Here is a 60,948-nt window from a genome sequence, read left to right as displayed (position 1 = left end):
AAATCTATGTATGAAAAAAGCACAATATTGAACTAATGCAAAAACATAACACAGACCAATTTCACGTTTGAACATTGACACAAGAATCCTAAAGAGAACAAGCAGCAAACAGAGTCCAATTCCAGAATGAAAGGATGGGTCAATATTAGGTCATCTGTTACAGGACATGTAATTATATTTAATTCACCATATTAATAGATCAAAGTAGGAAACCATATGACTGTTTCCTTAGATGCTGAAAAAGCACAAGATTTAATTTAATATGCATTCCTGACAAACACTCTTAAGAAAAAATTGATGGATTCTTTCATGCTTGTATATGTGAAGACTTATTGTATCCACGTGCGTGTGTGTGTGTGTGTGTGTGTTAAATTCTCTCAATGAGAGAATTTAAGAAATTAGCATGGCACGGAACTAACAAATCAGTAGTATTTCCATATAAAATGGGAAATGTTACATATGTATTGATTGACATTTAATTCTGTATCCCATAAATATGTATAATCAATATGTCAATTAAAAATATTTTTTTCAATGAAAGAAAGAGATGTGTAAATCAGTATGAACATGCTAAGGAAGAAATAAAAAATAAGTCAGGCAAAAGGAGAGATATCCCTTTTTAAATAGACTGACTCCATATTATCAACATGCCTGTAGATTTAATGAAATCCTGATAAGAATACTGAGGATTTTTCTTACAGCAGACAAGCTGATTCTGAGATATGCATGAAAAATTAAACAGCAAAGAATGGCCAAGGAAACTGTGTAAAGAGTGACAGGAAAACCCCTAAGTCTTGCCATATATTAAAACCATATAAATGCAGTGCTAGGCAGCTGATTAGGAATCATATTTGAACTAAGAGATTGGAAATGATCAGAAAGTGAGCAGTGCTGCAGAGAAACTCAGACATCATGGGAGATGCTGTGAATTTGCGCAATGTCTATGAAACACAATTTGGCAATGCCCATAAATAATTAAATACACACATGCCTTTCTGCCTGACAAAGCCACCTTTGGGCATTGATGACAACAGTCACTTGTAAGGGCTCACAATGATGTAAATCCAGAGATGTTCCTTGTAGCATTTTATTGACAGCAAAATCGTGGCCACAGATTAAGTGGGTTGGTTAAAGATGTTATGACCCAGAATTGCAACAAATCCTCCCCTGTGTTAAAAAGGATACAGACAAGAGCCTTTTTGTTCATTGATGGTGCCAGGCATGCAGTGGAAGTCCAGTAAATATTGGCAGAATAAATCCCAGAAAAACCTACAGAAGGTTGACTTTTTCTGTAAGAAGTTAAGAGATCGGCTCTGGTACCAACAGCCACCTTAGGAGCGAGTATGTAACATTATTACATAACAGTATTTTATTCTGTCTCCTGTTAGTCCTAAGGTAAATTTTTAATCCTAATTCCAAAAGCCGTCAGACTGTTTTCTTCAAAAAGAATTTCCAAAATAATGAGACAGGGAATTGTTTTTGCCAAGATATTTAATGGCCTAACAGGCTGCGTACTTTAAACTCTCTTTTTCAAAAGATCCACCTTTGAGAACATCATCTCTTTATTTTTTTGTCAGTGTGAAAGTAAAATGACCATCTGCAAAGACGGGCATCCACCCTCCATAGAAATTAATCCTACTTGACATATTTCTTGAAAGTATATATTTATTTATAAGTGAGCCATAATTTGACATACTTTAAAAAATACCATCCTTTTACCGTTCTTCTGTTCATTTTAATAAGCCATGTATGCTTTTAGTATGATTACAATACTTGTAAAAATGTTATTGTTATTCATGGAATGACAAAAAAAAGGTTTCGTGAATTTTTTAAAATTATTCCAAAGCAAGTCACTGTGTAGAGTCTGACCTCAAAGACAATCCATGATGATACATTTGAGAAAACTATGAACAGCATATTCTACCTTTATAACCAGGTGTTTGTCACTATCCGCACGAGGCTCAGGTGTGTTGGCTAATCCAGCCTTCAGCCTTTGATGTCTGGTCAACCCCTCCAAGTGGCAAATGAGATAAGATATTTGTGATGCTTTGGTTACATCCTCTGGAACCTAGAATGTCAGCTCCACTGCTGTTCATACCTGGGCCACAGGTGGCATCTGACAGGTATTTATCGAAGGAAGCAATGAATGTATGAGACACATAACTAGGGGTTTGTCATCTTTTTTCCTACCTGTCTCACATACTCAAAAGTTTTTAGGAGCGTCAAAAACAAAAGGACTACCTCAAATGCCGAAAAGAGCCAGGTGACTGTGCCCATCAATATCCCGGGAATGATGCGGGTGTGGGGAGGCATTGAATCTTCAACAGCAGGGGTCTGCTTAGATGCCCACCCCCAAATAGCTAGCAGAGTTCCTGAGCTCAGAAGTGGGAAAGACTCAGAATCCATGACACTCAACTCCATCCACCTCTTTTCCCACATCTGGTGCAGCCCCTACAGGTAAGATAACACCACACCTTTGAACAGGGGAAGTTGCACATGAAAATTCAGTGCCACCCCAGGCAGTAGCTTTTCACACCATTATTTGACAAAGTGAAGCTTTCCCATGGAATTGCCTTTCTCGGGGTTGACTACTCTAAGAGCTTTACCTTGGCCTGCCTGTGCCGCTGGGGACATACTGAGGACATCCTCATTTTTCACTGGAGGAAAGTTTATGGATAAGTTCAACCCCATCTGGAATATCGTGGCTTATATTTTTTATGAAATTAACACAAAAATCGAAGCAGAGCCCTGCCCAGGTCTTATGTAAAAACACGCATTTAGGAAGCCTTGCAGCGTATGCCTTTCCCTAAATAGGACTTACTCCTAAATGTGGAAAAGTCATTGTTTGTTGCAGGAAAGAGAATATGCTTTCAGTTAATGCTACACTGTCAAGAAGAAGAAAAAGAGATTCTCTGCCACAAATCTGTGTTACCCCTATGTTAAACCCAGCTCTCACATCAAAGTAGTTCAACATTTTGTAAAGACTGTATAAATGATTAAGGATTATACAGTCTTTACAAAATGTACATGTGGAAACCCATGAAACCCACAGAAATGCAGAGTAGCATCTGGATGCAGGAGAGTGTCTAGATGCAGGGAGTATCTGGATGCAGGGAAATATCCGAATGCAGACAGTAGCTGGATTCAGAGAGGTATCTGGATGCAGCAAGTATCTGGATGTGGGGGTACCTGGTTGGAGGGGAGTATCTGCACGGAGAGGAGTATCTGGGTGTCAAGGAGTGCCCGTCCCCACGTGGCAGGATGGGTGAAAGAAAAGGACACTGAAATATATACCATAAAGTCCCCGAAAAGGGAACCTGGAATCCATCTCACTAAGTTCCACAACCTGCTTTAAAATCCACCCCATGGCAAAACATTTATGTAAGGAAAGTAGTTGGTTTCTAATTCCTTTTTATTAGTCTGGTATGAAAAAAATATATATATCCTCCCAAATGAAGAAAACATTGACAAAACCAATTGCAAGTCTTACCTCACATTATAAAAATGGTCAATGCCTCTAGGGACGTTCCAGACGTGCTCAAGTACACGTAATTCATGAAGGCCCAGAGTTCCGGGTCGGGGTACTTTGGTGGGGTTGATAATTGAATAGAGGGACGTGGTAATGGTCAGCCTTTCACATCACACAGGAAATCCCCAAGGGCCTCGGAGAGGGCACAGCCCAAGTCCCCACTTGGATGTAAAACTTGTTGTTAGTAAAAACATCATCCGCCCAGCACGGCAACAGGTAAAGCACATCTCAAGGTGGAAACAGAGAGTCCAACATGAATGAAAACTAAGGCAGGCACGGGAAGGCTCCACTCCCTGAGCCAGTGTCTCTGTCCTCATGCAGGTGTTTTCAGGAGAGGAGCTTCAGGCAGGTGTCACAAGCCTCCTTCGAACGTCTGCATTGTCACGAAGTTCTTCTATTTCTCTAAAAGAGTGCGCTGAACTGTGAACAGCAGAGAGAAAAAGAACCTTATTCCCAATCCCCCCAACACAGTCGTGCACATGGCTTCTCAAATTATCTTATGTATAATATACCGAATTTCAGAATAATTTTCTAAATCAGGGTATGTGATTTTTATTAATTTACAACCCTGTGCGGCTGAGATTTTCTAGTCCGTTCATTTAGGTGTTAGGAGTTTATTTGGCATGTCATTCTTGAAACTATGTTGGAGTGAGTAGATGGGATTTGGACAAGAAAATTAATAATAATGGGATTTTCCTTCAGAATAAGCTGATTGAAAAAGCTGGAAAAGCCAAGTTCTCGACAGGACAAAGGCCCACACATAAACAGCAACGTGTTGGCCCGTAAAGCTGGACGTCCTCAAGAGGCACATTTGGCAGAAGAAATCTCCCCTGCTGCTTGAGGACAATAGCTCATTTTGAACATCTTTCCCTGATTTGTACATTTAGTAAACTAGGCACTAACATTCTAGAACTCTCTATATTTTTAGAATTCTAATTATTTTAAAATTTCTTAAAAACTCATCTCAGTTGGGTCGGTGTCCTGTTAAAATAAATGCTGCCTCTCTTAGAGTCCAGCATATGCATAAATAAAACAAAAAAAGAAAGAAACGCATACACAACAGATATCAGAGGGTAGCTCAAAGAGTTGTGGAAAGATCTGTATAAATCTTTCAGTTCAATTTTTCCATGAACATTCTGAAGTGTCCTCGCATATACACACACAATTTTTTTTTCCAGCCATTTTCGAAAGTGGCCTTGACTTTATCTCTGAGACATTTCCTTCATTTAACCAGTCTGTGCTTGTGGCCAGAGTCTCCACCTGGTCAGAAGGACTTTTTAAAAAGTGATGGCAAAATGTGACAAAATGTTGTATTTTGGGAAGATGTACTTTTAATCCTGGAAACATACCAGGAAGTTGTTGACTTTCAAATGCACCAACTGGGCACCACTTGGAAAATCATCTTAATCCATATTTATTTATTTAGTTGTTTTTTTTTTTTTCAAATTAAATTTGTGGATTTTACCAGAAGTTTTGTATTTCACAAAAAGGGAGTGATATCATTTTGCTTTACTTGGCACCAGTATGATCTGTCTATACATGAAGTTTCGTGTTCAATGCTCAGCACACCCTTTAAACAGATAAACTAGAATCAGGTCTGGAAAAAGAAGACAACATTCTGAAATAATCTGATAATAACGAAACCCGTCAGTATTGAGTACTGACTTGCAACAGATACTTTATCAATTTTATTCATTCCTCCCAAAACTTTTATAAAGCAGGTATTACTTTCTCCATTTAAAGAGAGAGAAAGTGAGGTCTCCAAGAGGTAAATATGTTTTTATCCGGTTTTACTCATTGGTAACTTGCGCAGTAGTGCTTAGCCAGGAAGCAGAAAAGACAGTGTTTGGGGCCAAGGAGACCCCAGGAATCTTAGTGTAAAAACCACACCCTCACAGGTGGAGTTAATCCATATGCAGTTCAAGTGAGGCTTAAGCATCATTAAATCTTACCCAAAGCCTCAAGCTCCAGGGAGGTGACACGTCATCTCCCAAATGAATCTCCCCCATAGAGGAACACACAACCAATACCACAAAACCGAACTTGAGCATGTGGGCAGGAGGGTATTGTAGCTGGAGAAACTAAAACTGATACACCCTCCCCGTGGTACCAACCTTCCCCGTCCCTTCTTACCAGGTGGCTCCGCGTTGGTGTTGCGGGTGTTTTCCATGTCGACTTCACCTTGTTCTGCTAAAACGAAAAACAAAACACCCACAGAGGCTCAGTACAACAGAAGAAAGCACTCCACGAAATGCACAAACATGCTTGGGAGCCTGCGTCGCAGGTGCAGGTGTTTCTCCAGTGAGAAGACTCAATTCTAAATCTCAAAACCCTGTTGGATCCCTGAATCAGGGTCTAACAGCCACTGCAACACTCGGAAGTGAGGACGTTGTTACAATGTTTCCATGTGCAGTGCACACCTAACAGCTACTGCAACACGCAGAAGTGAGGACGTTGTTACAATGTTTCCATGTGCAGTGCACACCTAACAGCCACTGCAATACTCAGAAGTGAGGACGTTGTTACAATGTTTCCATGTGCAGTGCACACCTAACAGCCACTGCAACACTCAGAAGTGAGGACGTTGTTACAATGTTTCCATGTGCAGTGCACACCTAACAGCCACTGCAACACGCAGAAGTGAGGACACTGTTACAATGTTTCCATGTGCAGTGCACACCTAACAGCCACTGCAACACGCAGAAGTGAGGACACTGTTACAATGTTTCCATGTGCAGTGCACACCTAACAGCCACTGCAACACGCAGAAGTGAGGACACTGTTACAATGTTTCCATGTGCAGTGCACACCTAACAGCCACTGCAACACTCAGAAATGAGGACGTTGTTACAATGTTTCCATGTGCAGTGCACACCTAACAGCCACTGCAACACTCAGAAGTGAGGACGTTGTTACAATGTTTCCATGTGCAGTGCACACCTAACAGCTACTGCAACACGCAGAAGTGAGGACGTTGTTACAATGTTTCCATGTGCAGTGCACACCTAACAGCCACTGCAATACTCAGAAGTGAGGACGTTGTTACAATGTTTCCATGTGCAGTGCACACCTAACAGCCACTGCAACACTCAGAAGTGAGGACGTTGTTACAATGTTTCCATGTGCAGTGCACACCTAACAGCTACTGCAACACGCAGAAGTGAGGACGTTGTTACAATGTTTCCATGTGCAGTGCACACCTAACAGCCACTGCAATACTCAGAAGTGAGGACGTTGTTACAATGTTTCCATGTGCAGTGCACACCTAACAGCCACTGCAACACTCAGAAGTGAGGACGTTGTTACAATGTTTCCATGTGCAGTGCACACCTAACAGCCACTGCAACACTCAGAAGTGAGGATGTTGTTACAATGTTTCCAAGTGCAGTGCACAATGTTTCCATGCGTGGTGCACATAAACAGGGCCTTACCCGAGGGATCCAAACAGTTTTCTTTTGCTCTATATTAAGTTTTTTTTTTTCTCCCTCAACACTGCACATATAAGGCCCCTGCTTTAATAAGGATGCATGCATCTTTGTAAAGAACATCTTGACTTCTCTCTGTCCCCCAATCCCATCAAAAATAAGCATAGAGAACATCAAGAGATTAGTATCTTTTCAGCCCCTGGGAAAAGGGGACATTTTTTTTCTTTTTTTCCACCTTTTCATACCATTCTCCAGCTGAACCCAGTCCCCCTGCCCTCCGTACCCACCTTCCCCAGAATGCAGAGGGATCAGACCACCAAGGGGCACTGTGCTCACTGGGGGGCATGAGAGCTGATCAGCCTCATGTGGCCGGGCTTGCTTGTTCCTCCTGCACTTTGCCCCAGTCTATCTTGTTTTTATTTCTAAATTTCCATTTAAAAATTTTTGAAACACATCTCAATGCCAATATTATCACCCCCTGCCTCAAATGTTCTCAGTTTAGCTTCTCTTCTGACATACGGCAACAGAATTCAAGATGCATTAAGCGATTCACAGATAAAATATATTTATTTCTTTACTGCATCGTTGGGAGGAACACACAAGCCACACGCTTCAGCACAGAACGTACTCGTACAGTTTCATCATATCCATGGCAATGCATGTCCTGCTCACAAACTTTAATATTGGTAAAACTGTGCCCTCTGTGGTTAAAATATCTTCTAGAAGAAACATGTACACTACAGCAGCATAACTTTTAATAATGTTAAACAGAAAAATGCATCACAATTTGTATTAAAGGAATTTAGTGACCATAACCACCCTCTTGCAGTCACTAAAGGACACTCACACAAAGAAGCCAACATTCGAAGAGTAAACAAAAAAAGAAAGAAAAAAAGAAAAACACCCAAAAAGGAGAGTTCAAGGAGATTGGTGAAAAAGTTTACCCCAAATGCCATTTGTTTTCCTAGCAGGGGAGGTGCTAGGTTGTCACTATGAGTTAAATGTGTACCCCCCAAATCATGTATTGAGTACTTGATTTCCATGTAACAGTGATGAAGGTGGGAAGTCCAGTCACGGAATTTGAAAGGTGGGGACTTTGAGAGGTGATTAGATTGTGAGGACTGTGTCCTGGTGAATGAATGGATCCATTCCTGGAGTAATGGGCACAGTTTTGATGGCTTTATAAGGAGAGCCAGTGAGCAGGTTAGTTCTCTCTTGCTCAGCTGATCCTCACCATGTGACAGACACCCTGTATCTCTGCAGTCACCACCGAGAACAAAGCCCTTACCAGATGTGTTTCCTGGACCTTGGACTTCCCCACCTCCAAACTATGGGAAATAAATTTTATTTCTTTATAAACTATCCAGTTTGAGGTGTTCCATTATAAGCAACAGAATCGGACTAATACATCACCACAGGCACATTTTACGGCAAACTGTCATGACGTGAAAGTCTAAATTTGCAATCATTTCAAGAGGCACATACAAAATATCAAAAACAAAAATTTAAAAAAAAAAAAAAAGACAAAGGGCAAAAGACAAAAATGCTTCTGGGCCAAGGAACACTACGTAAAGTCTGGCTACTTTTAAAGAAGAAGAAAACAGCCCATTGGAAACAGTAAACAATCACAAGGACATCCCCTGTTTGGGGCAAAAGTCCCAACATCGCAGCTCGTCAGGAGGAGAGCACATTCTAGGAGATGCTCATCGCCCCATCTGCATCAAACTTCCCCTCTCAACTTAAAAGAACACGCACTCTGCATCTCCAAAATCAACTGGAAACCCCTCACGGTGCTTTGCTTTTACACTGGCAACCATCTGTAGTTATCTAAGCAATGAGACAGAACAATAAGGCTATACCACACTCGAGGCCAATCTTTACCCCATGCCTGGTGGGGACCACTGACCAGCAAGAGCTGATCTGTAAGCCACCATGAGGCCTGACATTTTGGAGCACCCAGAGATTCTATTTCAGATTTAGTCCTGCATTGATTGGGGGACACGCTTCATTGGATCTGAACTGAGAAACCTGGGGACACATCTTTCAAAGAGCGGTATAGGTGACCCCCATGGAAAGGAGATCAGGCCCACAGGGGCAAAGTTTAAAGCCCAACAGTAGAGCAAGCCCTGACCAAATCACCCTTAAACCACCGATCCCAACCCAGATTTCAGGACTCCACGGCAAGGAGGTTGTGGGTGAGCTCTGCAAGAGGTCGAAATGAGAGATGCATTTTTAACACCCAAGAATGAGATGGTGGAATTTGCAAAGGGAAGGAAAATCCAGCTGTGATTTCCATGTTTCAGGGATACAAAAAGACACAAGAGGAACCACACAGAGACTCAATGCTCAGGTGCACAGTAGGGCTGACCATGTACCAATTCTCAACAGACCTTAAAACATTAAGATCATGATGAGGTTTTTAGGTTATTCCGAAACATGTGTTCATTTGTTTGATCTCCGGGGAACTGAGAGGTTCACGTATTAGGAAGAACAGATTGGAGAAAGAGTTAGGAACTGCTTCTTGGGAAAAGGAAGAAATGAATCTTTAAAATTCAAGGGCTAAGAAAGCAGGGGGCAAAGACCAATCCATCCGTGGCATAAAAGGTCAAATCTGAATGACCCAATGGACACCACAGGGAAGAGGGTGGCCAGCCTCTGACCACCGGCTTGTCCCATTGGCAAGGATGGACTTGGAGGGAATGAACCTCATTTGTAGGTAGAAGTTGCCAACCCCATTTCTTTCTGTTGATTTACGTTTAAAAACAGTCTGTGTTTCTCTTCAGTTTCGGAAGCCACCTGTGCAATAATATAATATAATAGACGACTATAATTTAATATAATGAGCTTCTGGACATCAAGAAGGGTAAAACCACAGAATTCAAGGGATAAAATGTCCCACGTGAGAATCACATCATCGTGGTAATTTTCTAGTGGGAGACAGGAGAACAGCAGGTGTAAAGATTGGCTTTCGACCGCATCTTAGGAGATAAGCAATTATCGGTTGGGATGCTGTCACGGCTGTGACAGAGTTCTCTGTTGTCACTACATCTTTGACTCACCTGAAATGGAAGATTGAAAGGAATAAAATAACAAAGTAGACTTGTGATAGGTCTGGCTCAGGTGTGTGCTGGGGTCCCAGGCGGCAGAGGGAGGTGGTGTTAGTAAGATGGGCACAAAAGCTCACAGGAAACGTGGTAGAGGCTGACAGGGCATCATATAGCAAGAAGTGAGAATCGGAAGTGGAAGCCAAAATTAAGAAGAGGAGGTAAAGATGCAGGGAGGGAGAAAGGTGAACCAATAGTTTCATCAAAGCTTCAAGAAACCAGCCATCAGCCAAGAACCCTGGTAAACTGCTGGCAGATGGGCCCCAGAGCTGCGAGGAGCTCTGCACAGAGAGGCAGCGTCCTTAAAACCAAGTAGCAACAGCCAAAAGCCAGGATCCGTGGGAACATGCAAAGCTCCATGTGGTAAGTGGCCTTGACCCGGTTCCTTGCAGCCAACACACCCAAACGCAGACCAAAGACACAGACCGTGAGCACATGGCAGAAACAGCTGAAATAAGCCCCCTCCTATCACATGGACAGATACTGGGTAAAGCTCCCTCAACTACAAATTCAAATCTGTAGAAATAAAGGACAGAGCATTGGAATTCCCTGGGCCGTGGATGTTTACAGACGTTAACTCAAAACATCAAATTTAGATCAAGATGGACAGTATTTGACCAATGTCTCTCTTCACTGGGAAGACGCACCTGCTTGCACACACTTGCCTCAGGCTAATTTGGATGCCAATTTCACACACACAACCAATTTCAATGCAATGACTTGTTCCCCCCAAAGGCAGCCTCTCGCTCTTGCAGAAAAATGGCTTCCCCAAACTATGCGTGATTTCTTCAAGGACTGTATGAAATCTTCAAGCTCACCTGAAAATCATCATCCCAGAAACCAAACCCATAGAACAATCCTGCACAGATTCTAAGGGCCTCTAACATCTTCATGTGCCCAATACACTGATTGTACACTTCAAGTCTATCTCTGTTGTTAAAACCGTGCCATTGAGACGGGTGTTAAACTCATTTTAGGAAACAGGTCTAGAAACAGAAACGTGCATGAACGTAGCCTGAAAGCCACTCATGCTTTTGAGTTAGGTTCTCGGTGTTGCTACGTGAATAGAACGTCGTTTAATTTCCACGCTCATGCTGAGCATTTATTTTACAGCCAGAGACAAAAGCGCCTGATTACTGAAATCAGAAGCTCCAGCTTGCTTCCCTCATTATAATTTGCTTATTTTATTTTATCATTTTAGTTGATTTTTTGCTTTGTGCATTTACAGAAGGTCAAGATCTTGAAGCTGGTAACACCCAGAAAGCAAACCAAGATTTAAAGTTGTACCTTGTGTTAATTTGGCTTCGGAATAATAAAAGACTGCAGAAAATATTAAGAAAAATGAGACTTGCCTCTGAATAGCAAAAGTTGAATCCTGGACTGCCCCTGAGCCAGTTCTTCAGAAAGGAGGCTTTCATTTTTGGAAATTGTAAGAAAACTACTCCTACCCGATAGGTGAGAGCCTTCCTTCCTACAGCAAATGGAGAGGATGCTTCCCCCAAAGACCAACACCCAGGGGTGGGATGGGATGGACTGAGAAAAAAAAAATTGGTTTTGCCTTTTCCCATCTCTGTTTCCAAATTTTCGACAAAGACAAATCTATTAAGACTCTGGGGTTTTCCCCAAAGTCGTATGCCTTGGATATGTGTATACACCATACATAAGGCACCACAAGATCCCAAAGGTTCATAAATCCCACACACAAAGGAAAAGAAATGCTTTGCAACTACAGAATCCAATTTGGGTTGAGCTAAAGATTTTCAGAATTTCAAAAAAAAAAAAAAATCTATTCTCTTGTGTGGATTATTCTCTAGTAAACTTGAGCAATTTACTCTTTTCCTGGCTTAACGGTGTATTCTGAGTTGAACAGCTTCAGAGAAAAAAAAAGTTAATAATTGGAAAGGAAATACACATTCACTTCCATTGAGTCCTTACTAATTTAACCTCTGAACTGTTTCTAGGAGAAGCAAGAGAGGGAAAAAAATGATGTCTTATTTTGGTTTTCACCCTTGGTTCTTCTAATCATAAGTTTTTTTTATACGCATCTTCCTGAATGAGTCACCTATTTTTTTTTTTTTCTTTTTATTGAAACATAATTGATGGTACATATCCATGGGGTGCAGCGCTCAATATCAATACCTGTGTGCAATATGTGATGCTCAAATCAAGATAATTAGTACATTTAACATTACACAATGTAACCATTTTTCAGGTCATCTATTTGGGCACGACTCATTGCTGATGACAGCAAGAAGAGGGGTATACACACCAGCAGCTTATTTTAGGTCTCTGGATCCAGCTACGTAGGACTCTTACTTCCAGGCTATAAATAATCCTTGTGGATATAAATATTTGGAATGGGGGAAAATTCAGAGTATACTCCATCCCTATGGTCTAATGTTGTCTCCACCAACATCTACTTAAATCTTCAGGGCATCTCCCTAGAATCCCCAGGAAGCCCAGCATTGGGCATAGGATTCAACAACCAAGAATGCATAAGGTCTTAAGATCCTATGTGGGCTGAGAAGTTCAGACTTCCGGTGGCTTGGGAAATCTCAAGAGGCTCCTCCAGGGAGATGAGGGCATGCAGAGTTGTGGGATCCCTACAAACCACACCAGAGCCCAGTTCTGACTAGTCATACCAGAGTGAGCAAGACCTAAATAGAACCATCCAGAGATGTGTGAACTTTAGCTGTGTTCAAAACAACAGAACTTACTGACTTCACAGCAAATCCTAAATAACTGAGGGACTTTGGTGGTAAGGGGTGGCATTTCTCAAATTCCCCTTTACACTTTAAATCCCATCCAAGAGCCCTCTTGGATTCCCAGATGCCTTTTGGTATTCTGTGCTAGCAGGAAGGGAATTGGACATGCTGTGTTTTTATCTTAATTTCCCCTGGGTGCAGAAAACAACATGGTGGCCTCCCACCAAGACTCTTGTCCTATGACCAAGGAAGGGGATGGTGACTGTCAGTAACAATGAAGAAATCACAAGAGCTCCCTTGGGTCAAATGTGTCCCCTGAAAGTTCATGTGTTGGAAACTTGACCCCCATTGTAACAATGTTAAGAGGGTGGGAAATCCAATCATGGTATTTGAGAGGTGTGGCCTTTGAGAAGTGATTAGATTGTGAGGACTGTGCCCTTGTGAATGGATTGATCCATTCATGGAGTCATGCGTGTGGTTCTGATGGCTTTAAAAGGAGAGCGAGTGAGCAGTTCAGCTCTCTCTTGCTCAACCCATTCTCACCATGGGACACCCTGGTCTCTGTAGAAGACCTCACCAGATGTGTTCCCTGGACCTTGGACCTGCAGCCTCTGAAACTGTAATAAATAAATTCACCTTCTTTATAAATGACCCAGTTTCAGGTATTCTGTCATAAGCAACGGAACCAGGTTATTACAAGAGCTAGCATTTCTCCAACACTTCCTCTCGGCCAGCAAATGCATCAAGGCTTTCATGCACAACTGTCTTTCATCCTCACATAAATTCTGCAGTGTAGATTCCCTCCTTCCCCCACTTTATAGATGTGGAACCTACGCACGGAGCAGTTAGTAACTTGCAAAAGTTTACACAACCAAACACAGAGCAGAGCAGCGCTGGGGTCAACCCTAAAAGGGTTGATTCCAGAATTTTAGCAAGTGTACAAATGAGCGATCAGTCAACAGACATGTGTTTCCTGCCAGCCTGAGTTTTGCTTTTGTTTTTCAGAGCAAGCACAGTTTTCTAGTAAGCAATGAACAGAGGAGAGGCACCCACAATGAAAAACTTACCGTTTTCTTTGAAACAAAACTTCTTTTTCTGGTAAGCAATAAAGCTAGAAATGGCTCCAGCCACGGCAACCACGATGGCCCCCACAATCCCTGGAATCACACCCGGGGCTTCACCTATGAGCAAAACCACAAGATAACGTGACTGGAGACATGCGAATGAGTGAAAAGACCACATAGGGCAGGCGGCTGGCAGATTTGAGGTCACCATGGTTGTTGATTAATCTTCAGGGACAGCCCAGGTGAAACAGCATGAGGGACAGGGGCTGAGTACAGAGACATGGGGCCAGTGGAGGCACCACTGGGGAAGGACCCCCGCTCCTAAGCCTTGCATTTGTTCCAAACACAGCCTCAAATCCTTTCGCACAGTGGGAAAGACCAGCCACCTGGCATTCCCAGATGGAATCCCCAGAAGTCACATTTAAAAATGGAATCAATTTTACCTTGCAGACCATTCTTAACCCAATCACTGGCTTCCAGTGAGATGACAGATCCTGTCCCCTCCCCATCCAGGGGACCAAGACAGGAGTCCTTCTCTTCAGCCTTTGTTCTTAGCTCAGCAGGTGGACAAAACCTGCAGCCATGTGAACCAAGGAAGGATGGCATTCCTTTGTCATTCCCTGGGGTATCCCTGCAATGGAGCAGCAGCCCAAGGAGCAGAGAGGGTTTAAGAAGTCTTGGGTATCTCTCTGGCCTGGTTGACCTCAGCCCTGGGACCTTCTATGCCCATTTCTGAGAGACAAAGCAAGGTAAGTCAAGGCACCTTGCCCGAGACATGGAGCTGAGAGAGACAGACCTGGAGCTCAGTCTGGGTGTGCCTAGTGCTGGGACACACCCCACCACTGCCTCCGAGGCTCTTGGTGAACCAGGGAAGACACTTAGGGCTATCAAGGAGACAGTCTTGCACAGCACTTGAAGAGCTGATGTCAGCAGGTGCAGCTCTGAAGTGAGCAGAGTGACATCATTTCAGCTGACATCGATTGACCGAGCACCCAAGATTTGCTAAGCAGAGACCTGGGTCGTGGGTGGTGCAGAAGTTAGCAGACAGGCAAAGACCCCTGTGGATGGGAATTTCTAGCATTGATGAGCAGGGGGCTGGTCAAAGAAGGAGGTGGTCTCTCTGCTTTGGTTTAGGGACATCCTCTAGAATAAGGTGGCATCATGTTATAGGGAAATCCACAGAGAGGGCAAGCCAGGTGGGGGAGCAGACATGCAAAAGCTGGAAGGTGGGACCACGTGGGGCACTGGAGAATCATGCCAAGGTTGGAGCTGGGGCATGCACAGGAGGTTGGCTGGGGTGTTATCAGAGAGGAACAAGAGAGGGAAGATGGAGACACAGGCATCCCCTGGTGCCCTAGGGACACAGAACAGGCTCTGGGTCTTTAACCTGAATGAACCCAGCCATGTGTCCATCACAAGGCAAAAAAGAGACAAAGATCCAAAGTGCTGCAGAGAGTGAGCGCGTTGGTGGTATAGTGGTGAGCATAGCTGCCTTCCAAAGTGCTGCAGAGACCCATAGTGACCCCTCTTTTTTGTCTATACCTGAAAATCTCCTATTCATCCCTTTAAGACCCTTAGAAAATACCGCCTCCTCCAGGAAGCCCTCCATCATTGCTCCCCAGACGGCCTGAAACTTTTCCTCGCTGGCGTTTCCCAAAGCCATTTGTACGTGCAAAGGGATAAAGACCCCACATGCTACAGAGACCCACAGTGAGGGGGACAGCCTGGAATTTTTGTAAGTAAGGTTTTAAGACACCTGCAAATAATTCATCTGGACTGTCCTAAATGTTTAAAGAGAAAACACAACCGTCAATGATGCAAAGCTCAGCAGCACATGACATGGGGGTTAGGACATGGAGAGAACGGGTTGACAAGTCCCAAGGGTCAGGTAAAGACTCCCAGGTAATTTACAGGACACAGATGATGTGGTCGTGGAATCGAATCCCACCGTTTTCAACGACTGGATGCTTGAAAGCTTCTATTGAGTAAGATGAAAAGGAAACCCTCCCTCTCGTCTCTGTATCTCTGCTGTAATGATGCGGTTTGCAGTTATAGGTGCTTTCTTCATCAGAAAACATGGGATCTATTCCATGTTGATAAACATCAAAGGCCAACTGCCAAAACCACAGAGCCACACAAAATCCATGCACGGTTGCCTTTATTCTGTGACAACCTCCTCTGGTGGAAAATGAAGAGATTCACAGTTCTGACTACTGTATGTGAGCTTTAGAGGATTTTCTCCAGATGGAACCGTTTCAGAATCCCACGAGGGGGAACAGCAAATAATTTTCTGTGTTTCAGCAAAAACACTGGCCCTAACCATTGGCTGGGGGTTCACCCTATTAATGTTTAATATATGCAAAGCAGAAGGGTCTTCAAGCTTAAGTACCACACCCCAGCCCACCCTGATAAAGTGATGGGTTAGACATTAACCACTGATAAGGCCAGGAAGGATGGCCCGATATAAATGTACTGGACACGTATTTTCCCAGGGCGTTTCCTTTTAAACAACCTTACCATCTTAGGTGAGGGCTATGAACAAATTACTACCTCTTAAAATCCAAGGACTGGATCCTTAACAATAATAAATGGACTCGTAGAAAACAAGGGGGGCAGGAGATAATTGCTTTTCTTTCTCCATAAACATTCATGACACATTTTAAAAATCCACATTTGGGCATTGATGGAAACAGAGAATCGATGTCAAAATCTTTGTGGAAATAAATACCTCCTTTGCCAAAGAAGTTGCTTAAAACCAGAGATTTTGCTACAAGTAAAGCAAATTTTAGGAAAAGGATGTAATAAAATAGGCAATTTCTGTCGCCCCTGCCTCCTTCTCCATCTTTCCTTCCTTTTTCTGTCTTCCATGTCTCCTGCCAACATTGCAAACGCTATGTCAGATCACCACAGTCCCATCTTTTCTCGACAACATATACGAGAGACAAAAGGAGAGATGCCAGAAACGAGGTGCACGAACCTTCCTCCCCATCCTTCCTGGGTCTTCTGTCATCATCTCCTGCAAGGCAAAGACAAAGTTTGGGAAGATTTGGGGTAAAAGACACATTTACAGCAGAGATCAACTTCCTGTGGCCTGACATAATAAAAGTGCCTTAACAGAATGACCAGAGGTAAGGTCATTTAACATCAGGGGGTCCTTTTCCATGATTTAAGGGGGATATCCCTGCTCAGTTGCGTTCACATTCATGCAAAAAACAAGCTCAGATCCCAGCAGCAACCAGCCCTCCCACAGTAGGTTCCAGGAGACCCAGCCAGTCCTGGAGGTGCCTCATGAAGTCTGTCTCCTCTCACTGGAATCCCAGCCAGGATCCTGCAGCCCCCCTGAGACCAGCCCACAGCTACAGAGTGATCCAAGACACACACATTCCTGCCAACTTCTGGCTTTGCCATAATCTACCAGTCTGCTGAGAGTGGGCAGTGGCAGCAGCTCAAGTAACCCTTCAGCTCTGGGTGTGTTCTTCACACTGTCCCCCAAAATAAGTGATGCAGGTGCACACCCCCTTTATTGTTTTTTTTCACACTGAACACACACACACACACACACACAAACACACACACGTGTATGATTTCAAAGCGATGCTTGTATAATTATGGAAGATTTCTGCACAACCCAAGACAGTAATTCACCCAGCAAGCTATAAATTTGTGAGAGTCTTTACTATGTTCACATAATGTCAGTTTCTGTGAATCACTGTGCCAGGTCCACATAGGCCTTGCTTGTTACACAGCTACAGAGATAGGGTACTGCCTGTTACACTCTATGGGATGCATGTTACATAGCTGCAGAGCTAGAATACTGCCTGTTACACTCTATGGAGTGCATGTTACACAGCTACAGAGCTGGGATACTGCCTGTTACACTCAATGGGGTGCACATTACACAGCTACAGAGCTGGGGTACTGTCTGTTACACCCTGTGGGATGCATGTTACCTAACTATAGAGCTAGGATACTGCCTGTTACACTCTATGGGAGGCATGTTACATAGCTGCAGAGCTAGAATACTGCCTGTTACACTCTCTGGGACGCATGTTACACAGCTACAGAGCTGGGATACTGCCTGTTACACTCAATGGGGTGCACATTACACAGCTACAGAGCTGGGGTACTGTCTGTTACACCCTGTGGGATGCATGTTACATAACTATAGAGCTAGGATACTGCCTGTTACACTCTATGGGATGCATGTTACACAGCTATAGAGCTAGAATACTGCCTGTTACACTCTCTGGGACGCATGTTACACAGCTATAGAGCTAGGATACTGCCTCTTACATTCTATGGCAGTGTATGTCACACATACAAAACTATTTTATAATATACTAAAAGTATATATATTATTTATAAATAATTCTAAGTATACATATATAAATATAGGATCTATAAATACACATAAATATATGATAAATAATATACATTTTATATAATAAAACTATAATTCATTATATTTATTTACAGCATATATTATATATATAATATATGCATGTTTATTTGTATAAAAATAATACTTAAATACTTCTTTTGCCTATCATCTGACCTAAGATTATAAAGAGGGGGTAGAAAATCCACTTTTCCATTGTAACACTGCCAGTTAGGGCCCTGGGGACAAGTTACATCACTTCATTCTTTGGTTTTCAATTTCCACATTCACCAAATAATATGAAACGACATAGTAATAAAAAAACATTAGTGACACTTGATATTTACAGATGAAAATATGTCACTGGATGAATTAGAGGATGACTGAGAGCTGCCTGCTAGGCGGGCAGGTCTGTATTCCATGAGAGAGAAAATAAGCTCCCTGAGCCTTTCACTTGGCTCCCAGGGACCCAGGATCTACAGGGCAGGTGTTACTGTCCACAGCCTGGATGCACCTGCCAACAGTACAGCTCCCAAAGAGATTTCCAAACATTCGACCATGACTCTACTGAGGCCCAAGACTTTAGACCCTGCTGTCAGTCGGCAGAACAGGTGGCCTTTATGGGATGGAAGAAGGAAACAGACAGAAGGAGTCCCTACCTCCTCCATCTGGAATCCCATCAGCGAGATCCGCATCTGAAATGCCCCCTAGGAAAGAAAAATAGTGTCATCTGCTATGTTGAAACTGTGGGGAGGGTTGTCACATCTTGGAGTGAAAGAAGAAAGGCCATTAGAATCAGAAGCAGATAAGGGGGGGGGGACCCAAAAGGCTACCACTTTACAGTCTTTCAAATATATACTTAAAGTTAGTTCCCATTCTATTTCAAAACTCCTAAAGTTAGTTTTTGATGAATACAAATAAAAATCCTAGAGAGAATACTGTATGACCACCCGTGGACTCTGGGTTCAGCCTTAGTTTGGCCAACAGAATGTGAACAAATATGATACAAATATATATTTTAAAACAACCTCTGTTAGGGTTCGCACTCTTGTCCCATGACAATGGACTGACAATAGGCTAGTGGACAGATGTAAATGATGTTTACTGAAGAGTCCAGTCCTCCCAGCAGAAAGCCTGTGCATGCAACCCAACCCCAGAAGAACCACCAGTTGACTAAAGACAGGTGAAAGAGCTAAGATCAGCTGAGCTGGCTCAAACTCATGAGAAGTAACAATGTATTTTTTTTAATATTAAGCCCCTTTATGTTGCAATAGTTTGTCAAGCAACAGTAGCTAGCTGATACACATCAGATTTAATCCATCAGTTGAATAAAACCTACCACGACTAAGTAGGGTTTACTCCATGAATGCAAGGATGTATTTTATATAAAGATATCCTTCAGTGTAAACTATCACATTCATGAGCTGAAAGAAAAATAAATGTGAATGTCTGCATGAACGACCACATACAACTGATGAAACTTAATATTTATACCTGTTTAGGAAAAGAAAGTATACTAGAATAGAAAGGTAATCCTGGGGCTGGCTAGCTAGCTCAGCTGGTTAGTGCATGATGCTGATAACACCAAGGTCCAGGGTTTTATCCCTGTACTGGCCAGCCACCAAAAAACCAAAAAGCAAACAAACAACAACAACAAAACGATACTTCCTGAAATCTGAAATGAATGTATATCTTTTTAAAGAGGCAACTTGCTTTATTTTGTTTTATTTAAAGGTGAATCTCTTTGGGCTTTTGCCTTAAAGTCAGAAATGAGACGTGCCTGCTCTCATCAGTCATATTTAAAGTTGTCCTGGGGTTTCTAGCTAAGGAAATACAAGAAAAATACAAGTAAGTTGTGAAGAGAAAGTGTAAACATAAAAAAGGGTGGAGGTACTTAAAAAATGATTTGCAAATGATAGAACTGCCTTTTAGAAAAGCTAAGAAATGGTAATAAAAGAATTATTGTTTAATAAGAACTCATCATTAAGTGGATAGTTAGAAAAAGTAGACAGAAATCTTTACAGAAAAAAATAGGAGAATAATGGACATAAAAATATATTCAGAGAAACAAATAAAAATGGGGGGGGACGAATTATAAATACACTTAAATCATCAGGAAAAAGAGGCACATAGAAGAATTGAAGCCCCAGAAAAAAGCACAATTTTGTAAATGCATCAGCACTCCATACATCAATTGATAGTGGTAAACACTTCAAATGAACATAAAGAGGTTTTGTGTTTTTCTCAAGATGGAAGAGGGACAATAACAAAATGATTCTAAAGTTAAAAGGAAAAAAATAAATAGTCACAAAAAAAAAAAGTAAGGAAGCCATACAAATGAAAAGACCTCATGGATAAGAAACAAAGTCCTGCTTGTCAAAAAAAAAAAAAAAAAAAAAAAAAAAATATATATATATATATATATATATATGCTATTAAAATATTCAAAGGCAAAAATAAAGAGGGAAAATACTTTCATAATGAATGGGCTGGCAATAATGAATGTCTGCAAATAAACGGGGAAGGCTCACCCATCAGTAAGAAAATACCAGAACATAAAAATAAAGGGCAGAGCAACCAGTACACAAATAAAAATTATATGTGGCCAATCAATGTACTGTTTTGTTTTGTTTTTTAGCTTCAGAATTAAAGACATGAAACTTGAACAAGAGTGGTATATAACATTTTACACTCTTTGGCAAAGGTTTTCCAGGTGTTAATAACCAGTGCCGGAGATGGTGAGGAAAAGGGGACATTTGCACACACAGCTGGCTCAATTCTGAGCACAATTTTTAAAAACATGTCAAAGCTACAGAATGAGAGAAAATGCTTTCAAATGATACATCTGACAAGGGATTAATATCGAGAGTACGCAAGGAACTCAAACACCTTCACTGTAAAAAATAAACTAAAACAATCCAACTAAAAATGGGCAAAGGAGATGAATAGACACTTTTCAAAGGAAGACATACAGATGGCCAACAGGTACATGAAACAATGCTCAGCATTACTAGTCATCACAGAAATGCAAATCAAAACCACATCGAGATATCATGTCACGCCAGTTAGACTGGCCTTTATTAAAAAGACTGAGAATTACAAATGCTGGTAAGGATTTAGAGAAAGAAGAACCCTCCTGCACTGTTGGTGGGACTGTAAATTAGCACAGCCATTATGGAAAACAGTATGGAGGTTCCTCAAATAACTACAGACAGAACTGCCATACGATCCAGCAATCCCACTGCTGGGTGTATACCCAAAGGAACGGAAATTATTCATGCTGAAGGGACACCTGCACTCACACATTTATTGTAGTTCTACTTACAATAGCCAAGATATGGAACTACCCTACATGTCCATCATCTGATGAGTGGATAAGGAAACTGTGGTATATCTACACAATGGAATACTACTCAGCCATGAAAAAGAAGGAAATCCTGCCATTCACAGCAACATGGATGAGCTTGGAGAAAATTATGTTAAGTGAAATAAGCCAGGCACAGAAAGAGAAGAGGGAGGGAGGGAAGGAGGGAAGGAAGGAGGGAAGGAGGGAAGGAGGGAAGGAGGGAAGGAGGGAAGGAGGGAAGGAGGGAAGGAAGGAAGGAAGGAAGGAAGGCAGGCAGGCAGGCAGGCAGGCAGGAAGGCAGGCCACAATAACACATTGAACTCTCAGAAAGAGAAAAAAGACCTATAGTTACTGGAGGTGGGAAAGGGGGTAAGGGGTTAGAGAGTAATTGGGTGAAGGACACAAAGATTAAGTACGATTTGTAATGATGAACATGCTGATACTGATTTGATCATCACATACTGCACACAAATACTGATAGTCAAGTCTGTACCCCACAAATATGTATAATCAAAAGTAGACAATATTTTTTAGAAAATAAATACATAAAAATTTAAAAAATAAAAAATAAATGTCAAAAGCTATAAAAGACTTCGCACACATGAACCCAAACATTTTGCTTTCCAGAAATCTATTTTAAGGAATAATAATAATTTAAAAAACAGTGCATGAAGATGGCTTGAATTTGCTTTGTTTTTGTAATTCTAAAATATCAGAAGAAACGTAATAAGATTTTCAAAATTAGGAATTAGCTAAATGAGTTATAGTATGTAGTTAAATATGTAGTATATTGTAGTATATAATGGCCATTAAAAGCCATGTAATAAAAATCATCAGATGACATGAGAAAATGTTGATGGAATATTAATAAGCAAAAAATAATCTGACAGTATAAACAGAAGTCTGGCATTTTTATTTAAAATGTGCTTCATTTAAATTGATATATAAAATACCAGAGGAAATAACGATCCAATTGTCAACAGGATATAAACAGTATCGATGTGTTTCTGTGTTAAAAATTAAGCAAACACGTAAATTAAAAAAAAAAAAAAAAAAACCCACTGAAAACCTAAAGTTTCAACAACCTTTCAGTTCAGAAAACCTGTGCTGGTCAGATTACTCTGACAATACTGTGATGTGTCAGAAAAGCTTATTTAAATAAAGAGTTTTTTAAAAATAGCTTTTCTACAGGGAAAGCACACATAAATGCTTTTCCCCATATTATCTACATGTTTAAAATCTTAACATTTCTTAAGGGTTCCATAAAATCTTGAGAAGTAAAATCAGCACACTAAAAATATCAAATCCAAACTAAGAAAACAAGGGTACTTCCAAAAGTTCACGGAAAGACTTGTAATATCTTTCAGTTCTATTTTTCTAAGAAGCTTTGGAAGTGCCCTACTATCTCTTTGAAAAGTACATTTCACTCTACTTAATCACTGAAACTACCTTGTACAGAGAGTCAATGAAAGCACATGCTAATCTGAAACGACCTCCTCTCTGCTTACACGGCTATCACTGTACTCTAAAAAAACATGCATACGACCCACATGGCTAAAGGCTCTTACCGGAGGAGCCAGGCTGGTTGGGTTTGGGATTTGGCCTTGGCTTGGGTGGATTCGGTGCTGCTGGGTCATCTGGAAAAAAATGCATGGTAATGATGAGTGCTTGGCAGTAGAGAAAATGAAGCATCCATTTGCATACAGGTGGTTTACTAAACAGAAACGGGAGCTGGTCATTTGTACTGGTGGGGACACCCGTACAATCAACCACCTGCTAATTTCTTTCCCTCACCTTCCAGCTGCAGAACTTAACTTCAGGTTTTTCCAATAGAAACTAAAGCAGATACAGAATTGGCAAGACCCTGCCCAAAATGAAAATACAGGACCCGTTGTTCAAACGGTATTCGGCATTTCAAGATGCCAACCACAGAGCATTTAACCCAGGCTGGGGCCCCTTTTGAGTGTGGGGTGTGGTGCGAGTAGACAGTCACGTGCCCATGAAGCTGGCCCTGGTAAGGGAAGTCATATCCACATCCTATCATTCCAAAGATACTAAGAATTTTAAAATAAAATTAAGCATACTGGCAAAAACCAAAAACCCAACAATGACATACCTGTTCACCAAGTTTTCATTGTGAAAGCCGGTTCCAGTGATCAATGGAAAGAGATAAGCCTCTTGGAAATGAAATACTAATTGGTAGGAATAAGCAAGTTGGCAAAAAAATAAAATAGAAACGAGGTACTCACTGCTTCCGCCACCACCCAGGGCATCTTCTAAATTCAAGTCAAAGTCATCCCCTAAAGGAGAGAAACAGGTTGTGAATACCAAAGTCCTGAGTGAAGTAAGAAAGGAAACAACCTCATAATCAAATGGAGGAAACACCGCACCCCACATCCCTAAATATTTTTCAAAATATTATTTTGACAAGAATCTCACGAGAAAAACCAGATTCCTGACCATTTCCCCATCACTCTGCTCTCGGATGAAAAAAATAAAGGACCAAAATGAAATAAAATAAAATAAAAAGTATGAATCAATCGTGCCTCCTGCACCACACTGGAAATCCAACTCCACCTGCCGAGAATTCTGTCCTGTTGTTTTCCCCTCCTACCATCAACCAGTGTTGTCTATGTGGTGGCATCAGTTAAAGACCTGGGGTACACAGGGTCTCTTTGCTCATGAGCTGACATTATAAACTAGAAGCCCAATAATTAAACAGAGCTATTAATTTACAAAAAAACAAAAACAGAAACCGGACACTGATAAGACAAGACAGTAATGACATAACTTTTGGCTTCAGTGCTACTCTGAGTGTCTGACCACCACTGGATTTGATCTTTGGGAAATCCATTATCTGTTCCTGGTTCCTGACTTTTATTTTATTTGACAGTGACAGCAGATGACAGGCCGTGATACACCCACAGGTTATAAGAGGGTCTCAGTACCGAATGTTTTCTCTCCCAGGAAGTTAACATCCAAAGACAGAGTAACACAGATGCTTACAGTAAAAGCACCCAGACATGGGGTCAAAATGACCCAAAAGCATTTCACAGAAGCATTGGCACCCATTCTCTTACAGAAATCATTGCACAAGATTGCCCACATCACGACACAATTCAAAGAATAAGCAGACTGTATCTGGAGTCCTCAAATGACCCATCCTTTCTCTATGCTTGTCGAAGCCCCATCCTGTTTTCAGAGAAAATAATTTCTTCTTTCTGTTTCCCTAATAGAAACATTTGCTTCTTACCAGCACTGGGCTTTTTGGGGGCTGTGGTGGGTTTTTTGTCTTCATCACCTAAACAGAAAAGACATTTCAGTCAGTAAAGCTTGCAGCTGAGAAAAAGATTGCCCACTCTCTTATAATTTTAAAGATGTTTCATTTCCTTAAAAATAGGTGGAGAATGTTCTGGGCAGTGTTTTTCCTCACCAGCACAGACAGTGGCCAAGTCTAAGGGGACGTTTCATGATCCCAGTGGGACTCATGTCAGCTGTTGCTGCTGACCAGGGTTTTCACTAAGACCAATAGCCCCTTCCCCAATGTTGATGTCAGATGGGGTATGTGAGTGAAAGACACTCCAGGGAGCCAGAAGAACGGGAACTCAGCAAAAGGGCTAAACTTGGAAAGCCCGAGATCTGTGCACTGAAATGCTCTTCATGTTTCTGAGGCATAACATGCTGCTTGTACCCCAAGACCCCCACCCAAGCTCCCCATCTGGGAACAAAATCCGAGCAGGCTGAGGTTGTAAGAACCCAGAAGCCTCCTGGTGCAGGGAGCACCCGTTCATACCAGCCAAGAAGGGGTAGACCATCAGGAAAAAGGTGACCCTCTTAGCATGGTTTCAGCTCAGACCTTCAGCATTAGACCACAGAAAGTTATAAAAAAAAAAAAAAAAAAAAAAAAAATTAAGAGGTGAGTCCTGGGTTGAAAAGTGTCTGTCCAAAATTCACGTCCATCTGGAAATTTGGTAGGAGACCTTATCTGGAAAGAGGGTCTCTGCAGATGTAATTGATTAAGGTGAGGTTATAGTGAGTTAGGATGAGCTCTGATCCAGTGACAGGTGTCCTCATAAGAGACAGAAGAGGAGACTCAGACATACAGGAGAGGCCACGTGAAGACAGAGGCAGAGACTGAGTGATGCGGCCAAAAGCCCAGGGATGCCTGGAGCCACCAGGAGCTGGAAGAGGCAGGAAGGATCCTCCCCTGGAGCCTCTGGAGGGAGCACGGCCCTGCCACACCTGGACCTCAGACTTCTGGTTTCCACAATTGGGAGAGAATAAAATCCTGCTATTTAAGCCACCAAGTTTATGATACTTTACGGCAGCCCCAGGAAACAAATTCAAGGAGACGGCAAGATCTAGAACTAAACAGTGATGCGGGGTGCCCAGCACGGATAAGCACCTGGTGACACACGTGGCATTCAACCATTACAAGAGCATGAATTATTCCACCAGGGAAGGCTTATTTACCCTAAGAAGGGCATCGTTGATTTTCCTCATCCTGTACTCACATAATTATCACAATAATGCACTTGTTAAAGTATCTACAGAATATTTTTAAATGTTACTGTTACTCACCGCCAAGAGCATCGAGTAAGTCAAAATCTTGGCCTAAGAGAAAAAAGAGTCAAATGAGAAATAAGCAAATGAAAGTCAAGTTGAAAATTAGAAGATAAAAATGGTGTGATTTTTTTTTTTTTTTTCTGATTTTGTGATATTTGTCGTAGTAAAACAGCAGCTTCCGGTTATCTTGGCTGGTTAGAGCGCAGACTTTTAACGCCAAGGTCATGGGTTCACATCCCCTTACCAACCAGCCACCAAGAAAACCAACAAAATAATGTATAATGCGTTGTGATTTCTCTCATTCTAAATATTCACTTTCGCACTATGTTAGCCTATATTTAAAATCAGTGATAACCTTGGAGTTTGCAGAAATTAAGATAGTGGGGAAACATAAGTTTGCAGGTACATAATTCCTGAAAAAGTAGGTCCTTTGAAACACTTGATTAAAAATTTCTAACACATATAGTAAAAAACATGGTGAGCAGTCTTCCCTTTTATGAGCAACTTTTCTGTAGTCACAAACCAAAATATACTTCTTGTAGAAACACCAGACCACCCAGCAAACTCATCAACAATTTTTATTTATTTTGCTTATTTGTTTATTCCCTATCAGCATGTTCATTGCTACAAATCATATTGATTCTTCATGCCCCTTTGTCCAATCTCTCTCCCTCCCTTTTCACCTCCCCGTCCCCCCTCTAATAACCATAGATTTGTTCTCTCCACCTGATAGATTAACTGTTCCTCTGTTGGTGTGTTGCCTACATGATCTGTCCACACAATGTCTTTTTAAAAAATCTCGTGCATTCCCACAGGATGAGGAAACTGCCATTGTTCTGTTGACCTTTTCTATCTTGTTTTACTTCTATTTATTAAAATATTTCCAATACAAATTCCCTCTGGCCATCTCTAGTAGACGGAAGAAAAGCAAAATCCAGAACATTCTGGAAAAGTCTGCTGGAGAGCACGGTGGGTCTGGAAGGTTCCAGCCTGGAGTCTCTGCTCCTCAGACCTGAGCGCGCACAGCAGCCCCTCAGGTCCCAGAGGGGCTGAGCAGTTAAGGTCAACAGACATCCCACAGGCACCAGCAAATCTGTTCAACTCTATGGGGTGTTGGACAAGCTGGCTGTAGTCTATACTTGTGTGTTTGGCTGTGTGTATAGGTATGTGCTTCAGGGTATGTGTGTAGTTAGTGAATATGTGTATGTGCATGTGTGTGTGTATGTTTCAGTGTGTGTGTGAGTGTGTTCTGGCATTTCTATTTGGGCATGGGTAGCTCTGTATAGGTTTACTTTGTGTGTGTATCAGTGCGTAGCTGTATGTGAGTGTACTTTGTGTATATGCATATGTATAAGTGTGGGGGTGTGATTTATGTGTGCATATGTGTAGGCATAAACATTGTGGCTTTGTGTGTGTGTTTGGTTTGTGTGTGTGTGCCTATGTGTAGGTGCATATGTGTGGGTTTGTATGTATGCCCATGTGTGTTGAATGTGCATATGTGTAGGTTTATATGGGTATGGTTTTTTGTGTGCATATGTGTAGGCATGTGTATGTGTGGATTTGTGTGTATATGTGCAGGTACATACATGTATGGGTTTCTATGTGAATGTATGTATAGGTGTGTGGTATGTATGTGTAGGCATGTGTATGTGTGGGTTTGTGTGTGTGCATACATGTAGCTGTGTGGGTGTGGTTTATGTGTGTGCATGTGTGTAGGTACATGCATGTATGGGTTTCTATGTGTGTATGTGTAGGTGTGTGGTGTGTGTAGGCATGTGTACATGAGGATTTGTATATGTGTGTAGGTGTGATGTGGGTGTGCATATGTGAGGTGTGTATGGGTGTGGTTTCTGTGTGTACATATGCGTAGGTACATGCATGTATGGTTTTCTGTGTGTGTTGAGAGAGGCAGGCAGGAGAAGAAACAGCCTTTGGGGGGCCTATGCCAGCAACCGCAGTGGGTTATTTTCACCACCTCAGAGCTATGAACCAACTGTTTCTACACCTGCACAGATGCCAGATGAAACAAACGCAATCACACTCTTCCCACGGCACGTGGCAGCATTTCATGAGGTCGGGAGTGTGGATATTCGTGGTCCTGAATAGCCAGTTCGGCCTGTGCATGCGTTGTTATTATCCATAGTCACATGGTGTGCAATGGATCTCCTGAACTTACTCTTCCTATCTGACCGAAACTTTGTATCCTTTGACCAACAAACATCCCCCAAACCCACCTCCACCCCCAGCCCTGGTACCCATCATTCTACTCTCTGCTTCTATGAGTCCAACTTTCTTAGCTTCCACGTATGAGCGAGATCATGCAGTATTCATTTTGCTGTGCCTGGCTGACTTCGCTTAACATAATATCCTCCAGGCTCATCTCCGTTGTTGCAAATAACAGGATTTCCTTATTTTTTAAGTCTGAATAGTATTCCATTGTGTACATATACCACATGGGCTTTATCCTTTCATCCGTCAAGAAACACTTGGGTTGATTCCATATCTTGACTATTGAGAATAATGCTGCAATAAACACAAGAGTGCAGGTATCTTTTCAACTCTCCGATTTAATATCCTTTGGATATACGAAGGTACTTTGCAAAGTTTGTGGAAAGATTGTATTATCTATTAATGCCACTTTTCCATAAACTTTTTGCAGTGCCCTCCTGTACACAGTAGAACCAGAAGTGACAGTGCTAGGAGCTTTCTCAAACGTTCACCTTCACTAGCCTCAGAAATGAATTATAAATTCTCAGGGCATGCCTGGTAAGTTTTGGCAAGTCCCCCAATACAAACCGATTCCAAGAGCAGATATTGTGTTTTTTAGGGTAAAACAGAAACTGAGAAATAATCAGAGAGGACCTTCAAAATGCCAATTTAAAAAAGAAAGAAAGAAAGAAGAAAGCAGCAATGAAAAACCCCACAAACATGAAAGCAAAATTTCCCTCACGTAAAGAGAAGATCGTTATGGACAGAATCACCAAGGAAACGAAACGAAACAAAACAAAAATGCTTTCGAGTGACTCACCAGTCTCAAGCTTCAGGAAACCCTCAGAAAAACAGTAGTCAAGGGAGGAAGAGAAACATTCTCCAGAAGGTTTCCAAGACAAGGGTCTTGTCTCCTTTTCTGACTCCGGGAGCCTGCACCCCTTTCCGCTCGTGGTGAACCCCAACAGGACTCTGGGTGTGAAAAGGCAGCTCCCAGCCCCCAGGGGACCCACTCCTGCCCCTCCTCTGACATGTTTGGACCACTGTGGCAAAGGCAGGACCTCTCCTCCCAGGCAACTGCCCTGGGCCCCCTTTCCCTTCTCTTTCCAGCTCCTCTTCACCTGCCTGATATCCAGCGCAGGACTGATGTGTATTTCCACACATCAGGTGCAGAATCCCAGGGCACAGGTAAACCAGTGTATGTGCGTGATCTCCATCAGATGGGAAACAGTGGTGGGCAGCACATATTCTTCTCCGAGCACACCCCCCTGGCTTGCTGAGCTCTTGCATCCATCTACCTGGACCCCGGGAAGGGGGTGTATTTGCCCACTCAGGTGCTTCCGCCATCCCCAATGCCCCAACCCCCTTCAGCTGTGGGTCGGTAGTTTTCTAGGCAGCTGTGGGCTTCATCAGCTTTTCCTGTGCTCTTTGGATTCCAGCCACAAAATATGGCTGGAGTGGATTTTTCCAGCGCAGTGACTGTGTGAGTGTGTACATATGATTGTGTGTGTGTGCATGCATGTGTGTGTGCATCGGTGTGATGCAGTCCATCTGTTTGTGTGCTTGCATGTGTGCATGTATGCACATGTGGGGGTGCATGCATGTGTGTGTGAATGTATTGTTCATGTAGGTGTACATGTGTGCATGTTTTTGTGCATGCACACATCTGTGTTTATACATTGCATGTGTGCATGAACGTGCATGTGTATGTGCATGCATGTGTGTGCGTGTAGGTGTACATGTGTGTGCCTGTGCTCATGTGTTTCCATGTGTATGTGCATGTGCCATGTGGACTTATGTGCACATGTGTGTGAGTGTACATGTGCTCACACGTCTGTGCATCTCTGTTGCAAAAGTGTGTGTATGCATGTGTGTGTACACATGTGTGCACAAGCAGGCATGCATGCACATTCTGTTGTGTATTTGCATGGGTGTATATATGTATATGCAAGCTTATGTGCACATACAGGTGTCTGTTCATGTCCACTGCATGTGTATTTGTGTGCATGTGTGTGCTTGTTTTGTGCGTTTGCATGAATGTGCATATGCATACGCAAGCTTACATGCACGTTTGTGACTGTGCATGTGTGTATGCATGCATGCACATGCCTGTGCATGTCCACTGCACATCTGTGTATGTGTGTATGAGTTGCATGTGTGCTTGCATGTGCGTGTGTGCATGCATATGTGTGCATCCATGTGTGTCTGCTTGATAACCCCATGTCCAGGGCCTCCCATTCTCCTGCATATCACCACACCCACCCTCCTTTCCCACAGGACTTCCCATCACAGTTGCAGCTGCTGACTTGGGACCCAGTCACTCTGAGAAACTATTACTCTCCTGCCCTTGCAGGTGGAGGAGGCCACAGCTCACCTTCATTTCCTTTCAGCCAATCCCCGTGAGACAAACCCAGTCACAAGGGAGGGACCCAGACAGTCCAGCCACCCACATGACCCTCCACCTGGCCCTGGGCTGCTGCTGTCACCCACAGTTCATCTGTCCCCTGCTGCAGGGCCACAGCAAATGTTACCATCTGGTCCCCACAACCAACCCCGGAGCCCACTGTTCTCCTGCCAAGGGGAGTCCAAGCCCAGCCTGAGAGTGGAAGGGAAAGGGAGGGATGTGCCCCTCACAGCCCCGCCCGCTCACCCACCCTCCACCTGTCCTGGAGAACGCCCACCCTCTGCAGCAGGCACTTGTCTTCTGGCCTTGGCCTCTGGGCTGGCTTCAATCTAGAGTCCCCGTGGGGCGAAGACACCATCAAAGAGCTGTGACCATCTCACCTTGGGCCCACAACTTCAGTTTCCATCATTCAAGCCTCTCCCCATCTCCCCCCCTCGACCCCTCAAAATCCTCCTTCCCAGACACAAAGGCCTACCCTCACAAAATCCAGATGACTAATACTTGGGACTGCTCCCCAAACACTGCCCCATACAAACGAGCAGGAAAGGCGAGGTGGCCGGCTCTGCCTCCCATGCAGAACTAGACACCTTTCATTCATTCATAATCAGGCATGAGTCCCTGGCAGTTTCCCGTGTGGCAGAAACCTCTGCAAAGTGTCCAGGTGTGTGCAAATGGATGCAAATGTATCATGTTGTGGCTGAAACCCCATAAAAAAAAACATCAGAAAACACAATCAATGATCATGGCAGTCAGTCATCCCCCCGCACGAACCCCTCATCCGTCCAAACACCAGGACTCTTCCTCCAGTTCACCACATTCAAAGCCAAGTATCTTCCACTCCCTGAGGTCGCAGGCAGTGCGCTCCCAGCAAAACCTCCCCATAGTGCCCTGTGGGGCCTGCAAATGCCTAGAAAACACCACCAGAACCCGCGCGGCAGGGGCTGCAGCCATGCCCACGGGGAGAAAGAACCTGCTGTGGAGCCCACGTCAACCACTCAAGACATTCAGCTGCTTTGTAAACCTGCAAAGAGACCACGCCCTCGGCAGCAGCCTCCAGCCCCTCTGCGGGCCCCCCAGAGTTCCGGATGCTTCAGAGACAGGATGACTCAGGTGGGTGAGGCAGAGGCAGACGGAAGGATGGCATGGCTCAGTCACCCCGAGACACTCCCTTCTGATTCAAACAGCCTTTCTCTTCTGCACATGAAAGAGGCAAGTTGAAAAACAGGATGAGCCACCCCACCGTGTAAAGTCCCTAAGACCACATGGGGCATTTGAGCTCCTCAGGGAAACGTGAATAGAGCTTCAACCGTGTTCCAAATGCCCTAAACTGAGACACGTGATCACCACGGGCCAGAATTTGGTTTCTCTTCAATCCAGTCATGATGCCACAGAGGCATTTCACGAAGATATAAAAATGAGGCCTCAGACTTTGGGATTTCCACAATAAAAGTCACCTAAGGATAACATAATGGCATAATAACAGTAGCCTGGGATGTAATTTACTGACTGTTTTCTATATGCCTGGAGCTCTCTAGAAAATGAAATTGATGTCCTCGACACTCCATTAGGGACGGGGGAAACAGAGGCCCCCTCCTCACCTCCACGCCCCCGCTGGTTAATGGCAAAGCCTTGATTTAGCCACCCCGGCCACACTCCGGGAGCTTACACCTGCTCACATCTAAGATGTCGCACCTCCTCCCGCAGTTTTTCCAAGCCCCGTTACAAACGTAAAGATTCAGGACACGCTACCAAAGGACAAGAAGGGCATTCAGTGGGCACCTCTGTACCCAGTGCCCAATGTTTACTGAAGTTTGTGGCAGGCGGTGGGTAGCAATCCCTTGTCCTGCCTGGAAGCCTATCATTCTAGGTTTGTGGGGGCTTTGAGAGGGGTCCCCAACATACGGATAATTTGTAGTACAAAGAAAGCCCAGGGCCCTGACAGAGAAAATGCACCCACCAGATCCTTGATGGATGGACGGCAGGTGCAGGCGGGGCCTGCGGCTCTCCAGGGGTGGAGGACACCCGGGAAAGAGGTCAGAGTAGTCGTTGATTTGTTTCATTCTATTATTTTACTTAAGTATTTGAAACACCCTTATTTTTCCGTGACGAGAAATGAATTTCTTTGGAAATACATTTCCCCTTTTTCAAGAGGTGTCATTTAACAATGGGGAGATGTTGGTCACAGGATACAATATTTCAGGAAGTGTTAGATCAGGAGATCTGTCTTACAACGTGGTGAGTGTGGTTAATGACAGTGTAATGCTTCCTTGAAAACCTCTGAGAGAGTAGAGAGTGCCGTCACCACACACACACACACACACACACACACACACACACACACACACACAATTAAGAATGTGAAGTCATGCACATTTTAATGAGCTCACTTTAGCTATGCCCCAAAGTACATGTAGACCAAAACATCATGTTGCACACCATATATACAATTTTTATTTGTCGATGAAAAAATTAATAATTTTTTTTAAAAAAACCCTCATAGACCTTTAGTGTCATAATGGTTTCAGAAATACATTTGGTCCTGGATCCAGCTTCCTATAAATAAGTGAATCTGTGTGAACTGCTGAACATTTTGGTGCAGAAAACACGGTTGGTTTGATTACAGATAAGTGCAATGCAGCCCCAGCTAACAGGAGACCCTACACATTGCACTTAACTGCCGAGGCCAACACAATCTGTCAACCCCATGAGTAGCATAAATAGCTATAAAATGAAGGGGCAGAAGTCGCTGGTCCCTCGGGACATTCTTTTGCCAGTCATCATGGACAAGATCGGACTTCACGGTGACAGCAACAGCTAAATTTGACTCTGACTTTTTAGTTTTACAATTACATTCCAGTGATTAGACTCATGCTTTTCTGATGTAGCTCATGGTATGCTGACATCCTGGTTTTGTCCTCACTGGGACGGTGACATTTGGTAACTGGTTCTTTTATGTAATTTTATAATACGTTTGGTCACAGGGGAGGGGCTGTCTTTTTCCCTTGTGCCATAACTCTGGGAACATCCTTCTGAGCTATGCCAACTTTTGGAAGAGCCTGGAGAATCCAGTGAATGCATCGGCTGGACTTGGCACGCCCAACGCCAGGTTCTCGCAATCACGCTGTGGGTCTCATGGAAACACACATTCCATACTGGACCTCACCCTCGAAGACTCTGATTGTGCGGCTTGGAGCTGGGTGTGGAATCCTGCATTTTTAACAAGCTCCTGGGGATGCTTGAAAACCTCATGCCCAAGAGTCCCTGCTCTCTGTCCCCCGACCCCCTCCTGACTGCAGATGCTGGTTCCAGGACCTCAATCCTAAGGTAAACCAAGTCATTACCCACGACCCTAAGGTTAAGTGCAAGCACCGGAACGTGACTCAGCAGCCCCAGCCCCAATTCTAACTTCATCTTTCTCAGTCACGCTCCCCAATCCAGCTCCCTCCAGACTGGTGACTGCACTGCAGATCTGGGCTGGCTGGAAATAACCCATCACACGGTCTGAAACATTGTCAGTTCAGGAAGCCCGGTGTGTCTCCATGAAATAATGCTGAGCTCAAACAAAACAAAACAAAACAAAACAGAACACACACTGAACAGTTCCATTTGTTCATTGTAGTCTCGTTATTTTAGGTAGTTACGGTCTAAAAACTGTCCGCGAATGCTGCATTAGTGAATACAGAACTATTTGCTGCGTCCAAGAAAACTACAGCGTCGGGTTTCTGCAAGCATTTGCATCAACTAATCAATACACAACCTTGTTTTATGTGTGTTTCTGTGTGAAGACACCTTATTGAACGATACTGGTGACATCCCCATGGAACTCACGGCCAACAGAGCTGTCACTTATGCCTGAAGGAAGCTTCTCTAACACACACGTTTTTTTCTGAAAGGCACGTCAGAGCCTCCTTGCACTTAGGGACATGAGACAGCACTGCAGCACTGTTCTTGGGGGGCATTTCAAACGGCAGAATTACCAAAAGAAAGCACAGAAATGCGAAAACATGGCACCCAATAGACCCTGAACGACACTGTTCACAGTGCAAGAGCTGAAACAAGAAGACAGAAGGTCGCCTGTTCAACCTCAGCAGGGAACATGCGCAAGAGGGCAGCTACATTTCTTGCTGTTCTGTGCCTGTCTGGGGACGCTGAGAGTATTGATTTGGGGATTACAAAAATTTGAAAATATACAGCTTGACAGCAGTTTCACTGGTGTCCAACAGATGTCACTGTCTCCCTCAAAAATTTAAAATCCACACCACCCCCAACCCCCTTCCCCAACATCACGTGAATAAATTTTTAGACCCTGGGGTTGAACTCAGGGGAGCGCCCTGTCAGTCATCCCAGTTTAGGCATCTCAGACCTCTTTGAGCTTGGCTCCTCTACTTGGCCATAAATGCCTTTCTGTCCTATTCATCCCTCAAGGCCCTTAGAAAATGCTGCCTCCTCCAGGAAGCCCTCCGTCATTTCTCCCTGGATGGCCTGAAACTTTTCCTCCCCAGCATTTCCAAAGACGATTTGTACGCACATCACAGTTTGAGACGTGTGGTTATAGACCCTGGTTCTCAACTCCAATAGCACATTAGACTCATCTGTAGAGTTTTCATTAAGTCCTGACGCCTAGGACAATTCAATCAGAAACTTAGGGAGGTGGGACCCAGGCATTTGTTTTAAAGCCTACCCGCACAACACACATGTGTACTCAGCTCTGCCGGTCCCCGCTGTAGATTTTTACTTCCATAATGCTCCTTGACACGGCTGGTCTCTTCTCTCCCATCCATGGGGACTTGTCCATGCGCTGCCTACAGCCTCAGACCCTCCAGCCCTCTGTCCACCCTGCTGGCCACAGACGGGTTCTCTGCAGGTAGGTGTGACTGTGCAACCACCTGCTTAAAATCCTTCTGGGGAGTTTAAATCTACACTCCATCACGTGGCCCCTACGGCTACTATAGCCTGAAACCAACGGCAGCTCTCTTGGTCAACAGTACTGATTGGGACCCAGGGAGGTCCCCTCCTGTGAGAAGCCCAGTGTGACCTTCTGGGGGAGTATGATCCCTGCTCTGTGCTTCCTGCTCATGAAGGGCTTCCATGCACGGGACACATGTGGGCCGCTGCCCCAGAAGGGATGTCTTGGTTGTCACTTCCCAGCAGAGAAAGGAGGACAGAGACAAGGATTTTGTTTTCCATGCCACCAGCAAATGGCACTGAGAGCACAGATATCATTTAAACATCAGCCTATGCTGACTAAAGGGATGCACGAGAGAGCCAGTGGCTGGCTGGGTGGGTGGGTACGTGGGTGGGCAAGTGAGTGTGTTTATGTATGTATAGATGGGTGGGTGGATGGATGGTGGACAGATGGGTGTGCAGGTGGAGGGGTGGATGAATGAATGTCTAGGTAGTAGACAGATACACAGACGTAGATAAAAGATACAGACAGCTGCTAGTTACAAATGATGGAGGACAGAGGAAGCATGAATGCATGAACTGATGGGTGGATGGATGGATGGATGGACTGGTGGATAGTGGCTGATTGGATGGATAAGTGGATGCATGAACTAATGGATGTATAGATGGATGATGGATACATGGGTGGATGGGTGGATGAATGGATGAATGGATGGATAAAGGGATGGATGAGTAAACATATAAGCTGATGGACGGGTGAACAATAAATTGGTAGATTTGTGGGAGGTGGACAGATGGGTAAAAGGATGGAAGATTGGGTAGATGAGCTAATAGATAAATGGATGGATGGATGGATGGATGGATTAGTGCATGGATGGTTGGATAGGTGGATGGATGGATGGGTGGATAGACGAATCAACAGGTGGTTGGATGGATGAATAGGTGGGTAGATGGACAGATGGATGGAGAGATGATAGATGGATGAGTGGAAGGTTAGGTAGATGGACAGATAGATGGATAGGTGGATGCCTGGATGGATGGGTGGATAGGTGGATGGATGGATGGGTGGACAGATGAATGGATAGGTGGTTGGATGGATGAACAGGTGGGTGGATGGATGAAAGCTGGATGATGGATGGATAGGTGGATAGATGGATGAATAGGAGATTGGATGGACAGATGGATGATGGATGGACAGACGGTAGATAGATAGATGGACGGTGGATGGATGAATGGATGGGTGGGTGGGTAAGTGGGTGGACAGCAAGAATACAAAAATGCTAAGGAGTTGGAGAGGCTTCCACGACTGGTCTGAGACAAGTTTTCTACCACGATTCTGGGAGTTCCCCTTCATATTGAGCTGACTTTCATTAATATGGAACATCCTCCTCCCCCGTCAAGTCACACCACAAGGAGAACTCTGCGCTGTGTGCACATGCTACTGCGCCACAGCCTAAACCTCACCATCGACAAAATGTGCCTCCACCTGCACCTTTCCCCAGGCTGACCTCATCAGCAGCAGCAAGCTACAGAACTCTCTAACATCAGTGTGTTCATCTACAAAAAGACTACAGTAAATATCTTAGGGCTACCCAAAGATGAAATAACGGACTGAACACTCTTTGAAAGATATAATCCATGGCACGGATGTGAATGTCTTAGGAAGCAGTCAAGAGAAATCCCATGCAAGATGAAAAAAAAAATAGAATTCTGGTACAAAAAAAGTTCAGTGATTTTTGACAACCCAGCCACACATTAGGACCATTGGGGATGTGTTTTAAAAACCCCAATGCAGGCCCTATCCCTTAGGCTATAAATCAGACTGTGCGGGTGGGCCTGGGCAGGAATGATTTTTGCAAGTTCCTGGCACGCACTGCAGTGAGGCCAAGGCTGAGAACCTCTGATCTGGGTCTGCAGGAGCCGCTGAAGGATTACTGAGCAGGTTTGTGCTTGAAACCATCACCTAGGAATCAAAAACAGGAGAGATAAGCCATGCTAATACTGGTGTGTTTTAGCCTGGGCTCTGGGTAACTAGTTTCTCTGCAATCCTATGTCTTAGGTATGCATCAAAAAATTATTCTGAGAGGAGGTCCCCGGCCCTCCCTAAAGTGCCCTCAGGAGTCAACAAAACAAGCTAGTTCAGGGCTCTTGCATTAGTCTGGGGGAAATTCAAGGGGTGGAGGTGTGGGTCTCCAAAAAGAAAGCAGAATGGAAGAAGAGGCATCACTAAGAACAATTTAGAGGATTAAATCAACAGAACTTGCTAACAAATTGGATTTGAGACAAAGGATCTGTCACGAGTGGATAGAGATGCTTGGGTTTGAGAGTCTGGGCAAATGGCCACATCACAAAAGATAAGAATAAAGGAGGGGATGCAGGCTAGGGTGAAAATCGTGAGAAGCTTTGGATATGGAGCATTAGAGACACTATGAGTGCAACCAGAAGGTCCTCATCACTCAGAAGCTACATACGTAAGTGTAACTTAAAGAGAGAGTTGGGGGTGGGACCCCAGGGTGCAAGCACCAGCATCTCAGGGAGTGTCAGGAAACATTCTCTGCTGTCCATGCGATCTGCACCCCAACTGTGACTAATCTTCCTCTCTGTCAGTCCTACTCCCCAATTCCATTCCCAACCCTGTGCCAGAAACCCATTGGAAGGCAGAGATTGAAATCCACAGCCCAGATATATGGTTACGATCAGCCTCAAGGAGTGCCCAGCTCTTTGTCAATCAGAGCAATGACATGTCCAGCTGGAAAGCTCATGGGAAGGGCTGTTGCAGCCATCAATCACTCCTGTCTGTGGGCTGCTATCTCAGTCCAGTTGGGGCACTGGCCCTTGAGTTAGCACCTCAGTGCACGGAGTCTCCACCTTCATCCCCACCCCAGAGAGACAGGCGTTCATGCCCATGTCTAGCTCGCTCAGACCCCAACCCTTCCTGTTCCCGCTACCCTATGCTTCTCTGCATCAAACACCTAACACTCCCTCCACGTGCCTTCACCTGGCGAGGCACATTTTGTGCTGAATATGTCAAAAAGAGCTGAACCCATGTCCCCCAACAGAAGACAGCTAAAAAGGGCAGCCAGCACAACAGAGGGTGACTTCCAATATTTACTTTCTGGCAGTATTCATAAAATCCATATGCCTCCAAGTCCATCTGCCCTAACAATCATGTCATTTATGTATTCTCTGTCCCTTAATCATTCCAATCGACCGTGTTCCTATGAATGCGTATGCACCTTCTGGTTGGCATCCTCTTACAAGACCAACACCCGCCAGGGTGCAGTCACACAGTGACTGGGAGGCCCAAACAAACCAGAAACAAACAGCATACTCAGAATTCTCTGGGCTGCATTGTGCGAGGATGAGTCATGCCTTCTGAGCACCCGGCATGCAACAGCTCTGATGAATCCGCTGCCTCCTTAAGGGCTGTTAACTCAGTGAACTAAAGTTAGCTATTTCTCTTTCTCTGCCTGGCTGCATGTCCTCACTTATCAGTGGGAGCTTAAAAATAAATAAATAAATAAAAATTAAAAATGAATAAAAAATTTTTAAAAAGAAAGATACAACAATAACAATGGTACTTTGAACTTTCAAAAGGAGAGAACAGTACTGAGGTTACCAGAGGTGGGGAAGGGGGAGAGGGGAACGGGAGGAATTGGTAAATGGCCACAAAAATCGATGACATTGTATAATGCTGAATATACCCATTACCCTGATTTGAGCATCATATATTCCCACAAGTATTGATAATCAGGGCTGTACCCCACAGATAGGTGCAATCAACTATGTTCCAATAAAAATAGAAATAAAAAAATAAAGTTAACCATTTTTAAATACACACACACACACACACACAGACACACACACACACAGACACACACACAGACACACACTCACACACACACACACACACCCGTAGTAGCAATGACTGCTTTCCAAAGACTTGCAGATGAACCGCACCTTTAAGGCACTTCTGCAAAGCAGAGGGGCTCCAACAGACTTGTCGCTACAAGTTGAGAAAGCAACGTGAATGAAATAAAGAGGTTTAGATTTGCAAAGGCTTTTAGATTCCTGGGACTGCCTGCCACAATGACAATCACATTTCCCATCGGGGCCCAGTCCACCCAGACAGAGGGAACAGAACAAAAGCTCTGCCCGCGTGCTTAGTTAGCAGGGCTTTGGCACAACACGCTGGTGTTCTCTAGTCTCGTCTTTGGGGTTTTCTGCTTGTCAGGGCTGCTGTCTCTGCACTGAATGCACAGCCCACAAAGGGGCCTCCACCTGCCATTTGAGAGACACTGCTTTGAGGGCTGGAATCTAACTCTGGAGGAGAAGAAAAGGGAAGTTTCTGGTTTCCTGTTTAGCAGAAATGTTAACAGCCTGACTAGGGAGACCACAGGAGATCGGTGGCAACACTGAGTCATCCCAAAACAAAGTGCAGACACGCCCGCTGACCCATCTGCCCGAACGTGCACAAGAACCAAAGAACGTGGACAGGAATCAAAGCCCTTCTGGTCCCTAGGGACGTGGAGCAGACCGTTAACGAGACTGACACGTACACACATCTCGGTTAGTTACCATCTTTCACCCAAGAGATCCTATGCAAGCCAGTGATACTCCCAAAAGGGGAGAAGTGTGACATGACGTTCACGGTTCTTAGCTCCGAGTGGTGAAGACGTGTGTGCTTGTGATGGGGGTCTTTGTAACGCAAGGGGGATACGAATGAGGAATAACAGGCTTCAATCTCCCGGTTGAAAATAAGGGAACAGACTTCTACCTCTCCCTCCACCTCTCTAATTTCAAAATTTCTTTCTCTGTCCTTTCAAAATGTATACAAATCTTCATAATGACTAAAGGAGCCTCTTTCCGGTCTCACAACTCAGGAAGGTGTCCTGTACACACCAGGGGAGGTAGCTTCTCTGTCTCTCAGTTCCTAAGGGAGGGTTAGAGCCTGACTTTAGGTGGGCACCTTGCTCCAGTTTGCAAAACTGCCTTCTGTTTCTCCTCTCAGTAAAGCCAATTAGCCAGCCCAGGTGGCCTCCCCAGTGACCATTATAAAGTTAGGGTGAACCATGTGCTCATCTAAAACGAGTTGCCAGGTCCTCTTACTTGAGGACTAGATGCTGTTTTTCTTGAGAACTGCCCATGATACATTGTATCTGTCTGGGGCCAAAGAGCCCGGTCATAGCCTGCCCAGGGTCATGAAGCCCTCTGACACTAAAGATATAAATGCTGTGACCTTTCCACCCTTTTCTCCTTACTGCTTGCAGAGCCCTAGGCGTAGATCACCGTTGCTTTAGATAGCTGAGAAATGTTCCATTTCCTGGAAAGATGTGCCCTGTGATTTCTCCCAGAAAACATCTGCATACGTCCTTATCTGCTGATTCCCTCCTGCTGTCTATATAAGCTGTGACCTTCTGGCTAATAAACGAGACTTGATCAGAATACTGTCTTGTCTCCATTTCTCGTGTCTCTGGTCCCATCCAATTCCCACTCCCCCCTCCAGGGTCTGCGTTGAATATCCCGCGGGTCGGGACAGTATCCACTTGGCTCTATGAAAGGCTGGGCTTTCTTTCCTTGTTAGCAGCTTGCCGGTGACTCCTATGCATCCTGGTTTAATGTGTATTCAAAACTAAAACAGTTCCCTTTCCCTTCAAACTTTGTGGAGAGGCTTTCTGGGCTGGGAGCAGATATTGTTTTTCATTCTAATCTTCCCACAGCAACTTTTCTGTCTCATTAAAGAGTCTGCAATAAATAACACACCTACAAAAGAGTTGTAGGGGCTCAGAACACAGCACTCCAAAACATGACCATGTGAGAGCAGCATACACCACCCCAAAATATACCTTTTTGGCATAGTGATTATTTCAAGCTGGTTATTTTGAGAAAGTGTAGACACAGAAGCTCTAAAAACTCCTCCCCTGTAAAGAAAATTTATATCTACAAAGGAAATTCTCATTAGTAACGAATGGTATCTATACCAGGAAGAAAGCTGCTCTGAGACAACTTTTATCACCTGAGAGTCTTTTACCAGCACAGCATGTGATTCTTTTCCCCTGAAAGTGACAGGAGGGACTGGAAAAACCTCAGTAAGAATACATCCCACAAGTTTCACGTGGGTGGTGGGAAGTCTGTCTCCCTTAGGGGAGACATCTGAGTCAGAAAAAATCCTGAGCAGTATCTAAAAAATCCTAAATGCTGAATTGGTGAAAGAATTCTACTAGCTGCATTTCTTTCAAAATTATCTCTTGAAACTAGCGTCCAATCTTGAAGAAAAGTGCTGTCCAAAAAAGAAAGAAAGAAAGAAAAATGTTCATCACAGCTCTCTTTACAGGAGCCAAAGTGTGGAACCAACCTCAGTGTCCATGGATGGATGACTGAAGGAAAATGTGGTGTATATACACCATGGAATACTACTCAGCCATAAAAAAGAAGGAAATTCTTCCATTTGCAGCACCATGGATGAGCTTGGAGGAAATTAAGTGAAATCAGTCAGGCACAGAAAGAGAAATACCACATACAGAGAATAATTACGATTTGTAATCATACACACGCTAATAATAGTGATTCGATAATCTCACCTTGTACACAAATAATGTCAACACTCTACCCCAAAATATGTATAATCAATTATGGTTCAATTAGAAAAAGAAAAAAAAAAAGAAAAAAAAAAGATGCATTTAATACCTCCAAAGCACAAAGACACCTGTTGATAAACAGAGAAAGAATAAATAGGCAGAGCAGGGCGTTCAATGAAAGGCAGTTAACTTTTCTCAGAGCCAAATACGTAGGTTGTAAATGAAGGCAAACACACCGCACAATAAACGCATTTCCTCTGCCCAGACGGCAAAAACATTCTCTTCACCTCCACAGACACCCACAGAGGCAAAAGACAAGAGCTACAAGAAACTCAAGAGATCGAGCCCACACTTGCTGCACGGGGGTGAGGGAATCCCAGAAAGACCTCGTATTAACAGACGTCGGTCCATGTAAGCTTTTGGAGTTTTTCAAACAGCACAGGCCACTGTGCGGATGCCAGGACAAAACTGCCTCTGTCGATGACTGAGTGTCTAGCCATGGATTCAGCATCCTGAATCGACTTCACACGGGTCCAGAGAATCTGAGCTGCCTTAGAGTCTGGGATGGGATTCTCCTAACTGGAGACAGAGGAATGAATCAGGACACCCACTGCAACAACCACTAACTCCAACACTTACAAATACAAAATAGTCAGGGTTTTCCACCCTCAGCACTAGTGACATTTGGGGCCGGATGAGTCTGTGTGATGGAAGTGGTTCTGTGCATTGCTGGGTGTACAGCAGCATCTCTGGTCTCCACCCACCAGATGCCACTGTGAAAGTTGATTATACAGACTGAGTCACTCTTGTCGTATCCAGACTGCAACTGGAGTTGAGAGGCCCGGAGAGGAAAGCACTTGGGGCACATAGCAGCTTGTTGAAACAGCCTGCTGCAACCCTAAGATAATTTTTAAGCCTCGTAGCTGCTGAAACGACCTGCCGTGACTCTGAGACTAATTTTACCTACAACCGTCATTCACCCACCAAAGCCTGCCAACCCCCCAAATCTCCATTAGTGCCAATGAGCATTCTTTCAAAACAATACGGGGCATTACTCTCTGTAATGAAACTCCCAGTCCTTCCTTTGTTCTTTGGAAATACTGGAGATCACCCCGGTCTGTGTGTGGGCCCTGGATTGCAATCCTGTTTTCCCAAGCAAACCGTTTTCTCGCAGATTGGTCTCTACATAACTTTTTTTTTAAACTGTAATGTCAGTAGCACCCCACACCCCAGTAGGACAACCAAAAATATTTCCAGGCATTGCCAAGTGTTCCCTGGGGGACAAAACTGCCCAGTTGGAAAGCCCTCCTCTCTCTAAAGTCTGCTTTTCTAGAGGTATCCCTCTGTCCATCCATCCCTCGTTAACCTACATCTGCTTCCATGGGGATGGGTGAAAAAATCTGGGAACACGGGGCCTTTCAAAACTGTGAAATCAGACAAAGCTGTTAGCTCTAGAACTAAGATCCAATCCTGGGCTCAAGGGGCTTTTGTAGCCAGAACAGAAACCAGCTAAGTTTCACCAACTGGAAAGTAAATTTCCCTAATAAACTTTCCACTCGTCCCTTTGGGATGGCCTGTCTCTGCCTCTGTCCCTAGCAGGATCAGATTAGTATTAGGGCTCTTGTCTGGCCTAACCTAACAATTAGAAAGGGGAGAGGGTAAGGATATTAGCGTGTACCGAAGCTCAGTCCTTTCTCTGCTTTTGGTGGTGACTGTGTCCCTGCAACTGTGCATCCCATCCCCCACACAGGTACCAAGTGTCCCAGACCTGCTCACTGAGAGCATCGGCAATCTTGGATTTCCCAGGCACAGTCTGCATTCAAAATCAGGCAGTTCCAGGCCAACACTGCTGTGCGTTTGAAAACTGTAAAATGCCTTGTTTGGGGTTCAAAGAATATATTCCAGAGACATGAATCTCACCCCTGCTGTTGGTGCTTCAAATCCAGTCACACCCTCCCAGTCACCAAGATTTACCACCTTGCTCCTCTGAGTTCTTTAGTTATGTGGCTACTATCACTAATATTCTGTTTCATTGTTTAGATGTCTCTCTTCCTCAGTAAATTGCACATTTGGGGACAACCGGAACCCCCTAGGATTCATCCCCCTGGTGCCAGGCACACAGTAGGCTTTCAGGAACAAACGAATGCCTGGAGAATGAACGCACGCATAACCACACCGATACATGAAAAACTCTTTGAGTAGGTGTCACCTGAACAAAAACAACAGATAAAACCCTCCTGAGAAAACCCGAGAGGGTCGTTTCTGTAGTGGCAGCCTGCCAGGAATAAGGAAGGACATTCTGGAAGGGAAGAGAGAAACAGGAAGCCTGTTGTGGGACCTCCCCGGCAAGCTTAAAACTCTTCTAAGCCCCCCACACCCCCCCCACAAATCAGGCTTAATTTTCTCTAAAGTCTGCCCACTGGAACCACCGTTTCTGCAGCACCTGGAGCACATCTAAAAAGTGTGCAAACCCATTAACAGGTCTTCCCTAAAAATACAGGGCCAGATCCATTCTAAGCTGAGCTACAGGCCAGCAACGGGAGCAGGAAATTTTGCCACATAAACAGGGGTGGGGGCTGAGCCTTCCCGTCCCTTCCAGAGCGGGGCCTGCATTTTTCGCATTCCCCAAGTCTGTGCACCCCTGATAAGGCCAGTCCTGCAAGGCTGTCTGCTGCAAAGGCTGGCCTTATAAAGGAGCAAAAATGCACCGCGCAGTGGAAAAAGTAAGTTCTAACACACCACGCCCGGCACGGTGCCTGTTGTCGTTTGCAACGGAGAGAAACAGAAAAGCTCTGTGAAGGCGACGACCAGAAGAAACGGTTTGCTTAGGGGACGCGTGGGGGCGACAGAGAATTTTCCTTCTCCCCATGCCTTTCCTGGGTTTTCCAAATTACTGCCCGCACCGCGCTGACCATGTGGTAAGAACGCGTGTCTTTTGGGGGTGTCGCTTCCCATCGGGCACCGTACGCAGGAGGGACCCAAACACCCGCGACATGCGCGGGGACCCACCAAGTCTTTCTGCGCGTTTTCAGGGCTGGAGGTTCTTCCTAACCGCTCCCCCTCCCCCAAGGTCTTAGGCTGCTCAGCCGATTCCAAATTTAGGCCCGGGACGCAGGGCGTGGCCCCGGGAGGCGACTCCAGGGTGGCCCTGGTGGGCGTCACAACGGAGATCCAGACCCCCGAGCTCTGGGGGGGGTGGAGTTGGGGAAGAGGGGATGCCGGGGTGGGTTGGGGGGGGGACCCGTCGGACAGTCACCAGGGCTGGGGGGACGATCGAGGTGCCTCCAACCCGAAGAGTCCCCGAAGAGTCTAAACTCTGAAAACAAACGCTGACATTTCGCCTCTGACAAGGGTCCGCCCGCGACGGGAGTCGGGGTACCCCGGCTGCGCCCCACAACCTCCGCGCCCCCCGTGGCCCCGGCCCGCGCCCCCCTACGCGGATCCCCGGACCCTTCCCGCGACCCCTGTGGCCCCGGCCCGCGCCCCCCTACGCGGATCCCCGGACCCTTCCCGCGCCCCCCTACGCGGATCCCCGGACCCTTCCCGCGTCCCCCTGTGGCCCCGGCCCGCGCCCCCTACGCGGATCCCCGGACCCTGCCCGCGTCCCCCTGTGGCCCCGGCCCGCGCCCCCTACGCGGATCCCCTGACCCTGCCCGCGCCCCCCTACGCGGATCCCCGGACCCTGCCCGCGCCCCCCTACGCGGATCCCCGGACCATTCCCGCGTCCCCTGTGGCCCCGGCCCGCGCCCCCCTATGCGGATCCCCGGACCCTGCCCGCGCCCCCCGTGGGCCCACCGCCCGCGCCCCCAGCTCGCTCACCCCGTGCGGCCCTCAAAGCGCCCAGCAGGCCGACGATCAGCAGCGCGAGGGCGGCCCGGCGCGCCATGGAAGAACAGTCCCCGGAGCGGCGACCGCTGGCGGCGACAGCTGGAGGGGACCCCCCTACCCGGACCGGGACGGGGCGGGGCCGGCGGCGGCGTGCGGGGAGGCTGGGAGCGGCCCGACGCCCCGCCCCGAGGGCGCGAGCCCCACCCCGGGCCTCCGAGCGTCCGGGAGCGGGAGGGAGGGGACGAGCGGCGCGCGGGGGCGACTGAATCCCACTCCCTTCTCAGGACAGTGAGGTCGCTGTCCCCACTCGCCCCCTACGGGGACTCCCAGGGCGGCGCCAACCGGAAACAGACGGAGACACCCCGTCCCCCCACATTCTCCGAAAAGCGTGTCCCCTCCGTGTCTGCAGCTCCCGAAAGGACCCCCGGGGCTGTACCCCCGACACGTGACGAAGTGAAACCACCTCCCGTCCCGAAGGAGTGTGAGCCCCTCTCCCCTTGTAACGGGGCCCCGAGGGCAACACCCCTCCCTGCTCGGGGAAGGGTGGGCCCCGTGCCCTCCAGGCAGCGCCCCCAGGTCCACGGTGGGGTGACACAGCCGCGAGCACGCGGGGGACGGACGGCGACGCTGGCAGGCCTTGGCAGCAGGGCGCGCGCCTGCCCCTTCTGCGCCCGGCGGGTGCCTCCCTCGGAGGAGCCTGCGCTCTGGAAGCTTCTCCCGCGAGCTCGGGACCGGGGCTGGAGTAGACGGGGGTCTGGGGGTGGGGGCGGGGAGGCGGGAAAGCGCCGGCCGCCCCCATCGGGGACGCTTGGCCCCGGTCCCGGTCCTGCGCTGCTCGCCCCACGCTGCACTCTTCAGGCCAGACCTTCCCCGCCCCGACCCAGGCCACAGCCGCAGTGCGACTGTCGTCCGTGCCAGGGGAACAAGATTCCTGTTTTCATGGCTGGGCCTAAAATCCTATGGGTTTTCCTTCAGCGTGAGGGAAGCAGCCGCACTCCACGCTCCGAGCCCCACCCGATCCAGCCTCCGGCCCGTCCCCACCGCAGCGCACCTCGCGCTCGGGCCCCGTCCGGGCCCTCCTCCTCAAGCCTGTCTTCTGCTGCCACCTGCCTGCCGCCGCCCCAGGCCACCTGCGCGCCTGGGTCAGGCACGCCCAAGGCCACCTGCGCGCCTGGGTCAGACACGCCCAAGGCCACCTGCCCGGCTGGGTCAGGCACATCCAAGGCCACCTGCGCGCCTCAGTCAGACATACCCAAGGCCACCTGCCCGCCTGGGTCATGCACATCCAAGGCCACCTGCGCGCCTGGGTCAGACATACCCAAGGCCACCTGCGCGCCTGGGTCAGACACACCCAAGGCCACCTGCCCGCGTGGGTCAGGCACATCCAAGGCCACCTGCGCGCCTCGGTCAGACATACCCAAGGCCACCTGCGCGCCTGGGTCAGACACACCCAAGGCCACCTGCCCGCGTGGGTCAGGCACATCCAAGGCCACCTGCGCGCCTGGGTCAGACACACCCAAGGCCACCTGCGCGCCTGGGTCAGGCACATCCAAGGCCATCTGCGCGCCTCAGTCAGACATACCCAAGGCCACCTGCGCGCCTGGGTCAGACACACCTAAGGCCACCTGCCCGCCTGGGTCAGGCACATCCAAGGCCACCTGCGCGCCTGGGTCAGACACACCCAAGGCCAGTTGCGCGCCTGGGTCAGACATACCCAAGGCCACCTACGCACCTCGGTCAGACATACCCAAGGCCACCTGCGCGCCTGGGTCAGGCACATCCAAGGCCACCTGCGCGCCTGGGTCAGACACACCCAAGGGCACCTGCGCGCCTGGGTCAGACACACCCAAGGGCACCTGCGCGCCTGGGTCAGACATACCCAAGGCCACCTGCCCGCCTGGGTCAGGCACATCCAAGGCCACCTGTGCTCCTGGGTCAGACATACCCAAGGCCACCTGCGCGCCTCGGTCAGACATACCCAAGGCCACCTGCCCGCCTGGGTCAGGCACATCCAAGGCCACCTGTGCTCCTGGGTCAGACATACCCAAGGCCACCTGCGCGCCTGGGTCAGACACACCCAAGGCCTGAGGCGCTGACTCGACCCCCCAGGGCCCACCTGGGGAGTTTGAAGGATGCGCTTCTTACAAGGGCGGCGGTCTGAACTCGGGAGGGGGGTTTTCTGTCTTGGACAGCAGTAGCTCAGCAGCAGGACTGTGCTTTAGAGGCATGAGGATCGTGTCACCCTTTTGGATGGAAACGGTGCCTTGGAAGCGTCACCTCTTGGAGTTACCCCCACATTTTCTTCCATCCACCACTCCACCCTCAAGCAGGCCTGGCTGTCTGCCAGTGGACACTTCCCCTTTCCTTGGCCACAGTCTTGGGTGGGGGCCGGTGGAGGGCGTGGGTCCTAAGTGAGGGTAGCCGGAGGATTTCAGGGGCTCTTCTTGTGGAGCACGGAGAGGCTGCAGCTGTTTTCACACCAGGAGTTAATCAGCCTCGGGATGAGCAGGAAAGAAACCAGGAGTTTCGTGGTTTCCGATTTCAAAGACCCCTCCGTGAGGACTTTCCTGCTTATGGCCTTACCTTCTACAGAAAGGCTGGCAAATCCCCAGCCTCTGACAATCGGGCTGCCCTGCAGTTGAAACTTCTGTCCTCCAACCATCCCTGCTGTTCCAGAAGCGTCTGGAGTCTGGGTGCATTTTATCAGCAAGGACGCGGGTCACTATCATCAGCCATAATAAATATGCATCGCTGCTCTCCAAACGCCAGGCTTTGAGGCTTTTTATTTATGTTCCTGCAGAGAGGCGCTCTGAGCTTCTGTTTCTAATTCATTTGGATGCCTTTTGGTTTTTCTCTTCTCTCTCTCTCTCTCTCTCTTTTCTCCTCTCTCTCTCTCTCTCTCTCTCTCTCTCTCTCTCTCTCTCTCTCTTTTCTCCTCTCTCTCTCTCTCTCTCTCTCTCTCTCTCTCTCTCTCTCTCTCTCTCTCTTTCTCTCTCTCTCTCTCTCTCTCTCTCTCTCTCTCTCCTTGGCTCAAAATAGTAATTTCCATCATATTCTGCAGATGCTTCAGAACAGGCATCCGGAGCCCTAACTTCCAGACAAAAAATTAAATTAATTTAAAAATCCTCCCGAATTGTATCCAAAAACCATACATTTGTTCTGTCCATCTGATAGATCAACTGTGCCTCTGTTGGTTTGTTGCCTTCATGATCAAGTCCTCCCCTATTATCATAAGTCAGATGCTTCTTCTATTACTCTGGAGTGTGCTTTGTGGAGAGAGAGCATCTCTTCTTCTTTTTTTTGGTCTCTGCTGGTGCCTCTCCTTGTGTCAATGCAGTTGAGAGTCTGGCATGTCATCTCTATGGTGGCTGTGACTGCTGCTATAGAGACTAGCCGCTTTTGTGGCAGCCGTGGCAATTGCAGTGGCTAGGGTGGGCTACGCACACGGAAATGGGTGTCTTTGGTGCGCTATTTACCTGGGTGCAGCTGGGTTCGGCTCACCCCGCAACTCCTGCCACTTCCGTGAAGCATCTATTGAAGGCTGTGAATGTGGCCCACAGAGGAATGTAGAACTCATTGCAGGGATGGGGGGTGCCCAACCACTATCAATGCACCCAAGTGGCAAATTGGTGTGTTTCAACCTAACTCTTCATAGCTCCCAGCTTCCTGCTGGGATCCTCTCTGTCTCTTCAGTTTTTAAGGGCCGGTTCATCTGACTTTGGACTATTCATACCCTGCTCTCCAAACCAGTAATACAGCAGCCTCCCTCCTTATCCCCCAATAATTCTTTCTAAGACCTGGACTGGATCCCTAAAACCATGTATAGTACCAAACCCCAAATCCCATATACACTATGATTTTTCCTATACATACACACCTATGATAAAGCTTCTTTTATAAATTAGGCACAGTAAGAGATTAACAGTAACTAAGAATCAAATAGGACAATTATAGCAATGCCTATAATAAAAGTTATATGAATGTGGTCTTTCTCTCTCTCTCTCAGGATATCGTAATATTTTTGGATCGTGGCTGACCTCAGGTAACTGCAACCACAGAGAGAGCAAAACCACGGATCAGAGGGGATTACTGCATATACACACTGCACATATGTGCCATACATGTATCTATTGAAACCACAGGTAACGTATATGTATCCTGCGTGTAGGTGCATTATATGTATATATTCCCCCCAAATGCACTCACATGTGCACATGCATCATTACAGACTAGGCTTTCCTCCTACTTTCTTGGGAGAATCCTTCGTTTTTGCCTGCTGGGCTGTCTTGACAAACCTAGGTAATGGGTCTAAATGCAGAACTGAAAATCCCAAGGGACCGATGAAAAGTAAACTACACATGAATGAAGTCACAGAAAGAAAAGTCTTTGAGGGACGAGGTTCGGAAAGGACCACTTTCCACAAGTCTTCTTTGCAGGAAGGAGAAGATGCCTAGAGAGAAATTTTGGAAGTCTGTCTGAGTTGTGTGATGCTGAGCACTGAGTTTGGGGACATCTGTTCCAGGACCAAAGAGGAGGGTCTTTCCTCTGCTTCCCCCTTGCTTTGGTTCAGATGGGCCATATTTTTGTCTTTGCTCTTGTTGCTGTCTGGGTTGTGCCATTTGGGAGAGACAGTGGCTGTGTCTTGGTTCCGTCAGCAATGGCAGATCCTCTACTCATCTCTGCATTATCTTTGGTGGGTTTTGCCATTATGTTTCTCTCCGTAGCTGGGACCCTACAGTCCTTCCAGTGTCAGGGAGTCAGAGTGGCTTTCCATTTAGAAACCAAGAGAAGGGTTTGGTGAGACAGGAGGGAGCCTACCTGGAGACCAGGTGCCTGGGGCTGGAACTGTGTGGGCTGGCTCAGGCTGTTGCAACTTCCCAAAGATTTGTGTTCAGTGCTCAGCTCTGGGCAGACGGGTCAGAAGAAGCATCCATCACTTCCTCTTAGGTCCCACAGTGTATTTGTCTGCTAGGGCCACCATAACAAAGTATCCCAGCGTGGGCAGCTTAAACAGTAGACATTTATTCTCTCCCAGTCCTGAGGCTGAAGTCTGAGATCAAGGTGTGGCAGGGCTGGTTCCTCCTGAGGCCTCTCTCCTTGACTTGTAGACTCCGTCTTCTCCTTGTGTCCTTACGTGGTCATCCCTCTGTGTGTCTGTGTCCTAATCTCTTCCTATAGGGACACCAGTCCTATTGGATTGGGGCCCACCTTTTTGACCTCATTTTACCTTAATCACCTCTTTAAAGACCTATCTTCAAATACATTCACATTCTGAGTTCTATGGGTTAGGACTTTAACCTATGAATTTTGAGGAGACAGAATTCATTCCATATCACACAGGGAAGAAGCTGGGCCCAGGACCTCCAAACACATGGGGGTTAAGTCCACAAATCGATGTACAGGAAGTTCACTGTCTGAGATGTGCACACCCCCCTCTGCAGGTGAAAACCTTCTGGACAGGTGAAGGAAAACGCCGATCACCAAAATGCCCTCTTGTGCTCACACACATCTCATAAAATAGGCTGTTAGGTCTCCTTTCATTTAAGCAGATTCTAATGAGCCAATTAAATGATTCCTACTAAAGTTTGGCCAAGAGCAGAGTCTTAATTTCAGAGTTTTTAGAATACAGAATAGGAATATTGATTTTTAAAAAATAATAACTACTTCAAAACGAATAAATAAGTAAGTAAAGGATTTTGTTAGACCCCAAGGAAAGCATTTGACAAGTTTGTTTTCTTTGTCTCACCTCCCTACCCCTGTCCTCCCCAAGCCAAGCTTGGTGACAGTGCTAGGACAGGAAGAAAAAATGTCACCTCTGCTGCTGGCCTGACTTTGAGTCGACGACATAAGAAAGAGTGCAAGAGTCCAATAACTTTCCAAAAAACATATCTGGAAGCAAACCAAGGAGCTTAAGCATATCTTTCACAGACAATGCACTCTTGTAAGAATTGGGGTTTGAAGGTACGCTATCCGTGTGTTGTAAGAAAACCAAAAGACAACAGACAATGTCAATGTATCAGTCTGTGTCCGCTGCTTATAACAGAATATCTGGAATTGGGTAATTTATTGAAGAAATGGAATTTATTTCTTACAGTTGGAAGGCTGGAAAGTTCACAGTCCAGGGGATACATCTGGTGAAGACTTTGTTCTTGGGGGTGAGCTTTTAACATGAGCTGAGTGTCACATGGCAAGAATGCGCTGAGCAAGAGAGAGCTGACCTGCTCATTTGCTGTCCTTATAAAGCCACCAGAACCAAGCCCATTATTGCGTGAATGGATCAATCCAGTCACGAGGGCACAGTCCTGACAATCCAATCACCTCTTAAAGACCCCACCTTTCAAATACAATAGTTGGATTTCCCTCCCTCTTAACACTGTTACAATGGGGGTCACATTTCTAACTTTTGTGGGACAAATCTAACCCATAGCAGTCGGGAACCTCAGGCAGTGGTTAAATCGTCGTTTGCAAATGGGAGCTGTGGGAAACAACTCTCACATCTAAGGTTGGGGGAGTTGATTGCAGAACAATATCTGTACATCAAAAGTATTTTTAAAATAGATAAGTAAACAGGGAGAAGAGGCAAATCTCCCATGCAGAATTTTCCCCAATAATTGATGTAGATAATCTAACCCTTCCCGGGAGGTGAAACACAACTTCCAACCTTTTGGGAGTAACTTTTCTTTAGAGAAATCTGACAAATGCTACTCAGACAGTTGGTTCAGGGTTAAATTCAACAGTGATGTTGTCTTGAGATGATGTGATAAAAATGGCACTTTATCTCTCTGTGGTCTTCCTCCTAAAAATCTTAAAAATCCATAACCACAGGCTCATAATGTAAAAACACCAAACAATGCCCAGTAGAAGGACGTTCTACACCATACCTGGCCAGTCTTCCCCCATACGGTCAAGGTCATCAAAAACAAGAAAAGCCTGAGAAACTGTCACTCCCAGAGGAGATTAAGAAAACATGACGACTAAATATAATGTGGGATCCTGGCACAGAAAAAGGACATGAGGGGAAAACCAAAGATTCTGAATAAAGTTGGAGTTTAGCCAATAAAAGTGTATCAATATGAGCTCATGAGTTCATTCCATTGTGACAAATGTACCATATTAATGTAAGAATCAAATAAGAGGGGAAACTAGGTATACGGGTATTCTCTGTACCATTGTCATCGTTGTGCTAAAGAACTAAAACTATTCTAAAAATTAAAGTTTATTTAAAACATCTTAAAAGAATATTATTTACAGCAGCAAGATAATAAAAACAGACAAGCAAAAAACCAAGTTCAGGAACTGGGAAAATCAATTTCTAACAGGAAACTATGCATCTACTTGAAAGCATTGTAGAAGAATATTTAATGTCTTGTGAATGCTCAAATAAGAAAGGCCCAGCCTAAATCAATAGATTCTACATATAGACTCTCTATACAGCATAGTGAAAAAAAGAAAAAAAAAAAAAAACCAGGATACACATCAAACGTTTAGTGGGGTATTTCCCATATTCTGGGAATGTTTTTGGTTATCTGTACTTTCTGAATTTTCTACACTGATTCTATATTACTTTTGAACTAGGGTTCAACATATTTTAAAATTGTAAGACTGAAAATTTGCAGAATGCCCCTGAATGTGGGCTCAACTCAGGAGGGCATGCCTGGAATACGATGGTAATTTAACAGGGTGAAGCTTCTTCCTTCTAGACATGTAAACCGTGTGAACAGACAGAAGGGCTGTCAGTAACCTGAAACCCAGAATACAGATGAGCAAAGCTTCCACCTGGAGTTAGCAGAAAATTTCAAACATTGTTTGGGAGAAAGAAGTATGTAGGGTCAGGTTCCCCAGACGGCTATGGGGGTCCGAGTGCAAATGGGTTATTGAGCGAGAGCTCCCAGGAGAGGAAAAATGGTGCTGGTGCCAACTGGGGACCACACTTAGCTTGACCCCACTGGGTACTCAGAAGTGTGGATTGTATCTTCTGAAGTCAAGAGGGTCGACTGCCTTTTGCCTACTCATGATTACCAGTCGATAGGCATGAAATGCCCTCACATCTCAGGGAGATGGTATATGGGTATTACATTTAGGGTCAAGTGGCTTATCTTTACCCAGGGCAATTCCATCTAGAATGAACACGTGTAAACTATTAACAGCCAATAGCAGTTCATAGCAGGTGGTTATGGATGCCCAGCCTTGGTGGGCCATCAACAATGTCCACTACCAGACATCAAGGGGCATCAAAGTGTGGTCACCAGCAAGCTGGGCCCATTTGGAGGCAGGGGCAGTTCATCAGGCCTCACCATGCTGTTAATTAAATCATCTCAAACTTTTTCTGCCCTGTGCTCTGTTACATCTGTCGTAAGCTGGATTATGTCCACCAAAAAGATATGTTCAAATCTTAACCCCCAGTACCTGTGAATGTGACCTTATTTGGGAAAAAGTATTTGCAGAAATAGCATGAAAAAAAGGGTATAGAAAAGGGTATTTATTTAGTTAAAATAAGGTTATGTTGGATTAGGGTGGTGTCTGGTGTCCTCATATGAAAAGGAAGAATAACACAGACACAGAGGAGAAGCCACATGAAGATGGAGGCAGAGGCTGGAGTGATGTGGCCACAAGCCCAGGGACACCTGGAGCCACCAGGAGCTGGAAGAGGCAGGAAGGATCCTCCCCTGGAGCCTCTGGAAGCAGCACGGCCCTGCCACACCTGGACCTCAGACTTCTGCCTCCAGAACTGGGAGAGAGTAAATTTCTGTCATTTTAAGCCACCCAGTTGGTGGTACTTTGTTATGTTAGCCCTAAAGAAACTAATACTCCATTTTGACCACACTGCTTTTCAACTGCTATTTTGGTCCCTACAACATTGGAGGTACTAGAGAGAGATCTCTCCCACTACAAATTGCCAGATGGACATTTTGATAATAAATGCAGTCATGGAAGTAGATTCCACCCTGGGAAAGGAGAGGGTTCGATCACAGTTCTATTATCGTGAGAACCTTAGTTCTTGTAGCTGGCAGACTGACACCCCAGTAAGATCAAGTTCCTTTACCACGAAAGAAGGGATAAAGGATATGGGGTGGGGAACTCCTAGTCTTACAAGTTAGCTAGGTGAATTGATGAGTGGATGGATAGATGGGTGGATGGGTTGACGGATCAATGTATGAATGAGTGAATGGATGGGAGAGTAGTGGATCAATGGGTGGATGAATGGATGAGTTGGTGGTTGGGTTGGTGGATGGATGGATGGATGTGTGGGTAGATGAGTAGATGGATGGGTGGATAGGTGGGTGGATGGGTGTGTGGGTGGATGGATGGATCGATGGATGTGTGGGTGGATGAATGGATGAGTGGATAAATGGATAGATGTATAGATGGATAGATGGATGGATGAGTGGGTCGCTGGGTGGGTGGATAAATTGATAGATGGATAGATGGGTGGATGGATGGATGGGTAGGTGGATGGATGAATGGATGTATGGGTAGATGGATAGAGGATGGATGGATAGGCAGATGGATAAATAGATGGGTGGATGGGTAAGTGGATGGATGGAAGGATGGATAAATGGATGGATGGATGGGTGGATGGATGGATGGATAAATGGATGGGTGGATGGGTGGGTGGGTGGATGGATGGATGGATGGATAAATGGGTGGATAAATGGATGGGTGGATGGATAAATGGGTAGATAAATGGATGGATGGATGATGGGGGGATGGGGGGATGGGTGGGTGGATGGATGGATGGGTGGATAGATGGATGGGTGGATGGTGGGTGGATGGATGGATAAATGGATGGGTGGATGGGTGGGTGGATTGATGGATGGATGAGTGGATAGATGAATGGGTAGATAAATGGATGGATGGATGATGGGGGCTGGGGGGATGGGTGGGTGGATAGATGGATGGACAGACAGATGGTTTGTGGATGGATGGATGGATAAATGGGTAGATAAATGGACAGATGGATGATTAGGCATGGGAGATGGGTAGATGGGTGAGTGCATAGATGGGTGGGTGGGTGAATGTATGGATGGATGAAGGGGTGGGTGTGCAGATGGGTGAATGGGTCTATGTGTGGGTGGATGAGTGGGTGAATAGGTGAGTGGGTGGATATTTTTAGTCCCTGTTCACTCCAAATTGTGTCCACCAGACTTTCTCCTGATATCTAGATTATTTTCCTCATTTTTTTCTCCCCAATTTCCTTGAGTGCTCCATTCTCGGTGACTCCTTTGCATGGTTATTCATTCAACAAAGTGTCTTGAGTGTTTACTCTGTGGGATATGACAGAGAAATCAAATAGCCATGGCTCTGCCTCTGTGTGCAGTAAGTGTTTATTTTAATAGCCCTTAATTTACGTTTATTTATTTGTGTTTATCTGAGTTTCTCGATAAGCTGTGAGCAGTTTTACATTTGTTTCTACCTCAGCACCTGGCTGAGAGCCCAAAAAAGACGGCTTTTTAAATGCTTAATTACTCAATTGAATGCATGCAAAACAAAAATTAGCTCACCATAAAACACTAAGCATTTACATATTGAAGCTTCTTATCCTTTTCTTTGTCATATAAGAATGTACACATGCAGACACACATTTATAGTGTACATGTATATGTATGTGCCATGGACACCCCCAAAGTTTATATGTTGAAATCCTGACCCCAATGTGGCTGTTGTTTGAGTAAGGAGATAATTAAATTTAAATGAGGTTATAAAGGTAGGGCACTATTCTGATAGATTAGCTATTTGTCTGATTAGTGCCCTTATAGGTGGAGACACTGGACGGCTTGCTCTCTCTCTGCCATGTGAGAACACGAGCCAGGAAGGCAACCCTCACCAGCAACCAAATCAACCAGCACCTTGATCTTGGACTTCCCAGCTTCCAGAACAGTGAGAAAATAAATTTCTTTGTTTAAGTCACCCACTCTTTGGTAGCTTGTTACGGCAGCATATGCAGACTAATACAATATACCTACACCTGTATTTACATATATATCCCTGTCCATCTGTCCATCCATCCAGCCAGCCATCTCTCACATACATGTTGTCCATCTTATATTTTTTCTGCTTTCTTCCATAGTAAGGAACCTTGATTTTACTGATGTTGGCAATGTGCCCACTAAAAGACTATTCCCTTGGTTTTCATTGCAGTTAGGTGTGCCAAACAAGTTCTAGTCAATAAAATAAATGTGAGTAAAAGTTGTAGGGTAAAACTTCTGAGAAGTTCCTTAAAAGTGGGACAGATTTACCAAAAGCCACTTTTAGCCTTCATTCTTTGCCTGCCTGGAATAATGATGTGATGCCTGGAATCCCAGCAGCTAGTTTGGAACAGGAGGATAGAAGGCACAGTCTAGCAATGGCAGAACCTATAGAGCAATGCGTTCAGTGTGGTCAATGACATAGCAGAATGGCCGTACCTCTCTTTTGAACTTCTTTTACAGGACAAAGAAGTCAGCTTTTCACTTACCTTTTTCTAAAGTCAGGTTTGTTTCAGTCTTATTCAAATCACTTTATGTATGTATGCATGCATGTATGTATGTATGTATGTATATATGTATGTATTATCTCTATCAGCAGAAGTTGAGCCCGAATTATAATAGAGACCTACTATGAGGTCCTTGTGGAAAGCCAAACCAGTGAAGCGGTATCTTAGCACCACACACAATGCCTGCTGCACAGGCCCAAGAGACAATTTCTTAATCACTGGAAGGGTAGATGGACAGATGGGTGGACAGTGGGTGTGTGGATGGGTGAATGGGTGGGTGGGTGGATGAATGGATATACAGGCAGGTGGATATGTGATGGATGGAAGGATGGATGGATGGTGGATGTACAGATGGTTGGACAGATGGATGGATAAATTAATGGCTAGATGGATAAATAGACAAGTGAGTAGGTAAATGGACAGATAAATGAATGGGTGGGTGGATGGGGGTATAAATGGATAGGTGAGTGGGTAAGAGGGTGGGTGAATGAGTGATGAATGACTGGATAGATGTGTGTGGATCAGTGGATGGATGGGCAGATGAATGGATGGGTGGATGGGTGGTAAATGAATGAACAGGCAAACGGAGGAGAAAATGGGTGGACGGTGGATAGAAAGATGGGCAGGTATATGGACAAAGTAACTGAATCTTTTACCTAACATCTTTTTTTTTCACTCTCTTATATCTTATCAAGTGTTCACACATTGGAAGACAACTGTGAAGCAATGATATTGGATTCATTAGTTCCCTTCTGCTGATAAGGAAACATCCTGGGGCCACCGAGCTCACCAGTGGTGTGCTGGGACTAAAACCAAGAGCTCTTTGACTCTATGTCCAGGCCATTTTTACCACATTGTCTCTTGACTGCCTCGAAACCACTGGCCTCTTTCTCAGACTGTTTTTACCACAGCCAAAGATAAACAGCCTGCGAAAGCCCAGAGAACATCACGGTTTGTGCCCATCAGTGGCCCAAACCATCTTTAAAATAGTAATTTATTTAATTTAACAAAAGCTTGATTGTGAGCCAGACAGGTGTCTTTTTTTTTTTTTTTTTCTCTTAACTGTAACATAGGTCGGGCCTTCTGCAGAAATTAAGACATGCAGTTAAGCTGCATAATATAAAAACCACTACTTTGTTAATGGAGCTCATGACCCTCATGGTTAGTTAGTCTGGCTTGGAGTCAGGAAAGAATCAACTTCCCAGAATTCTGTATTTGAAACATGAATCTTGTTTTCCTCTAAGTCTGTGTAGATTAATAAACAAGCTTGTGGGTTAGAGCTGTGTGGTCTGTGAGGACTGTGTCCAGGGGGTTGAGACCTGACCGTGACAAGTGTTGGCTATAGTGATCATGGCGATGGGCCGGAGGGAACTGTCCTAGTGTGTCAGAAACACAGAGAGTGGCAGAAGAGCTGCTTGAATTTATGTCTCTTTATTTGTGTTTATCTGAGTCTCCCAGTAAGCTCTGAGCAGTCTCATTTTTGTTCCTGCTGCAGTACCTGGCTGACAGCCCAACGTGATGACTGGGCCTTTCAGATGCTTAATTGCTCAACTGAATGCATGAAAATCAAAACTGAGCTCACTGCAACATTCTATGCAATAATAAAGCTCCTTAACTTTTTTCTTTTGCCTACAAATACACAGACACACGTACACTATACATGTATATGTATGAAAGTGGTACATGGCAAAACTTAATATATCTATGAATCCCAAATGTCTATCTGTTCCAATTACGGAGTGTAACAAACTACCCCAAAACTTAGTGGTTTAAGAGAGCCACTGTAGGGCTGGCCCGTGGCTCACTTGGGAGACTGTGGTGCTGATAACACCAAGGCCACGGGTTCGGATCCCTAAATAGCGATGGCCATTTAGCTCACTTGGGAGAGCGTGGTGCTGACGACACCAAGCCAAGGGTTAAGATCCCCTTACCGGTCATCTTAAAAAAAAGAGAGAGAGAGAGGGAGAGAGAGAGAGAGCCACTGTATGTATTTTGCTCATAAATCTGCTATGTTGTCAGGACTCAGCCAGGGTGACTCTCTGCTCCACTAGAAGGTGGAGGCTAACATCGCTGAGATCTTGCTCATTCAAATTTCTGATGCTTAAGGAAGGCCGTTGACTGAAACCAGTACTAGGTATTTGGTTTATGGGACTTAGTGCAGAATAAAAACATGGGGCCACTTACCCAAACTTTATTAAGAATCTCAAGATGGCAACAGCTTAGTTCTGGAAGAGTGTGTGGTCATTTTTGAGAAATGTAATCTGCTCCGACAACAATATGTGCATCATAGCTGCAGAGCTGGCTTAAGCTTATTCTAGCACCCTACCATAAAAACACGTAAAAATTATGTTTGTTTACTCAAAAACATTTATTTAGCAAATACAGTATTGCAGATATTATCCTAGGTGCTGAGCATGCAAAGGTGAGAGAGTCCTTTGATTTTTTCTCATTAAATAACCCCATTGGTGTATTCAGAGATAGCAAAAATACACAGTGTGATGTGTTCTGTAGACAATATATACAGAGCACTGTGGGAGGAAAATGGAAAAATGCGGAAATCATGTAGAATGCATTTCAGCTGGGTCTTGTAGAACACATAGGAGTTTTCCAGATAGAGAATGAGCAGGAATGGATTCCAGAGAGTACACCTGCCTGAGCAAAGACACAGGTTTTGGGAGAGGAAGATCTGTGACATGTACGGGTAGGAAGGGAGTTGGAAGGTGAAGATGGAAAGGTAGCCTGGGACCAGGGGGGAACAGACTTTGCATGCCTTAACAAGTGGAGCCAACTTTATGCTGAGAGTGATAGGGAACCTCAGAAAAGATTTAAGATGGACCATGGCAGGCCAAAACCCAGTTCAGAATTTAGCTGTGAAAGCAGAATAGAGTGTAGTGTGGTGGTTAATTTTATGTGTCTACATGACTGGGCTAAGACTGCCCAGATAGCTGGTAAAACATTACTTCTGGGTGTGTCTGTGTGTGCCCATGTGGATGTTTCTGGAGGAGATCTGTTTGTAAATCTCCTTTGATATATCTATGCATATCCTCTTAATTGTGTTTCTCTGGAGAACCTGACTAATCCATGTGGGTTTGTGAAGGGAAAGACAAATAGGGCAAAATCTGGAAGGTGCCGGAGTCTGTCCAGAGAGACATTCTGAGAGTGTTAAATGGAAGTGTGGTGTATGAGATAAAGAGAAGAGGACCAATTCCAGAGACCTCTGCAAGGGAGAAATTTATCATTATCATTTTACTATTATTATTATGTTTGTTCAGATCATGGTTATTTATGAGCAGAGGAAAGAGCATGAGACTATAAAGACCCATTCTTTTATGATGACTTATAACAAAAGGATGGTCATACATTTTTTACAAGGCTTAGTGGTTTCTGTAATATGTGCTGTGGGCAGAAAGAGTTTGGCAGGAGTCCACGAGAAAG

At 45.3% G+C, this 60,948-nt stretch overlaps 1 protein-coding gene across 1 annotated transcript; it reads right to left on the bottom strand.

Annotated features, from left to right (window-relative positions):
- Positions 1–3,394: 3,394 nt before the first annotated feature.
- Positions 3,395–47,599, bottom strand: CD99 (CD99 molecule (Xg blood group)). Its single transcript, XM_063083756.1, has 13 exons — positions 47,293–47,599; positions 47,092–47,211; positions 46,574–46,777; positions 46,032–46,316; positions 26,133–26,165; positions 24,805–24,852; positions 23,801–23,851; positions 23,120–23,188; positions 18,865–18,912; positions 16,805–16,843; positions 13,831–13,944; positions 5,663–5,719; positions 3,395–3,949 (listed from the first exon to the last, which is right to left on the bottom strand). The coding sequence occupies exons 1-13, from the start codon at positions 47,597–47,599 to the stop codon at positions 3,924–3,926; spliced, it is 1,401 nt and encodes a 466-aa protein (XP_062939826.1). The 3' UTR covers positions 3,395–3,923.
- Between the last annotated feature and the right edge of the window lie 13,349 nt (positions 47,600–60,948).

Source organism: Cynocephalus volans, chromosome X (genome assembly GCF_027409185.1).
Source record: "Cynocephalus volans isolate mCynVol1 chromosome X, mCynVol1.pri, whole genome shotgun sequence".
Taxonomy (NCBI): Eukaryota; Metazoa; Chordata; class Mammalia; order Dermoptera; family Cynocephalidae; genus Cynocephalus; species Cynocephalus volans.
The sequence above is the reverse complement of the archived record's forward strand: the minus strand, read 5'-3'. Positions and strand labels throughout refer to the sequence as shown.

Bases quoted from the DNA above. Each gene is read 5' to 3' on its own strand.
- CD99 (XM_063083756.1), bottom strand. From the start codon at position 47,599: ATGGCCTTGGATGTGCCTGACCCAGGCGCGCAGGTGGCCTTGGGTGTG. The intron at 47,212-47,292 runs GTATGTCTGACT...TGTCTGACCCAG, and splicing joins AGGCGGGCAGGTGGCCTTGG to GCGCGCAGGTGGCCTTGGGC. The intron at 46,317-46,573 runs GCAGGGAGGGGT...TGTCCTGAGAAG, and splicing joins CGGGGCCCACCCTTCCCCGA to GGAGTGGGATTCAGTCGCCC.